The sequence below is a fragment of the Lolium rigidum genome, chromosome 1 (genome assembly GCF_022539505.1).
Source record: "Lolium rigidum isolate FL_2022 chromosome 1, APGP_CSIRO_Lrig_0.1, whole genome shotgun sequence".
NCBI classification, from domain to species: domain Eukaryota; kingdom Viridiplantae; phylum Streptophyta; class Magnoliopsida; order Poales; family Poaceae; genus Lolium; species Lolium rigidum.
This window is the reverse complement of record NC_061508.1, coordinates 11,216,809-11,288,506: the sequence shown is the minus strand read 5'-3', so window position 1 is coordinate 11,288,506 and position 71,698 is coordinate 11,216,809. Positions and strand designations below refer to the sequence as shown.

The window sequence follows — 71,698 nt, the reverse complement described above, 5'->3', positions numbered from 1 at the left end:
TATCGTGCAAATGAACCGCTGGATGCGACCCAGCTCTTTCTAATCTCTCTATCGTGGACATCCGCCATGTTTGCAAACCTGTTTCTGAGATTATCTCGGCAGCAACATGTCATCTGCGTACTTTATGTACTCCCGCATCCGAAGGATGGCGTACCACGCGTCCATCCCATTGTCGGGCGTCGATCGCCCGAGGCAGGGGAAGTTGGTTGTGTGGGTTAAGACGAAGCCTCCTCGGGATTTCCTCTCTACTTTGAGGGGGCCTGCCTTGTTGGCGAAGCCGGTGAGAGCATCATTGAGAAGGGCCCCGATGTGGGAGTAGTCTTTCTTGCGGTCCCTACCCGAGTCGAGATAGACCGCATGCGAGTGTTGCGGGTGCACGACGATGAGGGTGCAGAACTTGTCTCTCGCGGAAAACACACGGATTAACCTTTGGAAATGCAAATGGAGATATAGGATAGAATGGTGATGGGGGACTAGCGAGTGATTACTTACTCGGGGAAGTAAGGGATGAGAATGGCGCCCTTCTTAATGTTCGCCGCGATGAAATCCTCGACCTGCCGGGTGGCAATCGCGCGATCCCTGTGGTTGCGGATGATGCTCTCCCGCATATAGAAGGGGTCCATGATCGCGATGGTCGGCGTCCCCTCCTTAACAATCTGGGAAGACATGCTAAGAGCAACTAGGCGAACCACACTAAAGTGGAGCGCTTGCATGCGATAGATGCTGAAGATGTCGTTGAACCGGATGAAGCACAAGTCCGCGGGGTACTTCTCGACGAAGTTCATGCCGCTTGGCACCTTCGCCACGAAGAGAGGGTAACCAGGATCTTTTGATTTGAGAAGAAGGTTCTCCACATGCAAGACAGCCTCATGCAAGCTCCTCATATCCGGGTGAGTTTCTTCACGACATGCTCCGGCAGCATCGGTTGACCCAAGTGATGCAGAGGTCGCCAATTGTTTGGCAACTTGTCAAGGAGTGGGACCTTGTCCTTGGATTTGGCCGCCGCCGCCTTGTCTTGGGCGTCCTTCTTATTTGCCCTCTTCCTCTTCTTGGGTTGTAGTGCTGGACCATCCATCGCCGTAGTGGCCGTAGCACGGAGTGTGTTTGGGCTCAACATATTTTTGACGGCGGCGGTGGCGACCTCCTCAGGATTTTCCTCCTCATCGGCCGTTTCTTGAGAATCGAACAGCCTTCTTGGAGCACACATATTTGAAGCCCGGCGCATCCTCATGGACAACTTGTGAAGACGTAGGAATATCCCATTGGAAGTTGTCACGTTCATATTCCTCGGCCTCCGGCGCAGCTCGGCTGTTGTGGTGGGGCGCCGACCTCCGGCGCAGCTCGGCCGTTCGGTGGGGCGATGACCACGGCGCCGCTGGCCGTCGTGGAGGGACGCCGACATGTGGCGCCGCAAGGTGCTTGTCTTTGCTTGCCGTCGACCCCGAGTAGGTGTTGATCCGAATTAGGGTCTTCGGCCATAGCAGTACCCAACCCTTCGAGTGAGGCCGGATTCAACGGGCTATCGTCATCGGCACCATGCGGTTGATTAGGAGGAAACAAATCCTCATAGCCCGGTAACGCCCGATCCACTTCAACCCGGTAAACGTCATCCGCCATATCTCGTGTGTGCCACTTCTTATCCAGGGGCCGAATGATGGACCCCTCGCGACGTCTTTGATTTCGTCGTTTACTCTCATCAAAAAGGTGCATGGCGTCGAGAGCGCCCGCGAGAACATGTGTATGGCGTTAGAGAGAGGGCAAGGATGACGAAACTAATATATTAACTTGATGTACACATTAGTTAATTACCGTGAGGGCGTTGAGCTCGGCTAATGTCGACGGGCCAGCACATGCGGCGGCGGGCGTGCAAGTGACGGAGGGGCTGCTACCCGGCATGGACGGTGAATCCCTAGCACCAGCCGACATTGCCGGCGGCCGGAGGAGTCTCCATTATAACATTGTCATTGCCGGCGGACGGCGGCACCATCGAGTTGCTGCCGTTGAAGCTAACCACTTGCATTTTCGGGGGCCTTGTTTGCCACCCTCATACCACGCTTGCATAGCGTTGAAATCTGCTTGGACTCCAGCCGGCGACTTCAGCTTTCACTTCAGGTACGAGTGTAGCTTTGAGTTGCGGTACCGGCTGCGGTACCAAACCAGCTTGGACTTGGGCTAGGATTGACTCCCTCATTTCCTCCGCCTCCCGCTGCTTCCTCTCATTACGCGCATTTTTATCGGCCGCAGACGACAAGCCATAGTGACCATGCTTGTAGCCCGTACCGGCGCCAGCCACACGGCCTCTATGCGGCCTTCTCGTCGGTGAATGCTCATTAACGATGTTTAGCGCCCGTACGAGAGGCTTGTCCCAGTGCTACCCTGCCCGTCGACGCCCGGGACGAGGAGCCTTCGTCACCTTGGGAGGCTTGAGAAAGTCTTTGTCTTTCTTCTTCCCGCGGAAGAAACGCGAACCATTTAGAAATGTTGCTACTATTATATGAACGATACTTGATCTAATAAAACCGGTAAATTGCTTACCAGTTTTTTCTCCAACGCCAGGACCTTCTCGGTCGTTCGTGAACCAAATTATGTCGGTTACGACCTTCGGGTCCGTGACAAGTTCCCCGGTTAGTTTCTTCTTATGGTACCGGGACCTCGATGAATCTTCTTTCAAGCGGGTCCTTGTACTTGAGCCAGGGGTTCTCAATGCCGGCATTTACATACGCCTCGTCCTCCTTCGCCCAATAGGGCTCCTTTCCCTCGTACCCACGGCTCCCAAGGTTGTGGTTGCCGATGTTAAGCTCCCGCATTTCCTTCCCCCACAACTTGCGATTCTTGGTTGCTTGTAGCTCTTCATTGGCCACAAAAGCATCAAAGTCCGCCCGGGTGACATGCGGAAAGGCGGAGTGGACCTCTTCGAAACCTTTGCCCTCAAGCAATCAGCCTCCGCACCATGTACTTATAGCTGCCGAGGTGTTTGGTGAACTTCGGGAGGGCTTGTGAGTTCACAATGTTGTTGGTTTGATGACCGGAGGCGTAGTCGCCTAGGAACTTGTATCGTGCGTGCAACCTCGCAATGAGCTGGGCTCGCAAAGGCGCTTTGCTCTCAGCTCGGAGGTCCGTCTCGTTGAGATTGACGACCTCTCGGAGGATACATGCCGCTTGGTTGCCGTACTCCTTGGCAACATCCTTAGGCAACACCGGCAAACCACCGGCGGGGTCCACCTCCGTGATCGTGTCTCCGCCGGTGCCGACCGTGTTTTGGCGCCTTGCCTTCCGCGGCCTCTTGGCTCCACTTGTCCCGGTGCCACTACTCCCGGCGGCGGCGCTAGGATCGTCGCCGCTTGTCTCGCCGCCACCCCCGGCGGCGCCGGTTGCCTCATCGCCGCTAGGCTCGTAGGTACTACCCCGGCGGCGGCGCTTGCCTCGTTGCCGCTCGGCTCGTCGGCACTACCCCCAGCCGGCATCCTCCATCTCATGGTCCTCGTCGCCGCCAACACCAGCGGCCTCGGCATCCTCCTCCGTCCTAAAGAAGTGCCTATTGTAGTGCTCCTCTAACTCTTCTTGAGACGACATGGTGGCTTGCACTAATAGAAGACGAAAAAGAGTTAGAATTCACGGAAAAATTCGGCATGACCTTTGCTAAAAATTGGTCATGCCGAGTGCTAGAATTGCCGGAACGGAAATGAATCGACATTCCGGCACTCAATAGCAACTCAATCCCTGTAACAGAAATGCAAACATAGAAATGCCATAACCATAACCATAACCATCTCCATAACCATGCCATCACCATAACCATCACCACATAAATTACAGTAGCTAGCTTTTTAGCATATACATTACAGTGGCATTTTACATCAGCATAAAAATAACACTTGACAACCTCCATTTAAAACCAGAGAATGAACATAGTGAATAACACTTGACAACCTCCATCAAACTCTGCTTAGTGCTCAGTGCAACATAAGATATGAATGATACAGGAATAAGCAGCAGCATCAGCTACTATCATAAGACAGATTTCCCAAACACTAAAATAAAAATGGAAATGCTGACATACAAAATTTCATACAACATATAAATGGCAGAGTACATGCTAGTACTGGCTGGTAGTACTTGCTACTGATCCAAGGACTAACTAGTCACATCCTAGTTTGCATATCTAACTAGTGTGCATTTGCCAAATCCTATATGGACGAGTTACATGTACTAGATCAAAAAAGCTATTACATGCTAGTACTGGCTATTAGTTCTTGCTACTGATCAAAGGTTTTACTAGTCACATCCTAGTTTGCAGAGCTAACTAGTGTGCATTTTTCAACCTACATGGACGAGTTATATGTACTAGATAAATAAAGCTATACCATGCTAATACTGGCTATTAGTACTTGCTACGATAAAGGGCTAACTAGTAACATCCCGTTTACGTCTTACTAGTGACTCGAAAATTCAGATATGACAGAGGCATAGTAGAATCAAAGCAAGCCTTACATGCTAGTACTAGTTTTTGATCAGCAAAAAGAATATTTTTTTAAGCCTAAAAATTAGTCATATTTGACAATGTAAATAGTAGTAGTAGTAGTAGTAGTAACATTGTCAAGTTATTCCATTCAGCAAACAAGAAGACAAGCACAGTGTAACATTCTCGCAAACTATGAGACTAACAACCAGCTTTACAACTTTTCTCGCACCTCATCATTTGGTAGCATAGTGATAGCAGCAATGTACCAGGAAAATAAGCACAAGAAACAAGACAAACATTTGCATCAAATTGGTAGAATAGCTCCGTGCTCAATTCAACTTGTCATCCATCCCACTCGCAACCTACTTTTTGAGACAACGTGTAACAATGCGTACAGAGGAGGTATCAAAATAGCAGTATCTTAACATTGAGAGTAAAATGATTTGTTTTCCATTGTAACCCTAACCCTAACACTTGCTACTGCTAGCATTCTTGGCATTAAAGTGACATTCCTTCACCTTGTACATGCACTGGCCAATTAACTAAACAAAATCAATTTGAAGCATCTGAGCATCAATTTCCTGGGCATTTTTTAACCAGAGAACTAACATTTAATCAAGAACTAACATACTTCCACAGAAATAGCATTTTAGGATTTTTCAACTAACAAATTCAAACCAGAGAACACATTTTTAGCATTCTGTAACAATTTCCAACCAGAGAACAAATTTTATCAACTAAACCAACTAGCTATTTACATTTTTTTCATTTAGTTATTTCTATATCACAATTTCCAACCAGAGAACAATTTCCAACCAGAGAACAATTTTTAGCATTTAACTAAATCAATTAAATGAAACCTACTGCTAGCATTCAAAATTTTATGTATAACTTATAATGAAAAATTGAAACCTATCGCTAGAATTTGAAACCAATTTTTAGCATTCAGCTTTAGGCTATCCAATCCCTCAATATACTAATGCAAGAATCGGAGGGAAGAACCCTAGCAACCTACGAGGAAGAACCCTAACGTAAGGAGAGAGGGAAGGGGGAGGGAAGGGGGAGGGAAGGGGAGAGGGAAGCTCACCGTGGCGGCCTCCTCCTCCTCGATGCGGCGGCGCCCTCCTCGCTCCTCGCTGTGCGGCGGCGCCCTCCCGCTCCCTCGGTGCGGCGGCGCCCTCCCGCTCCCTCGTGCGGCGGCGCCCTCGGTGAGTTGCTTCGGCTTTGGCGATGGGCACGGGTGCGGGAAGGTTGTGGGGATGGGCGGCGGCGGAGCGGTTAAGGCGAGGGGACGATGTGCGGTAGAGCTCCGGCCGGCGGTGCTCGATGTGCGCAGAGAGGGGGGATCGAGATGTGGCAGGGGAGAAGGAAGAAAACGGTTAAGTCCAGTTATAGCCGTGCCGGAGTTATTGCCGGCGCACCAGGTCACACGTTCGCCGGGGACAAGTATACCCCGGCGAAGCAAGGACGTGGTGCGCCGGCAATAACCCTGGCACAGCTATAACCTGGGACATGTTTAATTAGCAGTATACAATTGCATTACAAAATCCTATACTATTTTTATTTATTTATTTCTTTTCTCTTTACTGTATACTGTTTTTTCTTAACTTTTCAAGATAATAACAAAGCAATATGCATGAGTTATGTAAAAAACATGAAGAGTGTTTCACAAAATATATGCATGCATAAAATATTGACCAACACAATATTAATTAGTCATACATAAAATATTGCATTACAAAATCCTATACTATTTTTATTTATTTATTTCTTTTCTCTTTATTGTATACTGTTTTTTCTTAACTTTTCAAGATAATAACAAAGCAATATGCATGAGTTATGTAAAAAACATGAAGAGTGTTTCACAAAATATATGCATGCATAAAATATTGACCAACACAATATTAATTAGTCATACATAAAATATTGGCCATGACAATATGAGTAGTTATGAATTACACAAAATATGAGTTATACATTGCAAATAAAGTTTTACATCATCGATTGAGAAGAGTGTTTCGCTTTCTTCTTGCTTTTCTTGCTCGTCGTTGAATAATTTAGCCCCGTGTCGTGACTTCTTCTTTTGAAGGGTCGACCCGACCTCGGTAGCGTGGTCCTCGCTTCTTCTTGTGGTGTATGTTGTGTCTTCGTCCTCGGATTCTTCCATCATTGGGTCTCCGACTTGTCCTTCGAAGTCTTCCTCGTTGGCGACTCCATCCATTCCGACGATGGTCCTCTTGCCTCTCCTCACGATAACACGGCTAGGCCTCGGATGGGTCGGTTATGAAGAAGCATTGGTGCACGTGTTCCGCCGCACCCATGGCTCATTCTGCGCGGTGGCGTTCGTGGACTTTGATTTGTTGGCTTCGGTAGAAACATGGTGGTGAAATACCGGTCTTCTTTCTCGACGCTCTTAGCCCATCCGATACGGAACATCGGCACTTTCTCCCCAGCCGTAGCTAAGCTCCCGCATTTCCTCGATTCTTCCGTAGTATCTAGTCTTTACGTCACCCGTCCAGAATCCATCGTTACCCCCGAGTTCCGGTAAACACTGTTCTTGTCTTTTTCTTCCGTGTAGAATGTGTACCCGTTGATATCGTACGCTTGGTAAGTCATGATGTTGGGCGCGGGCCATGTGACAAGGCCAATACTAGTTTATCCTTGTCGAATCCATTGGTGGGGGATTAGCAACAATGTGGTCTTTGAACCAGCGCGCGAAAGAGGAGTTGTGCTCTCTCGTATATTTCTGCTTCCGTCATCATCGGCTTGCCACTGTTCTCTATCATGGTTTTGTGCTCTTTCAACCAAGGATCGATCAAGTCAATGTGTTGTAGCGCTACTAAGTTGGCCTCGTCAAAGTCGGAACTCCGACCGTACATGTGCACGTGCAGTTCCTTCCTTCCATTTTTGTGGCCTACTCCCTCGAACCTACGGAGGTACTTGTTTTGAGGCAAACCAACAGGGTCCTCGATGTCTAGATAATTCGTGCGTAAAGAGATGCACTCTTCGGTGAGCCAGCCCCGTACGATGCTTCCATCTCGGATGTGACCCGTTACGAACGTATCCTTTAATGACCCCATTCATTCTTTCAAACGGCATCATGTTGTGTAAGAATGCCGGCCCTAGACCGACGATATCATCCATGATATGGACCAACAGCATGGACCATCACGTCAAAGAATGCAGGCGGGAAGTACATCTCCATCTCACATAGGATCACCACGATCTCTTCCCCGGAGCCTTGCGAGTTTCTTCACGCTTATCGACTTCCGAGTTATGACGTCGAAGAAGTTACAGAGCCTGACCAGCGTTGCACGGACATGGTCATCCATTATACCTCGGATTGCAACCGGAAGAATCTGCGTCATCATCACGTGACAGCTCATGAGACTTCATGCCGCTGAAGTTTCGTTTCTTGGGGTCCATGTATCCGCTTATTACCCCGGAGTAACCGAAGGGCACTCGACTCCTAGAAGGCAATTGAAAAATTGATCGACCTCGGCCGGACTAAAAGTGAAGCAGGAGGGGGACAGGAATAGTCCGGCTGCTTAATCCTTTTGCGCTTCGACCGCCGTCCGCCTCCTCCTCCGATCGTCCCTCTTGGGCCGCCGGGATCTGAAGCTCTTCCTCGATGCCCAAAACTTTCAGGTCCTCGTCTTGCTTTCGCCCATCTTTGGTCCGGTCCGGCATGTTGAGAAGAGTGCCAAGCAAGCTCTCGCACACGTTCTTTGTAATATGCATGACATCAAGGCAGTGAGGTGTATCGAGAATTTTCCAAGTACGGCAAGTCCCAAAACACGGACCTCCTTTTCCATACACCAATGAGCGGCGTCGTTTCCTTTTTCTTCTTCTTCTCTCCAGGCTTTTGACGAATCTTTCCCGGCGCAGGGCACTCCTTCCAACCTTTCAGTAATGTATCGATCTCTTCGCCGCTCTTCTTACGTGGAGGTCCTCGGGGTTCATTTGTACCATCGAACGGATCTCCACGCTTTCTCCACGGGTCGGTCTTCCGTAGCCACCTTCGATGCCCCATGTAAACCGTTTTCGAAGAGCCATCCTTACCAAGCTGCAAAAACATCGTCTCTTCCATGCACCCGACACATGCCTTGTGTCCATGGCACACCCGGCACGAAATGTAACCGTATCCGAGGTAGTCCCGCACCGTCGTGATCAACGCGGCTCTCAAAGGGAAATATTCTTCCGCGACGGCGTCCCATGTATCTACCCCTTCCTCCGCCCACAACGTTTCAAGCTCCTCCTTTAATAGTTCGAGATACATGTTGATATCGTTTCCTGGCTGTGTCGGCCCTTGAATTAGCATACTCATCTCGTATGTACTTCCTCTTCATGCACAGCCAGGGCGGGAGGTTGTAGATCCATACAAACACGGGCCATGTGCTATGTGTGCTGCTTCGGTTTCCGAACGGATTGAATCCGTCCGTGCTCGCACCCAACCTGATGTTTCCGGGATCTGCCCCAAAACTTCCGAATTCATTGTCTAATGCTTTCCACCGGCTTGCATCCGAAGGGTGCGTCAAGACCGGGTGCTCAATCCGCTCTTTATCATTCAACACTGCCTCCTTTCTTTCCGCGTGCCGCGCATGAGCTTTGCTTCCTTGCGGTCCGCGTAGAACCGTTGAAGCCGGGGGCGAGCGGGAAGTACCACACAACTTTCCGAGGAGCTTTCTTCTTCCCTTTCTTGTACCGTTCAGCTTCACACACAGGACATTTGGTCTTGTCCATGTGCTCCTTGCGATACATGATACGATCGTTGATGCAGGCGTGATACTTTTCGTGGGGTAAGTCGAGAGGGCACGTGATTCTCTTGGCCTCGGCTAGACTACCGGGACATGTGTTCCCGGCAGGAAGGAGATCTTTCACGTATTCCAGGATGTCGTCGACGCTTGTGTCCGTCCATCCGTGTTTCGCCTTCATCCGCAAGCACATCGAGAGCTACTCTCAAGCGAGACTCCCCAACCCGCGACCCGAGTCGTACAACGGAGTATTCGAGTCTATCTCGAGTTGCTCAAGCTTTGATTTCCGCTTGGCGCCTTTCGTCTTTTCGAGAAGCAGATCTTGAAGATGAGGGTCCCGCACGACCGAAGCTAGCGGCACCTCTTCGTCGTCGTCAAGGTTATTGTCGTCGTCAAGGTTATCGTCATGTGCGACAAACTCTTCATCGTCATCAGTATCATGATGCCCTCCTTCTTGCGGGCCATTTTTACCACCTGCCGCCGTCGTCCCATTGACCTCCGCGCCATCATCACTCATCCATTGAGTGTGTCCATGCATGAAACCATTAGTGAGCAGGTGCCCCTGCAACTTGCCTGAATACGGGTCAAACCATTTCCCTCGTTTGCATCTCCGGCACGGACACAATACCTCCGTGCGGTTATTTTCATACATGTCGATGATCGCGTGTTTCAGATATCTCATCACGATGCTTTCACTCATCTCGATAACCATTATCGCCCGCATGGTAAGATTACATAATTCATTAGAACCATGCATCCGTCGGTAGTTTTCACGGAAAATTTCGGCATGACCTTCCTACACGGTAGGACATAGGAGCGCCAGAAATGTGCCGAAACGGAAACTTGAAGAATCAACATTTCGGCGCAACGTTGGCAACTCATTTTCAACGCCAACACACACACAAGCACAAGCACAACATATATATATGCCACACACGAGAGCTTTTCTTCAAATGTCCAACATACATCGATTTCATTCCTTAATTTGTTCATTAATCACCTATTTGTTTGATATATTCGTCGATAAGATCGAGACGACGCGCCGCGACAATGGCGTATGGAAGCCGACTTTCTAGATCTAGATCTAGATTGAGCGGTCAATGCGGGATAGTAGATCTAGATCTACATAGGGGGATGTGGGAGATGCATGTACGAAGGGAAGATTTGCTCAAAAATTTTGATTTTGTTTGGTCAAATTGGTGAAATTGGGGATAGAAATGGGCAAAAATGAGCTGGGTTGGGAGAAGGCTCGGGTTTGTGTGGAGAAGTGGAGTGTAGTGAGTGTGTGAGTGAGTGGCCGGGCTGGTTTGGTGGCTGAAATAACTGCCAGGTTATTGCCGGCGCACCTGGACCATGGTGCGCCGGCAACATATACCCCTTTCGGCTATATCACAACCGGGCCAGGGCCAAGAATCATTGCCGGCGCACCGGCCCGGGGTGCGCCGGCAATAGCAAACTTTCCACCGGCGCACCACTGGGCCGGTGCGCCGGCAATGATTCTTGGGCCTGGCCCAAATCTGCCCGGCCATGCCAGGAAATAGCGCCGGCGAGCCTTTCCCCGAGGTGCGCCGGCAGTATACCTTCATCGCCGGCGCGGCTGAAATGTGGTGCGCCGGCAATCCTTTCCACCGGCGCATGCACAAGGTGGTGCGCCGGCACAACTTGCCTCCACCTATAGGCTTTTCCCTAGTAGTGGGTGCCGGACGCACGAGTTACAAGGTTCCCCGTGTGTGCCAAACACCCCACCAACAAACCCCTTCCGATTAAGAGCTAGCGCGTGCCGATGGGAAGCTCCACCGCAGCCGCATCTCGCTCACGCCACCATCGCCGTCATCTTGTCAATGTCGACGGGCTCGTCCTCCACGAAGGGAGAAGGTAATTGCTCCGGTATCTATTCTATCCTGGCACAGAGGCTACCCTAGTTAATTACTAGCGCAAATAGAAGCATGCCCCAGAGGTCATCGCCAGCAACGACCTCCATCGAAGGGGATTCCCTGCCTCCTTTCCTCCCTGCGGTGGCGGTCCATTTCCTCCGTGATACGAGCTCATCACGCCACCCCTGATGACGGCATCACAATATATAGGAACCGGTACAACGGACCCCGCCCTTGGCTTCGTTATCATCTCTCACTCCGCCGGTGATGCCAAGCTCGCCCGGAGAATCAACACCTTGGGGCGCCACTTCTCCAACATGTAGATCTCCTCCTCCCTTATTCTCCTCTCCTCCTGTTGCATCTGCACCTGATTTCTTCCGAACGGATTCGGGAAACCCATCCCCTCCGGGTCCGTCATAACCGTGCGGCCCTGTTTGTCGCTTTGAGTAGGACTGTAGGAGTTCCTGCGTGCACATGCATGGACACACTCTTTGCATCCCATGCACCAACGAACATGTTCCTAGCAAGGGCAATGATGTGATTTCACAAGTGAAATATTAACTGGTTGTTACTTTCAATTTGCAGCCGGCACGACATGTCAAAATGATGATGCACGCAAAATTGTTTCAACAATAGTTTGACGAACACTTCTTGTGTTAATCATAGTATATTTTACCATGTTAAGTGTTGTCAATGGTAGCCGATTTCTTGTCTCAGCTGGCCGTGGTGCTGACTGCTTAGTTTCTTTACAATTCGGGTAGGCCTGAGTCAAGGCGTGAGTTATATATGTCGAAGCTAGTGTTCACGAACACGTTGTTACAATTCATGTACTATGTCGAAGTGTATATTCTTGGCGGTGGAGATCATGGGAATTGTTCAAATCTTTTGTTGTTTTGGGTTGCTCATCAAGCATATCGTTCGATGGGAATTGTTCAAACCTTATAACGTGAGTGGTGCCTTGATTGTTTCTAAGGTGTTGACAAGCACTACAAAAAGCAACATAATTATTGATCGGGCTAGAAATAAACTGAAAAATGTTATACTAACTGTTCTGACTATCTATTCTGAGCTCTGACCGATGGTGAACCATATATATTTGGTTGATAGAGCAATGAATTGATCATCTCGGAGAAGAAGGACAAAGAAGCAGTACGAACTTACGATATGGCGACTGTCTGCGCCGTCATACTGCTCCTTCTACTGATCACAGTGCAACATCTGGTGGCCGCCGACGTATTCTGTGACAACCTTAAGGTTGTGGCCGCCATGCTGCCAAAAAACACCTCCTCTTCGCCTCTACGCTTCGCCACCGCCACCTTCGGCCAAGCCCCCGAGGTCGTCTACGCGCTCGCGCTCTGCCGCGGTGATGTTGTAAACGGTACCACCTGCGCGGATTGCATCGCAAGCGGTTTCAACATACTGCAGAAACTGACGCCACCGCCTCAGCAGTGCGCCTATCCTGGCGCGTACTACGGCGAGTGTCACCTCGTGTACTCCACCGACAACATCCTCGGGCTGTCCTACAATGCTACTGGCGACGACGTGGTAGAGCTCCAACTGTGGAACATCATGAACTTCACAAGCGACGCCCGTCTCATGGCGGGCCTCGTCAAAGAGCTGCTGGTGGAGACGGTGGAGATGGCAGCCAGCACGACGCCGAGGCGGTTCGCCACCGGCCTCACGTACGGCGGCTCGACGTTCCCCATAGTGCGCTCTATGGCGCAGTGCACGCCGGACATGTCAGCGGGCGACTGTCTGGCTTGCCTACGACATCTCCTCGCCAAGGTCAACTCCACCATGGCCCTGCGGATTGGAGGACAGATCCATGTCATACATTGTTATTTCAGGTATGAGACATATGCGTTCTACAATGGTCCACCTATGCTGCGCCTCGGGCAGGCACCGGCACCGGAACCATCTCCGGATTCGACTCCGTCCAAGAACAAGAGTAAGTCCGCCTCAGCTCTCGTGCATCCATGTTTCTTATGGTACTGTGAGTCACTACTATGGAGCTCTCATCTGTTATGTATCAGGGCGTATGAACAAGCTGTGGACAATTCCTATAGTTGTACTTTCTCTAGCGGCAGCAGGATTTCTCAGCTTCATCTGCTTCTCTCGTCGGCTCACAAGTCGAATAATAGGTATGTAACTTTGTTTCTGAAGCAATATGTACCTTCCTATTGATAAAACTAATTCCAGTTAATAGCAACAAGTGTGGATCTTACACGACTAGAGGCCACAAATTATTTTTCAGATGAAAACAAACTTGGAGAAGGTGGCTTTGGCGCTGTCTACAAGGTAAAACAGTATGTCTTCTTGATTTCCATCTACAAGGTCGATTGCAGACCTGGAAGAGGCTAACTACTGAATATACATTTTCCAGGGCCAGCTTCCTGAAGGATTGGATATCGCGGTTAAAAGACTTGCCTCACATTCAGGACAAGGTTTCATAGAGTTCAAAAATGAGGTCCAGCTTATGGCCAAACTACAACACATGAATTTGGTTAGGCTATTGGGATGCTGCTCCCAAGAGGAGGAGAAGATATTGGTCTATGAATACTTGCCAAACAAAAGCCTAGATTTCATCATATTTGGTATGCATATGCATTTCTTAATTTAGTTTAAATTTTATTTGTCGATGCAACATGACAAGCAAAATTTTACCCACGACTATGTAGTATACATTCCCTAGTTAACCGGCTGTACAAAGTTTGATCATTTGTCCAGGTCTTTACTTCTAGAGTGAATTCTACCTTTTACCCAAGACTTGTGATTTTGTGACAAAAAATCCCATGCAGGATACTTTAGACATGGTTTTACCCGATTTTAGCATTTTTCTTATTTTTGTTAGATAGGACCGGCGTGTTTCGTTGATGTGGCGCGATAAAATGTGTAAAGATACGAAGACATCATCAACAATTATGTCCAAACTTATATTATCCAATTGTTCCACTCCTCGTCCTCGTACAAATTATTTTTAACGCCGGTCATCACCTCACACCTTGCCCAATGAATTTGTACCTAAAAACGAGGGTCCAAATATTCAAGAATATGCAATCTAGAGGGTTACACTTACTCCTATTATATTAATATACAATTTATGTGCAGATCAAAATGAAAGAGCTTTGCTTCACTGGAACAAACTTGAAGCAATAATTGAAGGAATATCACATGGACTTCTTTACCTACATAAGTACTCCCGGTTACGTGTCATACATCGTGATCTTAAGCCAAGCAATATTCTCTTGGACAGTGAAATGAATCCAAAAATTTCAGATTTTGGACTAGCAAAAATTTGCAGCTCAAATAGTACCGAAGGAAACACAAGAAGAGTTGTTGGTACATAGTAAGTTCCATAGAAACCATTGACTCACCAAAACTTTATAGTACATATGAAAATTCAACCATATACAATCATTTGAATTATGCATGTATTATTTTAGTGGCTACATGGCTCCCGAGTATGCTTCCGAGGGTGTATTCTCCGTTAAAACCGACGTCTTCAGCTTTGGTGTTGTTATTCTTGAGATGCTTAGTGGAAAACGGAACTCCGGTAGCCAACAATCTGGAAATTTCATCAATCTTCTACGATATGTGAGCTCACATAAATAAACTTTAGCACGCACACTATTATTATATTTGTATACAACCAACATCATTTTAGAGTATGGAAGATATAGTAACACCAATATATGCTGTATCACAATATTGCATACAGGCATTTGAACTATGGGAAGAGGGAAGGTGGATTGATATTATTGATTTATCGATTGGTCCCGCTGGTCACTCAGCAGAGATAACAAGGTGCATAAACACAACATTGTTGTGTGTACAAGAGAATGCAGCAGATCGACCATCAATGGCAGAGATTGTTGCAATGCTAAGCGGTGAGAGTATGATGCTGGCCCAGCCAAAGCAGCCAGCATATTTCAATGTAAGGGTGGTAAATGAAGAGGCGTCCACTGCTCTTGAAGCAAGCAGTATTAATGGTTTGACTATATCTGACATAGTTTCGAGATAGTGATGTGCTGTCTGTTTCTTACTGCTCATAGCATCAGATAATTTGTAAGCTGAAGTTGTATTCCAACTGTGTGATTATGCACTGGTGTTTGTAAGAAGCTTCCTCAGATATATACTATTGAATAAGCTATTTTTACCCAAAATTTATTTTATTCAGAAATGATTTAATTATGTCCACACAGTAAAGTTATTACCTTTTCTAACTGATATTATTTCAGCACATTTCGTATGGTGCATCGTATACATTTAAATAGCTTTATTTATTATCTTATAAAATGTTTCAGAATATTGTAATAATCTAAAACTACATTGGGTACAAGGCATATTTATCCCAAGAAAATAATGTGAATGGTTGAAGAAGTCTTGATCATTTGAAATGGACTAGCTTTTTTCGAAATGGATCCATGGTCACAACTCACAACCTCTGAATCGATCGATGCATGTAGCTTTTTATTACCTTATAAGATTCAAGTACTATAAAAGTTTTACATCATGGGTCGCACAAGATCGATACATGAACTAACCATCTAAAAAAAGAACAAAATATGAAGTGACACTACATCAACATGTTAGTATGTGATCAAAACACCAATTTAACTGGCTGTATAAATCTCGAGGAGCCATCTCTAGCCGGTTGCACTCTGTATCCAAATCCTCTCACTTTTCTCTGTTGCTTGTAGGTAGGATCACATGCGGATAGTAAGTAGCCAAGGGAATCACCTACATAATGCAAGTTTTTTTTTGCATTCTTAAAAATATAATCATTCTGGATGTTCCATATATTTCACATGCACCCATTTGGATTTGTGCTCTATCTTTCTTCCCAACCCCAGCCAACAACCCTGAATAAATTTGTGATGTTAGTGGGTGAAATAATGTTAAAAGATATATGAACGATACAGCACACCACTTTAGATAAAAGTCAAGAAATAAACAAATATTGTATTGACTTGTTTTAATCATAAAAACAACATTTGTGTACTGTGCCCAGGAAGGGGTACTCTGTGTACTGTGGCGCCGGTGGCTGCCAGACCGGCCGGCGGCCCCTGCTGCGGCCACACTGGGTAAGGCGGAGGCGCTTGCTGCTACTGGCGGCGGGACCATCTGGCTGTGGCACTCCGTCTGCGGCGGCGCTTGAGAAGGAAATGGACGAGGCGGTGGAAGCTCCGCCTAGTGCTCCGCCACCAGCACGCTGAGCCGGAGGACGTCGTCCATCCCCCGCTCCCACCTCCAGCGCACATCCTCCTCCGCCTTCGACAGGATCAGGGCATGTGCGGTGGCCACCTCCTCGTCATACCCTTCGGGCCCGAAATCCTCTAGCTTCACCGCTAGAGGCACAATGTCCATGTTATCGGCATCCTCGTTGTCAGTGTCGTCATTGTCATCGTCATCGTCACTGGTGGACTTGGAGAGGTCACCGTACTCCTCGTCGGGCTGGAAGTCCCTGACTTCCGCCATCGCGCGGTGAGCCTCTTGATCCACTGCCAAGAAGGCATGCCAGAATCACGCAGTTTATAAGCGCAATCGCGGTGAAGGACCGGCGGGAGGAGCTAGACGTGGCAACACACCTCTGCCTCGAAGGTGGGGACGTCGCCGAGAGGCGGCAGCACCGGCGCCCTGGCCCTGGCAGGGAGGCGGTGTTGTAGAGGATAGGGTCGGCTTGCCACCACCAGCGCTGGCACTTTCCCACAGGGAAGTAGCGTCGTTGCCTCTCCTGCGGCTAGCGCTGGCGGACCTACGTCGTGGCCTATGGGCCGACGAAACCCAACCGCGTTCGGGAGCGGCTTTAGATTTTGGCCGCGCGAGAGGCCCTAGGAGGCAGCGGCTGGCGGAAGCGCCTGCGCGAGGATGTTCTGGCCTCGTGGTCGCTGGCACCGGGCTTGAACCACATCGACATCTTGGGCGTTGGCGACAACGGCGGCAATCTAGATTTATCGGCGCTAGGGCGGTGGCTGTGTGGGAGAGGCCGGTGCCGAGGCTGGTATATATGGCCGCTCCATTAATGCCGGCGCCGGTTACCGGTGCCTTCCGCATCATTGCCATGTGCAGAAGCCTAAGAGGCTGGGATATTGCTAGCTGCTCCGAGCGCCACCGGTCAACCTTCTTCCGTCCACTTGCAAAAGCGCGGCGAGCCACACACGCTTACGGGGGTCAGCGCGTGCGCAGAAGGCAAGGCAATGTCAACATTAATGGCCCTAGCGTGGCGGACTAACCTTCTTCCAGTGCGGGAAGAAGGAACTCGGTTCACGCGTGCTCACTATACGATATTAATTGGTTCGCCTTGAGCCCACACGTGTGCACATGTCTTGCCCGTGGCATGCCAGTATATCGTGTGGCATGTGCACGTGTCTTACCCGTGGCGCACCGCAGTCTGGTGCGCCACTATTGCACGGGTCTACTCGGCCAACGCGGCCACGTTTAACAGCGGCGCACCAAATTACTAAGGTGCGCCACTCATAAGGGTGTACTAGTGGCTCACCTTTTTTTAGCACGCCACGGTTAATAGCAGCGGCACACCAAAAAATTAGCGCGCCACAGCTAAGGCCTACATCTATAGCCGTTTTTCTAGTTGTGTCACCATTCTCATGGTGAAAGATCATCTTTCAAAGCACTCCTCTTTCATGTTCATAAGACCTTTCCAAAATGGATAATCAAATGCTTTTGCGTTTACTTGAGACATAGGTTTGGGCTTAATATCTTGTTTTGTGTTTTGCACCAACTCTCGTGAAACACCTTCTTGAGTTAAGAGTGTAAAAATCCACTTAGTAAACAATTGTTCTTAATATCTATAACCTCAATACCTAGACCCCCCTAATATTATTTGTCGGCAGATGATGATCCATCAAGTCGGTCTATATTTTGATAAAAAATCCAAATTTTTCTTACCCCTTTAGGTATTTCAAAAAAGGATAGATGAACATCGGAAGGCTGGTCAAAATTAAATTTATGAGCACTCTAACTGATCACCGCATGAGAGCAACATGCCCAGCAAAGTCACGAGTTTCCTCTCAAAACGGTCCTCCACCGGATTCCATTTCTAATTCCCAAATTTATGGTAGCGAATAGAGATTCCCAAATATCTAAAAGGGAACGATCTAGTTGATACATTGTTACTCAACTTCTTTAGCTTTACCAGCACAGAAGAATTCGCTCTTATGAAAGTTTATCTTCAGAGTCCAGATAATTGTTCAAGGATGCACATAATAAGCTTCATGTTTAATGCTTTCTCGAAGTCTGAAGATTATGGTGTCATATGCATATTGGAGAATTGAAATCCCTCCCTCAACTAAATGAGATATGGTACCATTTACTTGACCATCTTCCCAAGCCCTTGCAATTAAAATGGCCAACATCTCAGCCACAACATTGAAAACTATAGGTGAAAGTGGGCCACCTTGTCTAACACCCTTCTTGGCCTGAAATCAATGATCTATGCATTTGTTTCCTCTAATACTGAGACTTCCTTAGCTCACAAAATTATCAATCTGATGGCACCACTTCGAATCAAAACCATTCATGCGCATGACTTGTTGAAGAAAAGACCACGGAACTTTATCATAGGTCTTCTCAAAATCTATTTTTTCAGATAAATCAGTCAATTTTCTTCCTATGAAGTTCATGAATAGTTTCATGCAAAATAAGAACACCTTCGAAAATAATTCTCCCGGAAATGAGACCGGTAAGAGTTGGTATGAGCACTAAATTTGCTACCTTGGTTACATCCATTAGTACCTAACTTGGTGAATATCTTAAAACCTACATTCAACAAACAAATCAGTCTATATTGTTGAATATGTTCTTCGTTGTCTTTCCTAGGGAGCGACCTAATGGTACCATAATTTAGGCAAAAGAGTGCTAATTCCCCATGTTAAAATTTAGCATACATATTCATCAAATCGAATATAATAACTTTTCAAAAGATTTGATAGACTTAGGGCAGGGAATCTATTTGGTCCCAACAATTGGTTATTTTCCATTTGCTTGCATCGTACATTTCCATTTGAAATGGACTAGTATTGAATACTCATATATGATTGTGTTGGTTCAACTGTTGCATTTTCAAAATCCTTATTTCTTTAAGTCTCCCTTCCACAAAAGCATGATTCTGACATTTTTTTAGATTTCCCAATGAAAAGTGTGTCTACAAACTAATAAATGATGATTTTTAATAAAGTACTTTTGTAATAAAGTACAAACACAGCTAAACAACTGAAGCGAAAAAAATATATGCTATTGTAGCATTGCAACACTATTGTAGTAAAAAAAATCTCACCGGAGACCTCATAGCAAAATAATTATACTAAAGTAGCGGAACCGGAGAACAATAGAAGCAACAAAATTATAATATTGTAGCATCATTGTCGTACTTCGTATTTGCAGCAACAACGCCCGCCATCATTACCATCGCCCCTTAACTTTTCAGCAACATCACACATTGTTGGTAGCTCCATCTTACCATCTTTATTCCTTCGTTCGATCGCAGTGGCAGTCCGTGTTCGCAGCAAAGCGTTCCACGATGGCGGACCCTTGCTGCATGGGCTACTGAAATTTGCAGCTGTGAGGGCTAGCGTTTGTAGCAAAAGTGGAGGGCATTTGCAACAAGCGGTGAGGTTGCTTCTGAAAAAGAGAGAGATAGTAGGAGTTGGGAGTGAGGATTTTCGCAGGCGCCTCGCTGGTTGGCTAGAGGCACTACCACTACGTGAGATCCCTTGACCAGCGCGGGGATGGACGAGGCTGGCGCGGGGAGGTCGTGTCAGAGCAGGAAAGCCATCGTGCGCCCATGACTGTGGAGGATGCCGTAGCTGAGCAGCCTCTCAATCTCCGGTGGTAACCTCCGTGGATGGGGAACACCGCTCGCACTGGAGGAGCGGGTCGTGGCGGTGGTGGGCACCAGCGAGAATGCTTCGCCGAGGCTGTGGGGAATCGGGGACGGGGTCCAGGTACATCGACGGCATCCGGCAAGATGGGAGCACAAGACGAACAGAGGAGATCGGATAAGGTCTCGTGAGGTGGTCGTTCAGGAGGTTGTAGAACGTGGGCGGGTGCCACGTTGGGGCGCGTGTCTCACGCTGGCCGAGTCTAATGACGCGCATCCAATGATGGATGAGCCGGAGGTTAGCGCGCTAATCTCTGAAAAAACTAAATCAATTTTCATAATAACATAAACCAATAACATATTTTACTAGTCTAAGTTAGTCTTATTGTAACATGTACTTTGAAGGCTATACGAGACCCGTTCCCCGGAGGTCAGGCATAAAAAAGGGAACTAATATACCACGCGATGTGCCAAAAAGAATCTCACACCAGAGAGTCTCGGTGTTACCAGCGTGGTAATCCTAGCTAGGTGCGATTTTCGTTCCAGCGTGGTCGTGTGGACGGTAGTTTACAAATGGAGATTTCAAATGGCCTGTGTCAGCGTGTCGATGTCCAATTGCCGCCATGACAAAAATAAACTTTTGCAAATCCAGAACCATATATGTTACACAGCAAGAAGAATACATCAACTTTCAAGACCAAGCATAAGTGTATTTTTTGATAGTCATAATTTTTTTACTCGAGTGGGCAACGGGTGAATATATGATTTTAGTCAAGAAGCAGGTAGTGCCTATATTGATGGTTTCAAAGCCATTGACCTTCCAGTGGCAAATTTTTTTTTGTTAGCAACGAGGTCCTAAAAAATTAAACGTTCTATTAGCTTTCCATTGTTGACTTTGAAAAGCAAAATGACAAGCATGCAATACCATTTTTATGTTCACTAGGCCAGGCCATGACGCAACCAGCTCTTCTTAAGCTTAGAATAGGATCGCCAGGATCAGAGTCGTCACCCTTCCACAACCTCTCGGTGAGTTAATCTAGATCTGTATTATTTTTGCAGTCTACATGGATGGATCTTTGTGGTAAAGTGTACATGCAAAAAAAAAAAATTCTCCATGCATCGTAACCCAACATAGATCTGGCCGGTCAATGTACGTGTAGGATGCTAGGCGTGTGTGGGGTAGGTGGGCAACTGCGGATCGGTGGCAGCGGCAGCGAGCATGCAGTCCTGATCTGGGCCAGGTGGGCCTTGCTCTATGGGCGCCGCATTGGACTTGCTGGTTGGCCTGAGCTGATGTGCCATCCCGCGGGTCTCTTGGCTAGGAACTTATGGGGTCGTGGGTTTGAGATTAGGATAAATCCCTACAAGCTGTGTTGGAACTGACGCATCGAAGCCTTCAGACATTTTCATTCCTCCTTGGAAGGCGTCTTGGTCACCCCCTCTCCACTATTTTATGAGTGCCAACGGAAACCCTATGACCAACTTGTTGTTCCGCGTAGCAGCGTTGTTGTTACCTCGCTTACCATCTTGAAATAGCTACTTTGGTCTAAGGGGATCCATTGTTGATGAAGCATGGTGGTGGGTCGATTTCAGAGGATGCATTGGTGGATCATCTCGCACACTACAAGAGAAACCTTCTTTGCTGTGTATCAAACAGACATGGCAAAGGCATCACGGCAATAGCTTTGTCGTGTGTCGACACACGACAAAACGTACACGGCAACTATCCCTACGGTAAAGGGGTTTCGCCATGCGCTTTTGGATAAATACACGGCAAAGTTTTTGCTGTGTGCCATCTCCCGTACTCACCATAGTAAAGCAGACTGACGGGATGGAAAACGGAAAGGCAAAGGTTTGCCGAGTGTTTCAAAACACACACGAAAAAGCCTAATTTTAAAATAAAATATCTGGCGGAGATGTTGCCGCATCGCTGGATTGGATCTGTCACTCGTCATTGAGGATGCCGGGGACTCCCGCACGAGGCCCACCAGCCACCGCGTGCGCGCCGCCGCTTGACCGCATCGACCACTGCATCCATGCCACATCCGCGCGCCAGGCCTCCATGCGTCTGTCACGGCCGTACGTCCACATCGCCCTGTGCAAGGCCGCCCCGTCCGCACCACCATAAGCTAGGCCATACGTCCACGGAGGAGAGGGAATACATATCCCTGTGGAGGAGAGGGTATTGACACGCATTGGTCGGCGCACCGTTGTTGCCACAGGTCGGTTGCCGAGTGGTATCTCCATTGAAACAACATATGGTGCATCTAAATTTATTTTTGCAAAAAATCACGAACAAGCGATAGATGACCTATAGTTCAAATTTAGTCCGCTTCCATCTAAACGTCTTGTTTTATTTGTCGTGTGCCTTCACGCAAACATAAAAGGCAAAGTTTTTTTGCCGTGTTTCGTGGTACTTGACACATGGAAAAGGTGGACGAACACAACAAAGCACATTTTTCTGTAGTATTGCTTGGTCGTTTCGTCATTATCATCCTTGCGCTCTGCAGATTGTACCTATTTTTTTCTTTTTTGTTGGACATGTTTTTCTGTTGCCCGGCACATTCTTATTTCCGAACTCTTGTATGATAGTGGTTACTCCTTTATTTATAAAGCGGGCTAAAGGCCATTTTTAGAGGATATGGTTTTGGTCAAGAAGCAAGTGGCACTGATATTGATGGTGTACGTCGAAGCCACTTACTTTCCCCTTCCAGTGGTAAAACATTGCTATTGACTTTTCCCCACTTACATACTTCAGGAAGCAACGGATATTAAAAAGTTAAACATTCTATCAGTTTTCCACTGTTTGATTTTGCAAAGCTAAATGATAAGCATGCAAGGCCATTTTAAGTTCACTAGGCTAGGCGATGGGACAACCTGCGTCTTCGCAAGCTTAGCATACATGGCGGGCTTCTTGCTTCTCTTCCTTAGCTTTCTCCTTCTAATGCCGCTGCCCGCGACTGCAACAGAGGGAGTCTGCGGCAACGACGGCAACTACACGGATAACAGCAACTACCAGTCCAATCTCGCAGTCCTCGCGGCCACTCTCCCCATCAACGCCTCCGCCTCTCCAGAGCTCTTCGCCCAAGCCACCGCCGGCGAAGCCCCAAACGCGGTGCACGCGCTCGCGCTCTGCCGTGGCGACATCATCAACACCACTGCGTGCAAAGACTGCATCGCCGACTCGTTTCAGGACGCGCAGCAGGCGTGCCCGTACAGCAAGGGCGCCGCCGTGTACTACTTTGACGATGGCGCCCAGCTGAGTTGCCTCATCGGATTCTCCGGCGACGACGGTTCCCTCGGTCCGGCAGCCAGTGGCATCACTGACACCAGCACGCTCTTCCAGTCCTGGAATCAGGAGACCATCATCGGCGACGCCGGAGTGGTAGCCGACATTGTGCACGCCCTGCTGAACAGGACTGCGACGTACGCAGCCACCTCGCAGAGCCGGTTCGCCACTGTGGTCATGGACTCCGTCAACAGCCCCATCCGGGCGCTCTACTCCCTGGCGCAGTGCACGCCGGACCTATCCGCCGGTGACTGCCTGGCGTGCCTCCAGCACCTAGTCCGCATGGTCAACGCCACCACCTCCGTGCTCAAGGGAGGACGGATCCTCGTGCTGCGCTGCAACATCAGGTTCGAGTTGTTTCAGTTTTACAACGGCCAACCGTTGCAGAGGATGTCTTCCTTGTCCCTCGATCAAGCTTCGCCTGTACGGGATCCTTCGACAGGCAAGAGTATGTACCTGTATGCATGCTATCTAATTGGTACCCTCTTTACAACAAAGAATGTCTAAACTTTATTAAAATTTGGATGTATGTAAATGTAATTTACTGTATACATATATCTAGAATTAGACAAAGTTGAGATATCTTTTGTTGGATGAAGGAATTACATTATTTTTAGCTTCTAATTTGACGAAAAGTGTCTTTAGCTCATGGGCACCAGTGCTCCTGCTGTTTAAAAAAATTCGAAAATCATACATATTTATTTCAAAAAGATCTGAAAATAAATCTAGACATAATAAATGACGTAACCTACAAGCGTGTAAAATTTTAATATGAAATTCTTTATATTGTAGACTACATAAAAAAGACAAAATCTGTTAAAATTTGGAGATTTGAAATATGCATACCCAGATCCACACATTTGTTATTTTTGTGTAGCCCAGAAATTTTTGTATTTGAAATTGAAATTTTGCACGTTTATGGAACAATTCATTGGATACACCATGATTTTTTTCTAATTTTTTTGAAACACATAAATGTGACTTTTATTTTTTCTAAACTAGCAGGAGCACTGGTGCCCAGGAGCACCAAATCTCTGTCCCTAATTTGAGTTCTATAAACTGCAAATTAAGTTCAGACTGCACCTTTAGGAATCGACTTTCACCAAGGATTACCTCTGTCAATTCAGACATATACTTGATGAAACTGGATTTTGTTTCCAAGCAGTTGAAACGTTACAATAATGTACCAATATAATATGGGTAGCTATCATAATCATGATGTTCGCTCCCGAACTGTTTTTTTCCCGAGGGACTCGGGATTCAAGGTTACGCAGGTAACCGAGAAACCCCGACCAGTTACCGAGCAAATTCAGAAACTAAATTTTGAATTCAAAATTTGTTAGAAGGTGTTAATTGGTGTTTAAGCTGCAGTACCGCATTGGTATTTAGTTAGACCAGTACCATGGGATGGGGGCTCAGACATGGGACATCCGCCGGTCCAGAACCGTGCAGCGCTACCGCTGTGACATGTCCTCATTGAACATGAATATGAGATACTTTCTAGATTTGGGCGTTCAAATTCAAAATTTTCAAGTAAATTCGGGATATTTTGCTCGGTTAACCTGTTTACCAAGGGTGCTGGGGAAGGTCGGTTACCTGATTATTCTACTGGTAACCAAAAGTTTCATAATCTGACATGGATGTATCATTTTATAGGACATGGGATCAAGCCTTTGAAAATTTCCATATCTATAGTTGTTCCTGTAGCACTAGTTGCTTCTTGCTTCATCTTTTACAGTAATCGGCACAGAAAAAAAGGTTGGTAATTTAGATACACAGATGCTCATCAGAATATACATGCACCGGTATATGAATCTTCGTAATTTAAAAAGACTACGTTCTTTGTTTTCTTTAATTTTGTAGTAACAATTAAACTTCAACCGACACGTCGTATTCACAATTTGCAAGGCGGAGATGAACTAGTTCGGGAAATGGGAGCTGAGTTCTCAGACTTTATAGTTTTCAACTTTCATCAGATACTGCAGGCTACAAGTAACTTTTCCGAACAAAACAAACTTGGAGAGGGTGGATTTGGCCCTGTTTATAAGGTACATGCATATCACCCTTTGTAATCCTCGTCTTTCTGCTAAATAAAAAAATCATGTTTGTCAAAAGTTCATCAGCGTTCTTAAGAAATACAAATTACTTGTGAACTATGAACTTACTAGTGCATCATTAACGAAACCGATTGCGGTGTATTCTTATTACCTAAATTTAAAATGTTTTTCTTAGGGTCAATTTCCTGAGGGAATGGAGATAGCTGTCAAGAGACTTGCTTCACATTCAGGACAAGGTTTGATAGAGTTCAAAAATGAAGTTGAGGTCATAGCCAAACTTCAACACAGAAATCTGGTTAGGCTCCTGGGATGTTGCACTCAAGGAGAGGAGAAAATTTTGGTCTATGAGTACTTGCCAAACAAGAGCTTGGACTTCTTCATCTTTGGTACATATTTTCTTTGCAAAATTCATAGGTTAAAATAAAGTTTGTCACATTGATGCTCCAAATATATTACATCAGAATCTATTCTTCTAGCAACCCTACGTTTATAACTGTTCTCCATTAATATTTTTTTCGATAATGGACGCTTTATTACTTTAAGAGTTCTCCATTAATAACCGTGATATATGAATTTTGATAGTTTTTTTTTTTTTGTACTGACATTGAGTTCATCTGCAGATGAAAATAGAAAATATTTGTTGGACTGGAACAAACGTCTTGCGATCATTGAAGGAATAGCTGAAGGACTTCTATATTTGCATAAGCACTCTCGGTTAAGGGTCATACATCGAGATCTTAAGCCAGGAAACATTCTATTGGACAGTGAAATGAATCCTAAAATTTCAGATTTTGGTCTAGCCAAAATATTCAACTCAAATAATAATGAAGGAAACACTACAAGAAGAGTGGTCGGTACATAGTAAGTTTTCAATTAATTAGACATCTACAAATATGCATATATTAAAATTCTACCATATTTTTGTTGACTTATATTATTACATAATGTGTCAGTGGCTACATGGCTCCCGAGTATGCTTACCAGGCCTCTGCTCTCTCAAATCTGATGTATTCAGCTTTGGTGTTTTAACGCTGGAGATTGTTAGTGGAAAAAAGAATTCTGGTGGCAACCAATATGGAGATTTCATCAATCTCCTTGGATATGTGAGTGCATAGACACCCATAACAAAACATAAAAATAATGATATCATCATTTGGTAACCTACCTAAGCATGTAATGAAATTTCAAACAGGCTTGGAAATTGTTTGAAGAGGGAAGATGGATCGAGCTTGTTGATACTTCATTGCTTCCTAGCTGTCACTGCACAGAAATGATGAGGTGCATTAATGTTGCTCTATTGTGTTTACAAGAGAAAGCAAGTGATCGACCGACCATGCCCGACGTTGTTGCAATGTTAGGAAGCAGGACTATGATCCTGCGTGAGCCTAAGCACCCAGCATATTTCAATTTAAGCGTGCAAGATGAAGAAGAATCTGCTGCTACTAAGTCCTGCACTGTCAATAATGTTACCATATCTATCATAACTGCTAGATAGTTTTTCTGTCATGTGGTTTTTAGTGAGCCATTGTAGGATAAACTGATAAACTATGCCACACCTACTGTATAGTGAATTGGTCTAAGTGGTAATACACCTTTTCCCTGTACAAGAACTTGAATGTGTGCAAAGCCAATAAATAAATAAATACAATTGTGTCTGTACAAATTTTCTAACAATGGTACGAAATTTTCTGGAAACGGGTATTTTTCGTTTTCTTAAGCTTTGTTAGAATTATTGAAAATCTATATCTATACCTAATAATAAAGGGAGAATCGTTTCCGTGGTTCGGTCCGTCTCTATGCGCTTTCGTTCAACAACTAATACGCCTTCGTCTGATTTTAGTCATCGGTCAAACCTGCCATCGTTCCGGAAGTTTGTATGTAGTATACGCCGTCTTCCCGTGCGTCCTCCTGTCCGTGTCGTACACGAGAGCCGGCCCCCGATCAACCGATCAATCGATCACGCCCATACGAAAGGAGGAAACAATCTGCGACTCGTGGATGATTAGAAGTAGTCGGCGCGACGGCGCCTCCAGGAGTACAGGTCCGTCATATTCGTCGTACGTCGGCTAGGCGGCTACGATCGATCATGCAGACGAATCGACAAAAGAATCGGCGCCGCGCGGATGACTCGAGGAAAAGGAAGATGAGAGCAGCCCAGTAATCGTACTCCATCACCTTTGCTATCTCGCCGTCGATCCGATCCGATCTGGTCCGAGAAAGACTCGCCAATCCCTACCTGCAGTAACCTCAGTGTTCGTCCATCTACAACTCCCTGGCCCGGCGGCAACGCGTGTTGCAGCCTTGTAGAGACGATCGAGCAACATCAGTCGGAACCTTCCGTTAGTGACCGTCAACCCGCCGTGACAAGGGAAGTAGAAGGGGAAGATGGCGCCGACACGTGGTTCCCTAGAAAAGAGAGCGGCCAGGCGGCCAGGTGTGCAAAGACGAGGGCGATGCAGGAGCCGAGTTACCAAAGACGGAAAGACCTCGTAGGAGCGGATCATACGAGACTCTTGCGAGGCCAACTTTGCGACTATTCTCACCTCCACTACACTGTCCGTGCGAACATCTGGGAGCCTTATAAGTCTAGCATGCTTCTCCATTAGAGATTTGTTGAAAAAGGTATCTTGAATCTTACAAGTTCAGCACTCCCGCCTACTGCTTTTTCATTAGATATATTTGCTCAAGAAAAGTGTCGTATGTGGAAGATAGGAGATGGTAAACAAGTCTCTATATGAGCGGTCATATAGTATGGTCAGTTCCATAATATACAAAGATGGGTCTGCTTGCTACGACACGTGCTTTCTTTACTGATTACTGGATATGTTGCTGAATGTATTTCCAATATCCCAATTAGTACTGGTGGTGAATATTTTGATTCGTGCCCTCATGAGAAGATATGATTCTTCAGTTAGAAAAATGTTTGTAGTGCCGGACAACATAAAAGTAGTTTAATGGGGATTTGCTCAAAATTGTCTGTTCACCGGTGCTCGGTTGCAGATTCGATCAACTCCCACATGTTATGATTGTTGGTTTTTTACTCGCGGGAGGATATAGTGGATCACGTCTTCCTATTATTCCTATTATACTCCCTCCGTCCCGTTTTAATTAACTCGCCGGTAATTATGCGAAAAACCCCTCACGTTTCCCCCTTTCTACGCCACCACGCGCCTCTGCCTGCACGTGCTCCGCCCCGCCCCATCCGAAGAAGAAATTCCCTCAGGCTAATGGTATCTTGGCTTCGGCTCCGCAACAGTACACGATAGGCAAATCAAGCGTGTGCACCAGCGGACCTACGGCGCCGACGACGATCTGCCAGGTGACCTCCGCCAGGTGACCTCCGCCGTCGCTCGATAGCTCTTTCCTCCTCCTCCTCTGCTCGATCCCCTTCGCCGCCCGCGCGCGCCCAGATCCCTCGCCTCAATTCCACCCAGCACCAGCAATCCTGGCGGCGGCGCGGCCTGCTGGCGGAGGTGCAGGTCTCCCCGGGCTCGGGTGGTGCCAGGGCTTCCGGCGACGGCTCTTGGAGGCGGCGGAGATCGCAAGCGAGCTCACGCCGGCGGCCATGGTGGTTGGTGCGGGCCAGATCTGGGCCCCTGCTTGGAGGCGGGTGTATTTTTGTTACATTGTAAAGGGCTGAAATGTAAAATTGCATTACTGAAGCGTTTTTCTCCCCCTGAGTTAATTAAAACGGGACGGAGGGAGTAACAATTTGCAGATGAAGCCTGGAACCTTATTAAGACAGAATTCGAATCTGAACTTACAATCTTTTACCAGTTTAAAGCCATGGCTCATTCAGTGGTTGTCCGAGGTGTCTGATGTTCATGCCACCATTTATGCATCATTATTAGTTATGTTTTAAATGGACTCGATCGCCTGAGGGATTGGCTACCGGTGAACATGGTTGCATCTTCTCGTCTGATTGCTTATCATTCGTCAAAAATATCATTATATATGGTTGATAGCATGAATATAGGAGTGATTGTTCATGTTGAAACAGTACAAGCAAAATGCGTAGAAAATATTTTTGATTTTCTTGATACCAAATAAATATATATAATGTAAAAAGTATTTTAACATATATACAGTGCACAGAAAATAGCATTGATTTTCAAAGATCATCTATTGGGTTGTTTGAATACAAATTGTGGAGAGTGTGTCTACTCATTTATAACTTTTGTTGACAATATTTTAATATGTATCTCCCGTTGCAACGCACGGGCAATTTTCCTAGTTATCATTAAAGGTAGGTACGATATATATGACCATGTTAGATTAAAAAATATAATGTTCTCGTTGGAGTTCGGCGATAAGATTTTTAAGTAGGTAGCTGTGAATGGACAAACTGGCCTTTTATCATTTTTCTTTTACTGAATAAGGTGCTTTCATGCTTGATTGATTCCTGTATGAAACGGGATGCATTGTGGATCCATGCACGCTAAAAAAAGATAAGAACATGTACGAACATGCATGTACACTTCAAACTGCAAGAATTTGAAGTTCTTTTAGGGTCAAATAACTGAGGGGAACACAAGAGCCAAACACATCCCAGGTCGCTCGCTCGGGGCGACTCCCGAGGCTCCCCAACTCTAGCACAACTAGCCCCAACAAAAGCCCTCCAGCAGACGCCGTCACTGGCCATGGTGGCGACGTGTGTCCGTCAAAGGCAAAGGGCGTTGAAGGCAAACCCAGCGGTGCATCTTCCAAGTTGAGCGGTGGCGGGCCGCGGCCATCGCACCGGCGAGGCAGCGGTGCAATAAGGCCTAGCAAAGCTACAGGAAGAGGCGTCTGTGCTCATCCAGGCGCCAGGGTGGCCGGCATGAGCATGTTCGATCTAGGCCAAGCGGGCCCGATTTGGGCCGACTCAGCCCACGTGTCGACTTGGGGCGTGGCGGCGGTTCTCATGCGTGGTGCCGCACCATGCCTCGTGGCACTGCCCATGCGTGGGCATGGAGTTCCTGGCGATCTTCCCGTAGACTTCGCACTCCGTGTCGTGATGCTCCCCTCCAGCGATTGGGTCGGCCACCCTAGGATGGTCGCTTGTGTAGGCGGCGGCCCTAGGATTTTTCTCACACCGAGATGAAGATCTACTTGATGTCTACCCTCCTTGATCTGGCCAGAGTATCGATTTTTGAAGGGCTCCGCCAGCAAACTCCCTTAGACGTCTTATGCGAGGAGATTGCTAGCTCGGATCGGATTTGGTCGTGCAAACCCATGTTTTTCCGACTGTTTGGTTTAGGAGGGAGCGGCGCGAAGCTCTGCCATATGTTTCTATCATGAGACATAATTTTTTCGCCCCATGGTGATGTTAGGGATAGAGAACGTCATGGAAGCCGAGATCTGAGCACTAGTAATGGTGGCTTTAGTCTTTGCGGCTGTTAGTAATTTGCTAGTGTTCCGGAATTCGTAGCAGCCGTATGCAAGTGGAGGTGACAAGGCAGCCGAAATCTGCATGATAGTAGTAAATTCTTAGTAGTCCCACTTAATGCTCTATACATGCAGTCTACTAATTCCACTAAAATGTGAGCACTTTCTAAGGCTAGATCAAGCCCATGCAAGAAATAGATTATATCCCCACAAAACAACAAACCTAATTCTTCACGCTAGATGCGTGTCCATAAAAAACTGTCGGATATGTTCTCTGTAGCAGCATACAAATATTGAGAAGATCCTCTGTTCGAAGTAAAACAGACTTGCAAACAAGGCTGATCTCGTAAAACTAGGGCATAGTGCGTTGAGTGAGTGCGTGTTGCTGGTGCTTGCTCCGCCCTGTGTGGCAGAGTCACTTAAGCAGGATTGTATGCAAACTGGTCATGTTTCTGTATAATTGAGAAAGGCCCAGGTTCAAAAAAAAAGTCTCTATTTATCCCTTGAACGTTTCAATTCAAAAAAATAGTTTAGCTCAGATTGTTAAATAAGGAAATTTCTGATATGTGACAGAAACTGCTCGGTGGAGAAGAAGCTTGACCTGATTGTTTTCTATGTTTAATCTTAGGGTCCTTAGTGCTAATTGTAAGGATTTGGATGTATTCTTCTCTCTTTTTGAGGTTCTTGATGTAATATGTATTTTCACCGACAGTGTTAATGAAAGCATCTAGGTCCTTTGGGTGTTAGAAAAAACTAAGATGCGTGCATGAATTAGAAAGGAAATATTTAATTTACGAGAATCATGAGAACATGAAATTTGCTGACTAAGACATAAACACAACTACGTATTGAAGTATGCTCCACACGGTACACGCATTTCGCTCATACGTGAAACTTCATCAAACAACATAAACACATCAATGACCGGCAGCTCCAAGTCTTGTAGATCACCAGGGCGAATTGATAGCATATAGCTCAAGTATGGTTTTTATATAAACAGAGAAGAGGTTAGGTACTCCCTCCGTCTCAGTTTACTAGTTTTTCCCGTATAGCTAGGTCGTTAATTTAACCTATATAATTTAAATTATATAATGCAAAAATTATATCATTTGAAAATAGAACATCTAAACTTTGAAATGATATAATTTTTATAACATATAACTAATGCTAACTTGATTAAATTTGCGACCTCGCACGCCTAATAAACTATGAGAGAGGGAGTACTAGAAAATAGAAAATACAAGTACATTTATGCATTCCACATTTGTGATGATACTAATTCTATACAACGGCCCAGTAAAACTTGACTATACAAATGAAAAACTATCTAGCATTTATGGTAGATATGGTCACATAGCTAGTAGTACCGGATGCCTCTTCACTGCCTACCCTTAGATTGAAATATGGTGGGTGCTTAGGCTCCCGTTGGATCGCGGTCTCACTGCTTAGCATTGCAATCACATCTAACATGGTTGGTCGATCTGCTGCATTCTCTTGTACACATAGGAGTGCAATGTTAATGCACCTCATCATTTGCTCCGAGTGACACTTGGAGAGAAATGACACATCAATGAGTTCGGTCCATCTTCCCTCTTCCCATAATTGCCAAGCCTGTTTAAAATTTCAGCAGACGATTAGATATGCATGACACGAGATAATATTTTTTCATTTTATATGGACATCTTTGTACTCACGTATCCAATAAAATTGATGAATTCTCCACATTGGTTGCTACCAGAATTCCTTTTCCCGCTAAGGATCTCGAGAATTAAAACGCCAAAGCTGAATACATCAGATTTGGTAGAGAAGAGGCCCTCCGAAGCATACTCAGGAGCCATGTAGCCACTTAAATGATGTAATGAATAAAAAAAGTTCAATTAATAGATGGTCATCTTTCAGTAAGTAAGTGCATAAGAAAAGCTATAAATGCGAAACTTACTATGTACCAACTACTCTTCTTGTAGAGCTTTCCTCAATATTATTTGACGTGAAATTTTTTGCTAGTCCAAAATCTGAAATTTTAGGATTCATTTCATTGTCCAGCAGTATGTTGCTTGGTTTAAGATCTCGGTGTATGACACGCAAACGAGAATGTTTATGTAGGTAAAGAAGCCCTTCTGCTATTCCTTCAATTATTGCAAGACGTTTGTTCCAGTCTATCAAAACTTTTTTATTTTCATCTGCACATCTAAAAGTTCATTAGCATAACAGAGAAAATCAATAAAGAAATTGTTAGAGATAATTAAGAACTGCAACTATTCATGTAAGGCCTGTGAAAACAATATACTCATATATTTTCAAATATATTTAACCTATGAATAAAAAAATGCAAATTTATACCAAAGATGAAGAAGTCGAGGCTTTTGTTTGGCAAGTATTCATAGACCAATATTTTCTCGTCTCCGTGAGAACAACACCCCAAGAGTCTAACCAGATTTCTGTGTTGAAGCTTTGCTATGAGCTCAACTTCATTCTTGAACTCTATGAAACCTTGTCCTGAATTTGAAGCAAGTCTCTTAACTGCAATCTCCGTTCTGTCATGAAAGCATCCCTAGGGGAAACATTAAAAAAAGGTTCTTTAAAGATATTATGTCGCAGTCTAAATTTTTTTGTGAGGTACAAGTTAATTTTGATTCATTGGTTTCTTAGTAAAACCCAATTGACCTCACATTGGATAAATATTTCTCCACTTAAATATTGTACAAGCTATTTATTTTTTCGAAACTAGGAAAAACATTAGCTATTCTAATTGAATAAGAAGAAGGCCTAGAGGTCTTAAGGGGCTAGGACACTTCCTAGGACATACAAATAAGCTACTTTCTCCTTATAACATTACTCAAGTGCTTATCCGGGACCTCAAACCGGCCAATAGAACCTCAACTCGCACTGTTGCACACGCTTCAGAAGTTGCGGTCTTCCGCCAACCCATCTTCATGATAGGGATCTAGGCTTTGACCTTTCCACGCCTACCGTCGACATTGACATGACGCCAAACAATGCGACCTTCGTGTGTGTGTGTGTCCGTCATCACGCATCCTTCACCAAGACCCCGCGGAACTATGCAGCCAAAACTCGTTGTCGTTGATGTAAGAGATGCCATGTCACTCCACCTTCGACCAGCAGCTGCTCCAACACAATGCCCCTAGGAGTGGACTGGCGGCGAGGGTTGCAATTATTTCATCCGGATATCTACATCTAGGTTTCCCCAAAACAACCCTAGTGAGGAGATGAGCGTTGTATTGACGCCTTCGACAAGGTAACGACACACATGACACCGCCATCATCCGTCATGACCAAAGTCGGTTCAATGTTCGCCGGCTGTCACGCATCCATACTATCTGTACCACGATGAATCTGCTGAGTGATCCAAATGAACATGCACAACGAACGAGGTGTTCTCAACCTTGCATTGGCCCCATGGGACCATATCGAGACCTAGCATCCCTGCCGCTACATAGAGCGCGGTCACCGCGAGGTGGCCTCCGCTGCACTCAACATTGTTTGCCGCCCGTTCCACCCAAAGAGGGAAGGACACCATCCGAGGTGCAGACCTCCATCACACTATCTGTCGCGCTGCTGCTGCTGCTGCAAAGAGCTACCACTTCATGGTGCCCAGCGGTTGCGCGATGTCTAGGCCCAAGGTTGGCGGTTCGCACAGGCTTCTGCGAGCGAGGGGACAAGGATACCCACCGTCACCAACTTGTTTTTCTCGGCCGCATGATGAGGGAGGTGGAGGGTGGGCCCCTACGGCGGCGGATTAGGGCTCCCACCCCACCGTCACATGGGGGAGACGCGAGAGGGAGAGGCCTCTGAGTGTTGGCTCGTAACAAAAATAGATGGGTGTTATATAAGTACCTTAGACTAGCCACAATGGGAGTTTCATAGGTAGTATCATGCGTGCCATGTAGGCAAAAATCTTATGTGGCACAATAATTAATGAGGAGAGGTGAGACTAGTATCGTAGGTAGATACCGTATCATAGCACGTAAAACTAGAAATTTTAGTGGCAAACACATCATTTTTTAGACAAAGTGAATATATTAATATTAAAAGATACCAATTACACCCAGCCTCTGCAACAACGCAACACCCTAAACTTTGACACATCATGTACACATATTTGCATTTAGATTCTACAAAACATTAAATATGATGGAACTATGATACTACTAATTCATGATACTATGCATTGTAGGTGTTGTATCATAAACTAGTATCATATGTATGATATAGTCTATGATACTCCTCATTGTGACTAGTCATATAAAGCTTGCTCCAATACAACACTCCCCCCCAAACTCCGTTTGGCCTCTTAGGTAATTAACTAATTAACTAACTAATTAATTATGAGCCCTCCTAAGCCCATATTCAAACCCAGTTAACCAATGTATGGGTATACCATATACCGTTCAAAACACAGTCCAGCCTATAGCGAAAGACAGTTCACTTGTAGCGAAAGACACTCCGGACGAAAGACAGTCTGACGCGTCAAAAAACACGCAAATATTTGCCGGTTTGTCCTGCCAAGAGGACGACAAACATTTCAGCACGTGTCAAACAGTCCAATTTGCCTCGAGACAGACATATGCAAGCTAATCTCGTGACACATCAGGCCGCTGCGCTGCCGCCGAGGCCTTGTCGTGGACATGGCGGCCTGCACCGCCTCGCAGTGCCCCGTGGACGGCAAGCACCGTCTTATCGTGCCTCTCGCCCTCCGGCCATGACCGCCACTGCCCGGCAATGTCGTTGTCTATTAGCGGACAACAACATGCATACATACTACTTCTACCTATAAGTACGTACAAATAAGTTGAGCCATATGGATTTGTGCATGCCTACATATACCCTTTAAAAGAACATCACTCGCAATTGCAGCCGTTTATGTTTTTGAGTTTGTCCGAGGTTGGGAGGAGAGGGTTAGCAAACACCATACCTTATATACAGGGCCAAATCCACCTTGTCCAAGTTTGTTTTCTTCGGAAAAATTATTGGTAGCCTTCAATATCTCATGAAAGTCATAAACTGAAAAATCTGCTCCCATCTCCCAAACAAGTTCACGATCTCCTCCTTGAGATTTGTGAGAACTCCTTTCTCCTAGTCTCACTGTACCTGAAAATTTAGAATTTGTTATGACTCTCTATGTAATTAAGAGGAATACTGTAGATATATTCGTATGAGCATTTCAGTAACTAATTTACCAACCTTTTCTGAATCTTCTTGCCAGGCGACGACGGTAAAGGGTGAAGCAAAAAACAATTAGTGCTAAAGGAGCGGCTACACATATGGCAATTGCCCATGGTTTGATTCCACGCCCTTGAGAAATTGAACATCCATGTAGTAAGAATTATCACAAATCGTTAATAGTAGTATAAGGAAAGTAATTAAGCATATGGATACAAAAAGAAGATGAATTAAATTTCATCACAGGTGAAAGCTGATACACATACTTTTGCCTGCCGGCGCCGTCGGAGCGATGGACGACGGACTGATTCGCTTTGTTGGTTGGTCGAAGAACATAAACGCCTCGAACCTGATGTTGCAGCGCAGCACGAAGATCCGGCCTCCCAGGGGCATGGACGTGGTGGCGTTGACCATGCCATTGAGCCGCTGAAGGCACGCGAGGCAGTCGCCGGCGGAAAGGTCCGGCGTGCACTGCGCCAGAGAGAAGAGCGTCGGGACGGAGTCCAAGACCGTGGTGGCATACCGCCTCGCCGGATCGGCAGCCGCGTTCTGGGCGGTCACCGTCAGTAGGTTGTGGACGTCGGCGGGAACAACGTTGTTAGTGCCGTCGTTGGAGATGTTGTTCTGGTTCCACGACTGGAAGAGGGTTGCGTTGTCGGTAATACCATTGGCTGGGCTGAGTAAGCCGTCGTCGCCGGAGAAGCCGACAACGCACCCTGGCTGCTGTGTGTTGGCGTACTCATAGTAGACGGCGGCGCCCTTGCGGTTCGGGCACGCCTGCTGCGCGTCCTGGAACGAGGCGGTGACGCAATCTCTGCACGCTGTGTCGTTGGCGAAGTCGCCGCGGCAAAGAGCAAGCGCGTGCACCGCGTCGGGGGACTGGCCGGTGCTGCCAGCGGCGAAGAGCTGAGGGGAGGAGGAGGCGTTGCTGGCGAGTGAGGTGGCGAGGGCGGCAAGGTTGGACTGGTAGGTGCCGTTGGCCGTGTAGTTGCCGCCGCTGCCGCAGAGCTGCGCTGTTGCCGTTGCCGACGGCGGCGTCAAGAGGAGGAGGAGCAGCAGGATGCCCACCATGCTCGTTTCTGAATCGACCCTTTGAGAAAAAAACGAAACGATAGTAAGATTATTCAGTGGCCGGCCTGTTGTCCCTTTCAGCAGTCGGACAATCCAAAACTATGAAACTGTCAATCACGGAGTCACGTTAACTAAATGATTATTCGCCGGCCGGCAGGATCGCATAAAAAAAAAGCTCGCATCTATAAAATTATGTTGAGGTAATCCATTAGAACATTCAGCAGTCAAATCTTGGATGTCATCAAAGAAATTAATCTAGAACAATGGCTGAACTTCGTGCCTATATCAATACTAAGCGACGCACTATCTACGCCTGGTCGCCATCGTTTAGAAAACCAAGTCATGATTTTCAACACTAAACGCATTTGACTAACTTGAATCCTTCAACCATTCTGAAGAAAAAATGCACCATATATGCATTAATATTCCAGATCAACTAAGGGATGTACTATCTAGACCTTGTCAGTGGTAACTATAGTTTGGGTCCTTTGAGAAAACAAGTTATGACTGTTCAACAGTAAAGACTTTTTGATTAATCTTGAATCTTTCAACCATTATAAAGAAAAACATACTCGATATTATGCTATGTACGTTGATAAAATTTCCGTTTACATACCCAGCCGATATGGGTGGAATATTGTACTTATGAACTCGCGGTATATTGACATTTTAAGGAGTTGTTCTACTAGACAGGTATATATCCGTGTTTAAATATGTCCCTGTGATTTTCTTTAATAGATAAATTTCACAAAATCAATAAACTTTCGGGAAGGTGAGACCTTGAAAGGCACACAAGGAGATCCTAGGATTTGAAGAGTTCACTTATAATATTCCGCCTCCTTCTAATATTACTAATATGTTTCGCAATTGGCTTAACAGGGTCGAAAAGAAAGATAAAACTAGGATACGAATTGGTGTATCAGCTATATGTTGGTCCATTTAGAGCATCTCCAGTCGCGTCCCCCAAAGCGTACTCCAAACCGCGCCGGATTGAGCGTTTGGGGGACGTGTTTTGTTCGTGCCGCGTTTGGGGGATGTCGCTCCCCAGCCGCGTCCCCAAACGCCGCCCCCAAACATTTTTTTAAAGCTTTTTTAACACACAATCTTTTATCAAATATAACATAGGAATAAATATGTTTACGGAGATAGTTTTCAACAAACAATAAAACAACTAAACAAATGTAATGAATAGGGCTAGATCAAGGTGCCGCGGCATTTCCTTTGATCCTCCACAAATGCTCAATGAGATCAACTTGAAGTTGATCATGAACATTGCTGTCACGGATCTCGAGCTCCGCCGAGGCCTCCTTCGTCTCCGCCTTGTTGCCAAACCCGTTTCTGCCGAAGGAATCGAACGGGGGAGCTCGGGATCGAGCTAATCGAGCTCATCTTCCCCACCCACGGCCACCGCTTACGTCGACCTCCGCGTCGATGTTCGGCCACCTCCGGCCTAACCGACAAGCCCTAAGGCACCGTAGTGAGCTCCTAGTCCTCCAGGACCTCCCGCTCGTCTCCCTAACTCTCTGGTTAACCCCCGCGATGCACGGCTCTGTTCTCATCGTAGCACCTCGTTGTCGGTGTTGCTCCGGCCACCAAAGAAGAGAGGCGCCACCTGATTCAGGTTCCTCGCGGAGTGGCACATCGAACGCGCCTACTCTCGCGTCACCGCGTGCATTCTAGCGCCGTCGCCGGCGTTGGTCAATGGCGATTGACCTGGTGGGCCCCGGCTATCAGCGTTTTAACCTTATCTTTTAATAATGCTTTCTGAAAATAAGAACTATATAACAAGTGGGACCGGATGCCGAATATTTAATCATTTTGTAAATGTTTAAGAAACTAATAACTTCCAGATAGTGGGCCATGTCTGCTAGATTTTTAATATTTTCCAGAAATTGCAGAATATTAATAAAACTTTATAAAATTCATAACTAATTCATTTTGAATCAAAAAATTTGTATAATTGATGCATGTAAAATGCATACATGAATTTTGTAATTTATTGTTTCAAAATCATTATTATTGTGCAACTTTATTATAATTATTGGTACTAAACTATTAATAGTTGAAAAAGTGAACAAGTTCTTGCGTTATTCTTTATTGTGTAGGAAATAGGCAAATATGGAAGGAAATCCGTCATTGTGGTGAAATCTGGAGTTTCCCGGAATCTGTCCCTGCGGAACTTTTTTCGAAGATCGCCATGGTAAACCCTGAAGACGGCGTCAAATTAAAAAGTGCCAATTGAAAAAATTGTGGGGATTTTATGCGCTTCATTTTAGATATAAAATTCGCCCCAATCGGACTCCATATGCCCCGTGGCCGACCATATTACTGCGGAGGACAGAAGCAATTTCATGATTCCGAAAATTGGTGACATATTTGACACAAACTATTATCATACTTGATGGATTCGGCAAAGCCACGACTTTATGGGCTCATAAAGTACATAGGGGAGTCCTAGGAAGGTTCTAGAGGTGCCCAAGAGCCCTTGTATCAAAGGACATCCATCATATGGCGAAAATTGCATCTCCACCTATATATATTGAGGGGAAACCCAACTTTTGGAGAAGCCAACCATAGCCACGAAAATCCTCCTCCTTGGCAGCCACCACGGAGGGGGTAACTTCCTCAAGATCAGCAACATGGCCAAGGAAGAAGGGGGCCAAGGGGCCGCTACCCTAGGGGGCAGCGGCCGCCCCCCTTGGGCGCCTCCCTCCACAAGGGGTGCCATGTCGGCACCCGTCACCATCTCCTCCATGGGCTGCTCTTCATCACCAACGTGTTCATCAACATCTTCATCAACACCTACAACAACATCCTCATCTACCCCTGTGTAATCTCTTTGCAACATGATATGTATTGTAATCTATCATTTTCCCATGATATTTTGTACCTCTATGCCTATGTTTGAGTAGTGACTTGTTCTTGCCAATTGTGATATTGTTTGTTGTTGGTTGCATACAAGTATATGTTATCTTCTATGATAATCTTGTTGTGATAACATATGAGTGCAGACATATGTTGGGAGATGCACAATATTGTGACCGTTGCATGTTGATAGGATGAGGGATAGCTGGACTTGACAGAAACTGAATCCCATGTCTTAGAGATACATGCTGTATTAATTCATGCTTAGATCTAAATATGGTGGCTGGACTTTATATCTTAATAATTCTCTTGTTTGCTATTAATTGGCCTTGAGATCAATCAGTAGGGGTGTATTTGCTCATGTGTATGGCTACACATATCTATGGCTCCTCTCTAGAAAAACACTAAAAAGATTATACTGAGCTCCACTAATTGTGAAAACCATACTAATGAAATTGAAATTTGCCTGAACAATTACTCCCTTGAGTTACTTCTACTCCACTCCACTTCACCTCACATCCTTTACTTTAATTGCACTAGTTTACTTTCTACAAATATTTTCAGTACTTTATAGTTTTCTAGTTCCTAGTAGAAACCACACAAACATACACTATAGTTCCTAGTTTTGCATAGAAGATCATCTCAGTGGATTATAATGCTTCATAGAATAGATAGTTTACCTTCAGGTCCTCGTGGATTTGATACTCAAATAATTATAAAATTATACTACGGTGATCCCCTGCACTTGGGGTTATCAACAAGATAGCAAAATGTTCAGAAAAATGAGATATACGATTTTGGTATAAAAATCATGCATTATTGACCAACTTTGAACCCTGTATATATTAGAGGAACAATATGAACCCTTTTTTTTAATATGTGGGGTTTATGAAAATGCAGTATATTATGCATTCCAGCTCCATTTAAATTGATGATCATGTCATAGGGATACTTTCCGTACCATTATCATGTCATGTCACAACGCTTGTTTGCGCATTGATGCCATGTATTGATTGTTATTTTACTTTTCTTGTATTTGTTTCTTCGCGACCGATAGGACACGTGCCCGAGACGATGAAGATTGACAACACCGAAGATCAGTACATGTCCATCAATGAACAATTCAAGTACACGATATCTAAAGATCATTATATGGTTATCAACGACCAGACAAGCATATATAACCGTGTTCATATGATTTTGAATTCTTTTAACTTTTGGTTACTACATATTGCAAACAATTCAAATGTATTTTATCGATAGGTGAAAACCCGCATAGATTGGATGTGAGTTGAGGTGGGCAGAGTTCTATTCGGAGATATTTCTTAGGCCCATATTAGGGAGCCTATAAAGTAGGAATTCTGGACATATATAATCTAGGTAGAGCCAACTTTAACGATTCAATGATTTTGGGAACGCTAGCCACCTCAACCTTGTTGCCCAAGTCGATTGATCACACCTAATAAATATCACACACAATATTCGTTCATCCATGAACATGCAGATTGATGGCGTGTAAAGCACACGTCCGTTGGGAACCCCAAGAGGAAGGTGTGATGCGTACAGCAGCAAATTTTCCCTCAGAAAGAAACCAAGGTTTATCGAACCAGGAGGAGCCAAGAAGCACGTTGAAGGTTGATGGCAGCGGGATGTAGTGCGGCGCAACACCAGGGATTCCGGCGCCAACGTGGAACCTGCACAACACAACCAAAGTACTTTGCCCCAACGAAACAGCGAGGTTGTCAATCTCACCGGCTTGCTGTAACAAAGGATTAGATGTATAGTGTGGATGATGATTGTTTGCAGAAAACAGTAGAACAAGTATTGCAGTAGATTGTATTCAATGTAAAAGAATGGACCGGGGTCCACAGTTCACTAGAGGTGTCTCTCCCATAAGATAAATAGCATGTTGGGTGAACAAATTACAGTCGGGCAATTCACAAATAGAGAGGGCATGACCATGCACATACATGATATGATGAGTATTGTGAGATTTAATTGGGCATTACGACAAAGTACATAGACCGCTATCCAGCATGCATCTATGCCTAAAAAGTCCACCTTCAGGTTATCATCCGAACCCCTTCCAGTATTAAGTTGCAAACAACGGACAATTGCATTAAGTATGGTGCGTAATGTAATCAATAACTACATCCTCGGACATAGCATCAATGTTTTATCCCTAGTGGCAACAGCACATCCACAACCTTAGAACTTTCCGTCACTCGTCCCGCATTTAATGGAGGCATGAACCCACTATCGAGCATAAATACTCCCTCTTGGAGTTAAGAGCAAAGACTTGGCCAGAGCCTCTACTAATAACGGAGAGCATGCAAGATCATAAACAACATATAGGTAATAGATTGATAATCAACATAACATAGTATTCTCTATCCATCGGATCCCGACAAACACAACATATAGCATTACAGATAGATGATCTTGATCATGTTAGGCAGCTCACAAGATCCGACAATGAAGCACATGAGGAGAAGACGACCATCTAGCTACTGCTATGGACCCATAGTCCAGGGGTGAACTACTCACTCATCACTCCGGAGGCGACCATGGCGGTGAAGAGTCCTCCGGGAGATGTTTCCCCTCTCCAGCAGCGTGCCGGAGGCGATCTCCTGAATCCCCCGAGATGGGATTGGCGGCGGCGGCGTCTCTGGAAGGTTTTCCGTATCGTGGCTCTCGGTACTGGGGGTTTCGCGATGAAGACTATATGTAGGCGGAAGGGCAGGTCGGGGGCCACACGAGGGCCCCACACAACAGGTCGGCGCGGCCCAGGCCCGGGCCGCGCCGCCCTAGTGTGTGGCCGCCTCGTGGCCCCACTTCGTCTATCCCTCGGTCTTCTGGAAGCTTCGTGGCAAAATAGGACCCTGGGCGTTGATTTCGTCCAATTCCGAGAATATTTCCTTACTAGGATTTCTGAAACCAAAAACAGCAGAAAACAACGAATCGGCTCTTCGGCATCTCGTTAATAGGTTAGTGCCGGAAAATGCATAAATACGACATATAATGTGTATAAAACATGTAGATATCATCAATAATGCGGCATGGAACATAAGAAATTATCGATACGTCGGAGACGTATCACAGATACCTAACGATTCAATGATTTTGGGAACGCTAGCCACCACAACCTCGTTGCCCAAGCCGATTGATCACACCTAATAAATATCACACACAATATTCGTTCATCCATGAACATGCAGATACCTTAGAGGATTTTTAATTTCATTAAAAAAGGAGGTTGAGACTCCTTGCCTTTGCATCGAAGCGATCCATATACAGACTATTCTACTTCATTTATTCAACAAAGATTGTAAAAAGCTTTACAACAAACATACATACCTATGCCGCCAAACAAAGTAACAATACCATCAATAAGCACAATGATGGAGGACCTAGATCCCTGGACACAAATCTCACACACAATATTCGTTCATCCATGAACAAGCAGATACCTTAGAGGATTTTTAATTTCATTAAAAAAGGAGGTTGAGACTCCTTGCCTTTGCATCAAAGCGATCCATATATAGACTATTCTACTTCATTTATTCAACAAAGATTGTAAAAAGCTTTACAACAAACATACATACCTATGCCGCCAAACAAAGTAACAATACCATCAATAAGCACAATGATGGAGGACGTAGATCCCTGGACACAACCATCGTTAGCTTACCATCTATAACTAGAGAGAGTGGACTACGTGGGCTTAGCCCAGTGGTTGGGGTCGCGGTGGCGCACCCCAACGACCGGAGTTTGATTCCTGTCAGGGATGAATTTCGGAATTGTCACGCCAAGTCCCGCTTCTACTATATCAAAAAGTGTCTAGTTCCTCCTAGACACGGTTTCATTTTTTTATAACTAGAGAGAGTGCCCCATGTGAACGCTCCAGAAGTCGCCCCCGCCATCTTTTACCAACCAATCTGCAAGGTGTAGAATGAAGTGAAGGCCCTCGCCGGGCTAGCCGCAGACACCACCGTGGTTCCAAGTAGAAGCACCATCCTACGGTTGATCACCTAGGCTCACTTGGTCGCTGCTGAGACAGCTTGGCACGATGTCGGTTAATCCCCCGCACCCGACACAGCTTAAAGAATCCATAAGCTTATTTGTGCATAGAACCTAGCAACCTGCCGGGAACATGAATGACTAAGCATAGCATCTGCTAGCCAGGAGTGACTTGGCATCTCCGCCATAGACTCCATGTAAGATGAAGCTACTTCACCATCACCACCGACATACCACATGACCGTCCAACCGCTCTCGACTCCAAAGATGATGCCCCAAAGAGGGTCATGGCCTGAGATGCCACCGTCGTCTAATACAAGGACTGAGGTTTCTCCTGGAGAAAAGAGGGGAGGGGAACGAGCACTCGATACCACGACACCGACTAAAGAGGGAAGAGGCGCACACAGACGTTGCCGTTGCTGGCTTGGGCCAAAACCAGAACTCCTCAACACACCGACAAGCCCGACTGCCCATTATGGCCACATGCATGTCACGTGCTACCGCATGAAGCCGAGATGACGAGGATTATCTAGACCACCACGCTGCCTAAGCAGCCATGGTAGCCGCCACCCAGCGTCACCGTGGTGGGGAAAGCCCCTCCACCACCGTCTAATGCTCTGGCTTTGCACAATATCCTCCTCCGACAACGGCGAGGGAGATGAAGGTGACTGGTGATGGCTAGGGTTCAAGATCGTTTCTATACAGACGAGATCCTCGACTAGGGCTTGAGTTGGCACTGTGATGTGGTGGTTAAGCCCGATGGAAAATAGAGAGGGGCAGAAGTGGAGAGAGAGGAGGTGGTCGGCTATGTTGGAAGTTGCCGGAGTTGGATGAGATCTAGCCGGCGGTGGAGTGAGGATAGAGGTGGAGGGCCAAGGGTTACAACCTTTTTTTAATCTAAAATTCCTAGATGAACCGCTCAAGTGAACTGGCGAGGAGAAAAAGATAGTAGGACTTCACCTAATTGACCGTTATGTCCAGAATCTACGTCCTCAGTCTACACATGCATATAATTGTTATCATGTAAACTATATAAGTAACATCATCTTATTTTCATGCTAGAAAATTATATCTTGTGGTATCGTAGCCTACCCATGATCCAATAGATGTACTTCTCCTTCTTGTAGTGTCACTGGAAAACTCGTTTCATAGAATTTCATAGTTAAATTATGGTCATTCATAAGTTTGAGAGGGCGTGCCAATTGATATTGTGTCCGGGTCTTTTCCTCTGTGCTCTGTGAGGTGGTTGTTTCTTTGTGGTTTAGGGTGAAGCACTTGAACCGATGCGAGTGAGAACGATGTGCCATGCTTTTGGGAAAAAACACTTCAACCGGTACAAGTCGCAATGATGCCCGCAAAAAGAGCTACTTCTGCACCCTACACATGATTGGTGGCCGTGATGGTTGCTGAGATTGGCTTGGTGTACTTGTGACGGTAGCTTCGGCCTAGTTGCTTTATTCTAACTAGATTTAGATGTGCGCCTTGGCGCACGATCCCGTGGTGCTCATGACGATATTTATTTTATATAAAGACTATATAAATTAATTGCTAATATAATAATATATTTCTTAGGCTCACAAAGAGTTGTCGGTAAAAATTGAATTAGGATAAAGCAGACGAAATTACAAACGGAGCAGCAAATTTAGTGTCACGCCTTTGCCCACAACCCAGTCTTCAACATCGATGGATGTTTTGTAAAACGCTTTATAACAACCTTAGAGGACAGAGACAGCAGAGTAAACATGATTACCGGAACCATCGCAAAATTACACATATAGTCTAACCGACCAGCATCGGTGATAACACTTGTGTTGCAAAGCGATCAAACAACAGAATCGAGTTGGCTATAAACGACCCTACTGGTACTATAGACTGCACACCAGCTTTTTGTTGATACAACCTTGATTCCAAGTTAACAAACTGTTTGACTTGCCGCATCAGGTATTCATATTTATCTTCTAGCTGTTTGAGCAGTGTATGACCATGTTGGTTGCTTCTTCAATGTATTTGAAGATTGGATTCCACACACCTTCCTGTGTACACAGTAGCACCTTCCAGCTGCAATGTAGAGTCTTGAAAGTACAGATAAAAAATGGGCGAGAACAGCATTAGGAAAATTAGAAACATCATGATGTTTTTACTAACGTCTATGTAACCTGCAGTTACATTACAAAGTAAACATGTGCTAAAAAAGCAAAAAAGTTCAGTCTATGTAAATCATCACTGAGTGTATATGAGAAACACGTGAATGTGCTTTTAGTATACAAACCATTGAGAAGAAACTTTGAAACATCTTATTTTCAATTCAAATTTATTTGCAGAGGAGCCTACATGAGAATAAAACTAAATGGCAACATACTTCAGTGTTCCGCTGCAGACTACACAAAAAGATAAAATGAGACATCAGCCACACCAGCTGCCCCAACTGCATCTTGCAGAAGCGTCAGCGCGTCGTTCCGTTGGTACAGAGATTACCCTTCCATTCCTTTTCTGCTTATAGGGATCCCTCGTAGCAATTGCCCGTTCAATGTGTTGGATATTTTCTCCGTAGAGTTCTCCCATGATCACAACATATGAGCAGTGAGACCAGTGACATGGCGAGAGAGACAGAGTGGGTAGCAGCTACTTCTATGGATATACAGATGCAAATCACAATCTTGTCCCCTCTTACTTATGCCAAAGATCTTTGATGTTCCATACAAGTAAGGATAATGCATATCAGACTCCAGATCTCAACTTTTGTGAGAACTATTCGAAGAAACCGACAATAGCCGATCACAGAAACTACATAACAATTTGTGAAAGCACACATAGAACTCTTGGAGAAATTGAAGCCAAGTCATTTGTCCACGAGTGAGGAGATAAATAGATTAAAAATATGTTGCAATCATGTCTAAATGTTTTAATTAACTGGGAACAAACCATTATGGTAAATGAAAATTCAGTCTGAGGTATCTGAAAACGTTCACACAAATAGATTTCTATCTTAAAACATGCACAAAAATAGATTTTTGGTAATGCAAAACTAATCGGCCTTGGTCTGATTGGCTCGCATGCTATTTCTTAAGGAGGTTTTCAAAGATTATTTATGGATATACTATATTGTCATTTGTTGGTATTCACCAAGAGCGTTTCCAAACTTTGCTGATTTCTTTTATTGACTCCTCTTATATGTGCAGGAAGTACATGATCCAGCTAGTAACTGGATACCTTCCTAGTGTCATCCTTGGCGACATGGGCAATCAAAATATAAGGATAGAAGTTACTGACCAATGGTGTATTTTGGAGATCATGTTTTTCACCAAAGTAACTTCTTGAGAATGGACGGCTGGGCCACATATGTTTGGCATATACACTCTGAAAAATATATAGAGTCAAATTATTTTCGTAACATTCACATATCTGCATGTGAAATATTGAAGGAGGAAATATCTAAAGCCTCAGTTCTAGCTTACCTTACACTAATTAGAACTACAGAAATGTGAGAATCATATCTGCATGTCAATTGATCAGTGCCACTACCTATCTGCATAAAAAATTGAGCAATAAATGTATGAGAGCTAAATTATAAAAATCACCACCTCGGCTGAATCCTCTACAATGATTTCAACAGTCAGCACGACCAAGCTACCGCAACATCACCCTCTGTCGCTCTATCATATCATCTGGGTTCAACGGGAGTTTGGATCTAGAATAGAGAGAGACGTAAAGGACAATTACCTGAATAACTGAGAGGAGGGAAGCGAGGAGTATTGCTTGGATACATCAAAATCCAAATAGTTTTCAGTATAGAGCGGTAGAATTGTCAAAAGTAAACCATTAACAAATTACCCTATAAAAAACAAGCCAATTAGTAAAAGAAAGAAATATGAATCCCAATCTCAGTTCGCAATATAAAGAGTTACAAAAAATCTTAATACATTTCTAACTGACATAACAATCCCAATCTCAACAAAATCTTGAATGGAGAAATTGGAGGTTCTCATGTGAATGCGGTCCCAACCGTCAGCAGTCCCAGTCCTAACAAGATGGAGTTAAATCTTAGTTTCTCTGACTGTCATATAATTTTCCAACCATATGAAGAAACGGTTGGTTGGGCAACCTAACACGAGAATAATGTAAAAAACAGTTTCAATATGGAAAAAACCACAGAAAAGTGAAAAAAAATCATTAGATTCAGCACACACACTCAAGTACTCTTGTTAAGAAATGAATAAATATGAAGTCTAATTAATCGTTCCCTCATGATTGAAGAACATGGACAGTTGCTCACGGGCCCAATGTATTTTCTTTTCATAAACATTGTAGTATGCACAAAACATAGATGCGTATATGCTTAAAGAAAACGAGAAATGAATCAGAGAAATAATAGTTTAATTGGGAGGGGCACAAGGACCTCACCAGGAAAGATCACAATCGGTTAGTGAAAAAGAATTATTACCTCGCAACTACGCAACATAACAATAGAGATTAAGGCATAACTTTCAAAATAGGAAGTCAACAAAATTTGGGGTTCTATAGCCAACAAAACTTTCGCCACTTCTTACTCAACAAATTTCGGAATTGAAAAATATAAGCTTCAGTGGAAGGCAAGAAGGTAAAATGAATATATGTCTATGTTTAAAGGGCTAATTCTGGTATCCCGCCGTAAGAAATGTCAAAGAATGGCCCATGCATGCATAAAATATAATCTAATGGTTGAAAGAAGGCAAATGAAATCACAAGATGTAGTTCAAGTGACAATTCCCAGCTCAGATTTTTCTGAAGGTAACAAAGGAATAAAGCAGAGCAGAACAGAACGTACAAGACTGTATCACACAAGCATAGTATAAACTTCTTAAGTGTGAGAAACTACTTGTCCCTATAATTCAAACATCAAGGCCTACCGATTTTTTTGTGGTGGCGCATTTCAGCCGGTGCCTAGAGCACATAATTCATGTTGTTACATTACCAGACTTGTCATATAATTTTGTAACCCACACAACATAGAAAGAGACATGACTCGTATTGTGAAATCATGTTAAGTTCAGCTGTACATTAAGACTGAAACATGCAGGAACAAATATTCAGATATAGTTTGCCTTTATGAGGTCAGAATGCATGGCTCCTTCCAATAAGCTAATTGTTTATTAGAGATAGATTACTGATGCTCGTGACCAACCAACTATTCCTTATGATGTATAGATCAGTCAGGATAGACACAGAGGTAGATGTAGGTACTGATATCTCAGGAAGAGGCTACACGAATGATCTTTTGTCTAACCTGGACATTAAGGTCAGTATTGCAGAACACCAATGATAGGCTTGTTGTCAGGACCATTGATAATAGTCCCTTTGCTTGGATCAGGATGATCAATAACAGGCAGCAAGTACAGCACCAAGCTCATCTGCGGCGTCACTATCTGCTCATCTTGTGATTTTCCGAGGCTAATTCAGCCAGTTCTGCTTGTAGAGTTGGTGCACGTTCATGGTATGCCTCTGCCCAGGATTTAGGGACAATCCAGAAGTACCTATCCATGTTCTAACATGTGAACAGGACATCAGTTTCTGAAAATAACAAAGCAAAAAAACAATCTACATTAGTATATTCCTACAACTTCACCAATTGATATATCAGGAACAAAAGACCATTATTATCAAACATCATATGATCTGGTGCTCTCACTAAACATTCAAATCATGCAAGATCACAAGAACCACACACAAACACATGCTCAGATAAACTAATCAGAATGATGCATCGTACCTTCAGAAGCCAGTCAGAGGATTTCTCATAGAATCACCGATCTTACATCACTCAATATGATCCGCCTCGCAGCTGCCAACAGCAACCAAAACTATCAGAAATGCCAACTCGAGTATTAATGGAAATAAAAAAGAAATGAAGAGGAGATTTACCAGACATTCTTTTCTTGCTCACTGCAATGGAAATCCGACTAAGAAAATTCAGGAAAACATTTTTTTTTTCGATAAAGTTTCAGGAAAACATAGCAACTTTAAAGATAGTGGCCATCCACCTCTCCCTTGACCTGGAGACGAAGTACAACTTCCTTGCCATCGTCCTCGGCATCTCCTCGTCAATCCTCTCCAGCAGAAATGCAAATAAATAATAGCAAGCAAAATTAGCAACAGCTTGTTTCAGCCACACACAACAAGAGTAGCCTTGAGATAATTGCACCAACAAGTCAACGTGAAGGGAGGCAAAAGAATCAGAATCTTTTATAACTTGGAGCTAAATCAACTGATGAAGATGGTCAGCTGGGATTAGGGAGTTTTTTTAACAGTCGATACATTAAGCATTTTATCTCTGGAAGAATGGAGCAGAAATAAAGCCTAATTTAGCACGGTTCCAGAATGAGCAACATTTCCAAAATGAATGAAGCAAAAATAGTTGATAAAAATGGCAGCAAGCATTTGATTTATCATCCGGATATTAATAGGTAAGCATGAGATGTACCTGAAATTTAGACCAACAAACCACATATACTTGAGGCAGATCCCAGTACTCAATTACATGCACATATTTTTCGCTATTGAAAGACTGCAAGGATTCTGTTATACGATATGTCATCAGCAGCTCCATCTGCAGATGATATACCTCTTGAGTGAGAAATAGCAGCAAAAGAAGGAAAAAGAAAAAAATTGCTGTTTTACGATGCAGATGGCTGCAATGCTTCAACTTTAAAACTTGGGACAGAGGCCCTAGTAGATTACCTCCGTAAAGGAATCTGCTTGCCGTTTGACCCGGGCCTGAATTATCCATTTACTCCCATGGAAAAACGGCCATTAAATCGAACCTGAAATCATAATGATTCATGCAAACATTAAGTAATAGATGAAACACAATTAAATTGGCCAAACATAAACTATATAAACCAAGAAAACAGCTGATACGCTCCATACGTAGGTACAAACAGTCATAGCAGAGGCTAATTATCCAGAGAAGAAGGAAATTGTTGAGAAATCAGTGGAGCAAAGATATGAAACAGATTAATCTTCCCATGCATGAATTATGTCAAATACCTTCCAAGCATAGATAAAATATATTCTACTAAGATAATTTTTAGGTTTGTGGGGATTAATAGAGGGAAAGAAAGAGAGATGACAAAAGAGAGAAGATCCTTGGGGCTGCTCATGGAGGGACGAGGACAACGGGGGAACCACGCTCCACAGCGTTGAGGACGACGACATCGATCTTGTTCTCTTGAGCCATCTCCCAGCCACCATAAGCAGACCTGCGTCATTACCTGCTTCAGGTAACATTGGGAAATATAAGTTTGGAATATGACCGAGTATTAGTCAGCTGAGAGCAATAATCTAAGAGAGAAATCAGATTATGAGTAAAAATAGCTCACATGAGAGTGGCTAATAATTGCAATAGTCAGTTCTGATCACCTGTGAGACACAATACAAACACAAAGTAGAGGTAGTAAGTACGTGGATCAGAAAAACAGTAACGAATTAGAACTTAAATGGTATACAACTATTTTTTCAACTGGCTCACAATATTATTGTATGCTAGGTAGCTGTATAAATCCGTGACCCACTAAACCATGTGAGGAAAATGTCAATTTAATGGCATGCTTTAAAGTAAGAAATGAATGAAAAAAGTATATCTTTGCCTACAGCAGATATTTGAGTGATTTCAACAGGCCAACACATTTACATTGCAACTTCCGATCTAAAAGCAACATGAAGTGACTACAAAAGTTAAAGATAAGTGATTTGGCAATAAATTCATGATCATAGATAAAAGAACTTGTCATGATATACATGAATGACGTTAAAAATTACATCGGTCATGAAATGGAAACAATATCAGGAGTAATATTTTAAAATAAGGGGTGGTCAGTCCACCTGTACAGGCTCCTTCTGTAGATTAATTTGGGCTAAGTACGAAAATAATGGAGGAAAAAATTGCTTCTGTTTCCAAATACAGAATACCTTATTTCCTTTACAATGAAAAATCCAAACAATCAGCACCAAGAAGTGTTCCTTTACATGAACAAAACACAAGAAAAAATAAGGTGCTTCTTCAGATCTGGATGCGTCCATACCATGGCAGTTCATGCCTTGCTTCAATAAAACGGATCTGGATCTGACGGGAATAAATTCATGGATATTGCAGATGAGAGAGAGAGGAGAAGGAGGTGGAGGAGAAACCTGTAGGTCTCCAACAAGAAACCTGTACGTTTCCAACCAACGAAGAAGAGGACGGGCAGGCAGGGTGTTGTGCTTCTAGCTGGTATCCTTGAAAGAGGAGGTTGAAGAAGGTTGGACGAGGGGATTGGGACAGTACTCCTCCGCGACCGCACCTGAGAAGATCTCCATCTTCCTCTATCCCAATGCTCGCGCCATCTTCCAGAGCTCCGGCACCGATGCCTTGTGCATCTCAACCACCACCCACGGGCTTACTTGCTGCTGATGGAAGAGAGGAAGAGAGAGAAATTTGAAGATTAAGGGGATTGGGGAGGGGAGCAGTGAGAGAGACACCAAGAGGAGAGAGGAGAGGATAGGGGATGGCGTGAACTTGCCAGGACCGGGCGCCTCCGACTTCTCCCTCGCGCTGCCGGCGCCCCCACGCTTCTTCTCGGGCCGCACCACCTCCGGATGTGTCCCATCCGCCATCGCCGGGCGTCGTGCCTCGCAGGAGAGGAGCGACCGGGGAACCGCCGCCGCCTGCCTAGATGAGTGGGAGGGGAAAGGTTAGGGTTTCGGAGGAAGAGTGGGCTGTCGAGGAAAATATCAATGTGTTCGCTAATTTTGTCTCTCGTGCAAGAAATGAGTGGAGCAGAAGCGAGCCACGTGGACCACTCAGCGGAGACGAGCAAGACGAGCGCCCACGGCTCGCGCGACACTTGCCCATCGTGGATAGCCCCGGAAGGCTCCATGGGGGTGCAACAATCATACCTTTAGATTCCCTCGACCTAGTATGATATGTTATTTTCCCTTTGTGAGAGGTTCTCAGATCAAAATTCTTCGCTTTCGGCGGAGAATGTCGTAAAATGAACAGCTCACTGGTAGAAAAATGGCCTTTAGTCGCGGTTCGCAACTGCCATTAGTCGCGGTTGCGTAACCGCGACCAATTAAGCGCGACTAAAGGCCCTCCCCCTTTAGTCGCGGTTGCTTACGAACCGCGACTAAAGGCCCGTCCACGTGGGCGGCTACCGTGCGCCTGGGCGAAGGACCTTTAGTCGCGGTTGGAGGCTATTTCGTTAATTTTTTTTAATTCATTTGGATTTCTAAATTTTTTTCACTCCGTTTTTTTTTTCTTTTTTTTCTTCAGAATTTCTCTTATTTCAGTTATTTGCATAGCTTAGTCTCTATCTCTAACTACATTTATCTCTAGTCAAATTACTTACTCGTGGTCAAACTTCCCGCTCGGTCACCCATCCTCCCACTACTCCACCTCTAGCACGCTTAACTTCCGAGTTCCATTCCGTTCCGCATCCAAGTGCTTCGCGCGCATGTATGTGATAGTAGTATCATATCAATCCTATTAACATATTGATCGATGTCACATTTCTTTATTGTTTAAATTTCAAATAATTCTTTTAATAAACAAAAGTAATGATGTAATAATAATATTGAATAAATAAATAAACATTAACTTTTTAATTTGTATTATTTTTAATTTTATTAATTAATTAAATATTTTTTTTTCCAAACCTAAAATCTAAAAATTTGAAAATCTAAAAATTGGGTAAAAATGATAGTAATCTTTATGCAGAATGAAATTATTAATTTTAGGTTTTAAAAAATTAAAAAAAATATAAAATCCATAATTTATAGAAAAAACTAAAATCTTCCTGCTTTTGTATTTCCATTTGGAATTTTGAGAATCTAAAAATTGGCTAACCGGGTAAACCCGGGTGAATTCGGATGTAACTTTTTCCCAGGATTTTTTTGATATATTATACGTTTTTTTCCGACGTCGTATGCAAAAGTTATTGCGGTTTTACCATTTTTTAAACTTTTTTTGCAAAAAAAGTGGAAATTTTAATTTCTTAATTTCTCCGAATAGTAGGTTGCATAACATACAAGAATCTGAAAACAATTTTTTTTTTGAATTTTCTATCATTTTCTTTTGTATTTTACAAACCAAAAAAAGGCGATCCACGTGGGGGGGTGTGTGCAGGGTGCGTGGGAGTAAAAAAACTCGAAAAAACCTTTAGTCGCGGTTGGGGACACCAACCGCGACTAAAGAGTACACGTTTAGTCGCGGTTGGTGTCCCCAACCGCGACTAAAGGTTTTTCCGCCGGCCGCATCCCTCCATAGCCCTTTAGTCCCGGTTGGTGTTACCAACCGCGACTAAAGGGGTACCCTTTCGTCGCGGATGGAGCATTAGTCGTGGGTCCCCTCCCGAACCGCGACTAAAGCCCCCTTAGTCGCGGTTCGAATATTTCCGGGACTAATGGGGTTGGACGGAAGCCTCTTTTTCTACTAGTGGCTTAAATATGAATGTAATACGATAACCATGTACACGCACAACTGACACAAAAGTGACCCAAAAGAAAAATTACACAAATCACGGTAGTTAATAGATATGAAATAAAAATAAAATTGGACGTGAATATTAGGTAAGATGAAAAGAAAAAATAATATAGTAAAAATAGGAAGGGAGCGACCAACTAAAATTTGACATGAACATACATTGGGATGTTAGAAACTACATCACACCAGTAAAACACTGCCTCCCAATTGTGATCACACCATTGAAACGCTACCTCCCAACAGTGACAGATATGGTAATATCATTAATACTACATGACTCAATAGTGGTGGACGACTCTTCATTTCCTATTCTAACATTGAAATAAGCCGGTTGCATGGGCTCAGGAAGGATCATAATGTCGCTGCTGAGCATTGATATAACATCTGCCATTGTTGGTCGATCTGCTGCATTCTCTTGTACACACAATAATGCTATGTTAATGTACCTCATCATCTTCACCGAGTGACTTTTGGGAAGCAATGTTGCATCAATGATATCAACCCACCTCCCTTCTTCCCACAATTGCCATGCCTGTTTGGAATTTGAACTTGTATTACATCTTCAAGTTTGTAAGAACATAGGTTGTGTCACAAAAGTAAAATGAAATTTTAAATGATAATTTTTTGTGTGCTTAGTCTTACATATCCAAGAAGATTGATGAAATCTCCACATTGTTTGCTTCCAGAATTTCGTATTCCGCTAAGGATCTCGAGCATAATAACACCAAAGCTGAAGACGTCGGATTTAATTGAGAATATGCCCTCTGAAGCATACTCAGGGGCCATGTAACCACTAGAATAGTATATGATACATGTGAAAATTGTTCTGTAATGTCAAATTGTAGTATAAATACTCATGAGTGGCTATTGCTGAAACTTACTATGTACCAACCACTCTTCTTGTAGTGTTGACTTCATTGTTATTTGAGGTGGATATTTTTGCTAACCCAAAACCTGAAATCTTTGGATTCATTTCGTTGTCCAAGAGAACATTGCTTGGTTTAAGATCTCGATGTATGACACGCAGACGTGAATGTTTATGTAGGTAAAGAAGCCCATGCGCTATTCCTTCAATAACTGCTATAATATTGGACCAATCTAGTGAAGCTCTTCTTTTTTCATCTGCACATTAGTTAGAATTCAGTATAACAAATAAAAGGGCACAAGGAAAAATGAGAAAGTGCGGCTTCAGTTTCAGCCATTTTGATGCATCGGAAAACTAGAGTGAGCAAATGCAAATGCATACCAAAGATGAAGAAATCCAAACTCTTGTTTGGCAAGTATTCATACACCAATATTTTCTCGTCCTCCTGAGAGCAACATCCCAAGAGCCTAACCAAATTGCTATGCTGGAGTTTGGCTATGAGTTGGACTTCATTTCTGAATTCAGTGAAACCTTGTCCTGAATGTGAAGCAAGTCTCTTAACTGCTATATACAACCCATCGGGAAGCTTGCCCTGGAAAAATATGTATTCAGAAGTTAGGATCTTCAAGTTTTCACTCTAGTCCTCCCTCCACTCCATGTTATGAACTATGAGCTAGGTCAGTCAAACGATCCGTTGTTATTAACACTAATCCTACTTTAAGAAGGAAATGGGTCTGTCTCCTACTTCACAAGCCAACGAGGAAAAAATATTCTGGCATGAAGATTTGGGTGACTAATTTTGTGTAGTTTGTTTTCTGGCTTTCAAGGTGCTCTTCTCTAGCACCTTCATTAGTTGTACTTGTCACAAAAAAAAAAAAAAATTATGCAGTGGGGAAACCTACTGTGCATCCTTCAAAAAAAACTAATCCTCTCAATCATGTAAGCAGCCTAAAGTAGTTCCCAATAAAATATGAAAATCACATGCAAATACTAAAGTACCTTGTATACAGCACCAAAGCCGCCTTGCCCAAGTTTGTTTTCTTCTGAGAAATTATTTGTAGCCGCTAGTAGCTGTTCAAAGTCAAACATGGAGAACTCTGAATTTTTCCCTTGCCAAACAAGTTGTTCCTCCCCTTCCGAATCCTGATTCCTGGATCCTTCTAATCTCAGCACATTACCTGAATATTTGATTGAGGGCATGTGTAGTTATTATAATGATGTTTATGTTATCTCATTATTAGAACAAATTATATGGATCTTACTTCATTTCAGAAACAAATTAGCATACCTTTTCTTTGCTTTTTGAGCCGACGAAAGTATAAGAAGGCACACACAAATGCTGCTCCCGCTAGAGGAACAAGAACTATAGGAATTACCCACAGCTTGCTCTTCCGCCCTGATATACATGAACATGATAACATGCCAAGTAAGCGTGCAAATAATAATGCCAAGTAAACATGATAACAGATTGTTCGTGCTGGACATACTCTTGTGCTGTTCAGCCGGAACCGGAGCTGGCGATGCCGGCCCGAGACTTATCATGGGTTTGCCCTGGTAGAACTGAGACGCATCGTATCTGAAATAGCACCGTATGACACCCATCTGCCCTCCCATGCGCAGGGCCATGGTGGAGTTGATCATGCCGAGGAGACGATTCAGGCACGAGAGACAGTCGCCGGAGGAGAGGTCCGGCGTGCACTGTGCCAGAGAGTAGACCCTCGGGAAGTTGGTGTTGCTGTCCACGACGCCCGTGGCGAACCGCCTCGGCGTCGAGCTGGCAGCCTTATCCACGGTCTCCACCAGTAACTGGTGGATGAGGCCGGTGATGAGGGGCACGTCGCCGGTGACGTTCTTGACGTTCCATCTCTCGAAGGGCGGCACGCCGTCGTCGTATTCTCCCACGGTACTTAGGGGCGCCGCTAGGATGTTGTTCCCGTTGTAGAGGAGGATGCAGTCGGCGTAGAAGGAGCCGGCGTCATGGCACTGCACGTCAGCTGGCGTAGCGTTGGACATGAATTGGAACGTGTTGGTGATGCAGTTGGCACAGGTGGAGTCATCGAGGATGTCGCCTCGGCAGAGGGCCAGAGCATAGACGACGTCGGGGGCTTGGCCGACGGTGGCGGTCGCGAAGTGTACCGGGGATGAGGAGGTTTTGTTGGGGAGGGTGGAGGCGATGGCCTTGACGTTGTCGCAGAACACGGCGGACTGGGCGGTCCCCTGGAAGGGAGTGAAGCTGCTCAGTAGAAGGAGCAACAAGATGATCGCCATATGGCTAGAAGTGCTTCTTGTTGTTGGTATTCTGGCAGAAAAGATGATCACTCGGCTAGTGCCTTTATCTATGATCTATCACCAGATCACCGTCCCACGCTTGCAATATTTTTTTTTCAGATGGCCCCTGTGTCAACAACTTATAGTGTTCATGCTTACTCTCTTGAATCATTCATTCACCTCACCTGGTCTTAGGGAGGTCTGCATGCGATCTACCTAGAATAGATCCGTTCACCTTTTCACACTAGTGGAGAAGAGGCCTTTGGTCCCAAGCAAATGTCCCAGTGCTGAACCAAACCGGGTCCAATGAGGGCATTGGTCCCGGTTCGTTTTTGCCCAGGGCGACCCCACTAGCTGGTGTCTGTCCTGTAGTGGCCTTTGGACCCGGTTTGTATTACAAACCGGGACTAAAGGGTCCACGGCAGGGCGCGGCAGGCCATGTCAGGCGTGGGAAACCTTTAGTCCCGGTTTGTAATACAAATCGGGTCCAAAGGCCCCGCCTCTGGCTATATAACCTTAGCCCTGCCCAAGGGTCCAAACACTTGGCCATTTTTTCACTTTCTTCACAAGAGGGGTGTATTGCTCTCCTCTCTTCTTCACATGCACAAGAGGTGTTCGATGAAATGCTTAAGAGGATTTGCCAGTTTACACAAATCAAGCCACACTTAACTTGCTTTTTTCTTTCTCATCGAGGTTAACAACTTTATCCTTTTCATCTGCAATTGATAAAATGCATGTGTATATATACATCGTTATGTTCTGTAATGGTTTTGATCAGCTTAATTATATCATGCAGATGAATCGGCAATGGATGTACATTGACCGACGGTTTGACGAGTTCACTTCGGGCCTGGATAATTTTATGGCCGTGGCGGAGGCAAACAAACATGGTGGCTTCATGTATTGTCCATGTGTGGACTGCAAGAATACCGTAAATTACGCTCGCTCGAGTCTCATTCACAGCCACCTTCTGCGATCCGGTTTCATGCCCGAGTTACTATTGTTGGACCAAGCACGGAGAAAGAGGGGTTATGATGGAAGACAATGAAGAAGAGGAAGAGGATGATGACGGTTATCCCAATTTCCCTGAATACGATGATACTGCAGAAGGCAATGAAGACAATGAAGTAGAAGATCAAGAGGCACCAAATGAGCCTGCTGATGATGATCTTGGTCGGGCCATTGCTGATGCAAGGAGAGAATGTGAAACTGAAAAGGAAAGGTTGGCCTTCGACAAGATGATAGAAGATCACAACAAATTGTAATACCCAACTTGCGAAGATGGCCATAAAAAGCTAGGCAGCACACTGGAATTGTTGCAATGGAAGGCAGAGAACGGTGTCACTGACTCAGGATTCGGAAAGTTGCTGACAATAATTAAGAGGAAGCTTCCAAGGGGTAACGAATTGCCCGCCAGTACGTACGAAGCGAAGAAGATTGTCTGCCCTCTAGGATTAGATGTGCAAAAGATACATGCATGCATTAATGATCGCATCATCTACCGCGGTGAGTACGAGAATTTGGATGCATGTCCGGTGTGCACTCGCATTGCGGTATAAGATCGGACGAGATGACCCTGGTGATGTTGAGGGCGAGCGCCCCGAGAAGAGGGTTCCTGCCAAGGTTATGTGGTATGCTCCTATAATACCACGGCTGAAACGCTTGTTCGGAAATAAAGAGCACGCTAGGTTGTTGCGATGGCACAAAGAAGACCGTAAGAAAGACGTGATGTTGAGGCACCCCGTCGATGGATCCCAATGGAGAAAAATCGATAGAGAGTTCCCAAACTTTGCACGAGGATGCAAGGAACTTAAGGTTTGGTCTAAGTACAGATGGCATGAATCCTTTTAGAGAGCAGAGCTGCAGCCATAGCACCTGGCCTGTGACTCTTTGTATATATAACCTTCCTCCTTGGTTGTGCATGAAGCGGAAGTTCATTATGATGCCAGTGCTCATACAAGGTCCAAAGCAACCCGGGAACGACATTGATGTGTACCTGAAGCCATTAGTCGAAGAACTTCTACAGCTGTGGTCCCTAGCAGGTGTACGTGTGTGGGACCTAAGAGCGATGCTTTTCGTAACCATCAATGACTGGCCTGCTCTTGGTAACATTTCAGGACAGTCAAACAAGGGATACAATGCATGCACACACTGTTTACATGAGCTCGAAGGTGATTATTTGGAAAAAGGTCAGAAGGTCGTGTACCTGGGGCATCGTCGATTTCTTAGGCTTACCCATCCCGTAAGAAAGAAAGGCAAGAATTACAACGGTGAGGCTGATTACCGGAGGAAGCCTCCCCATCGTGATGGTGTTGATATATTTGGTATGGTCAAGGATCTAGATGTAATATTTGGAAAGGGTCCTGGCGGACGGTCTGTTCCGAATGACGATGCCGGACACGCGCCCATGTGGAAGAAGAAATCTATTTTTTGGGAGCTAGAATATTGGAAAGTCTTAGAGGTCCGCTCTTCAATTGATGTGATGCACGTGACGAAGAATCTTTGCGTGAACCTGCTAGGCTTTCTGGGTGTGTACGGGAAGACAAAAGATACACCAGAAGCACGGGAGGACCAGCAACGTTGGAAAGACCCCAAAAAGTTGCATGAGAGAGTTAAAGGACGTCATTTATCCAGCTACGCTCTTACAAAAGCAGAGAAGGAAATATTTTTTGAATGTCTTAGCAGTATCAAGGTCCCGTCTGGCTTCTCCTCCAATATAAAGGGAATAATAAATATGGAGAAGAAAACATTCCAGAACCTGAAGTCTCATGACTGTCACGTGATAATGACACAGTTGCTTCCGATTGCATTGAGGGGGCTTCTACCGGAAAATGTCCGACTGCCCATTGTGAAGCTATGTGCATTCCTCAATGCAATTTCTCAGAAGGTAATAAATCCAGAAATTCTACCGAGGTTGCAGAATGATGTGGTCCAATGTCTCGTTAGTTTTGAGCTGGTGTTCCGACCATCCTTCTTCAATATTATGACACATCTCCTCGTTCACCTGGTCGATGAGATTTCCATTCTCGGTCCTGTGTTTCTACACAATATGTTCCCCTTCGAGAGGTTCATGGGAGTCTTGAAGAAATATGTTCATAACCGTGCTAGGCCGAAGGAAGCATCTCCAAGGGCTATGGAACGAGAGGTCATTGAATTCCGTGTTGACTTTATTCCCGACCTTAAGCCGATTGGTGTTCCTGAATCGCGGCATGAAGGGAGACTAAGTGGAAAAGGCACGCTAGGAAGGAAATCAATGATATGTAGGGACGGGATTTCTTTGACTCAAGCACACTACACAGTTCTACAAAGTTCCACCATTGTGGCTCCGTATATCGGTGACCACAAGAACTTTCTACGCTCCCAGAACCCGGGGCAGTCGAACGATTGGATTAGACATGAACACATGTCGACTTTCGGCGGTTGGTTGCAAAAACATCTCCTGAATAACAAAGATATTGAAGATCAGCTGTACTTGCTAGCCCAGACACCATCTTCGACTGTAGTGACTTTCCAAGGGTACGAGATAAATGGGAATACATTTTACACGATCGCCCAAGATAAAAAGAGCACCAACCAAACCAGTGGTGTCCGCTTTTATGCAATAACGAATGAAGGCCCAAATGACACATAATATGGTTACATAGAGGATATATGGGAACTTGAGTATGGACCTTCTTTTAAGGTCCCTTTGTTTAGGTGCAAATGGGTCAACAAAACAGGAGGCGGGGTTCAGGTAGACAAGTTGTATGGAATGACAACAGTGGATCTCAACAATCTTGGGTATAGAGACGAACCATTCGTCCTAGCCAAGGATGTGGCCCAAGTTTTCTATGTGAAGGATATGTCTACCAAACCAAGAAAAAGGAAACATAAGGAAACAAATACATCAAACGATGAGCCAAAGCGCCACATAGTTCTTTCTGGAAAAAGAAACATCGTGGGAGTGGAGGACAAGACAGACATGTCAGAAGATTATAATAAGTTTGATGAAATTCCACCCTTCAGAGTGAACATTGATCCAAGCATCAAGTTAAATGATGAAGATGCTCCATGGTTAAGGCCGAAGAAGATTAAATGATGAAGATGCTCCATCATCAAGTTAATTGAAGAATGTTCATGGCACAAATGAGTATCTCAACATGGCAATCAATTTCCCATTTATTTTTGTGTAATCATTTAACTGTATGTAAGATAAGAAAAGTGGAGATGTGGTTGGCTTTTTGTACCATATATATAGAGGAGATGTAGTCGTTCACGGGTTTGCAGGGGAAAAATTCCGAGGCGCAGTTTCCGAAGATGCCGTAGGGCGTGTGCACCAACAACATCTTCGAGAAACTGCGCCACGGTAGATTTCCCAACACTTTCCCCAACACTATTAGAGGAGATGTAGTCGTTCACGGGTTTGCAGGGGAAAAATTCCGAGGCGCAGTTTCCGAAGATGCCGTAGGGCGTGTGCACCAACAACATCTTCGAGAAACTGCGCCACGGTAGATTTCCCAACCCTTTCCCCAACACTATTAGAGGAGATGTAGTCGTTCACGGGTTTGCAGGGGAAAAATTCCGAGGCGCAGTTTCCGAAGATGCCGTAAGGCGTGTGCACCAACAACATCTTCGAGAAACTGCGCCACGGTAGATTTCCCAACCCTTTCCCCAACACTATTAGAGGAGATGTAGTCGTTCAGGGGTTTGCAGGAAAAAACTCCGAGGAGATGTAGTCGTTCACGGGTTTGCAGGGGAAAAATTCCGAGGCGCAGTTTCCGAAGATGCCGTAGGGCGTGTGCACCAACAACATCATCGAGAAACTGCGCCACGGTAGATTTCCCAACCCTTTCCCCAACACTATTAGAGGAGATGTAGTCGTTCAAGGGCTTGCAGGAAAAAATTCCGAGGAGCATCTTCCGAAGATGCCGTAGGGCGTGTGCACCAACGACATCTTCGAGAAGTTGCGCCACGGGAGATTTCCCAACCCTTTCCCCAACACTATTAGAGGAGATGTAGTCGTTCGGGGGCTTGCAGGAAAAAATTCCAGGCGCAGCTTCCGAAGATGCCGTAGGGCGTGTGCACCAACAACATCTTCGAGAAGCCGCGCCACGGGAGATTTTCCAATCCATGGGAATGAATCTCTGCTTGGCTTGTTGATCTCGCTTGGCAAGCCGTATCGATGCTCCTTTTATAGGCACAGCACCGCTTCTACTTTGTCTTGTTGCTTCGACAGGGCGTCGTGCGCTACATGCTTTATCTCATCGAGCAGTGCGTCCACCCATGCGTTCTTATCCTGCCGACATCTTTAGTCCTGGTTGTACCCACCAGCCGGGACTAAAGGTTACCCCACACGTCCTTATCCCACCGACAGTTTTGTTAGATGAAAAAAAAAAGGATCTTTCGTCCCGGTTGTACCACCAGCCGGGACTAAAGGTTACCCACACGTCTTTATCCCACCGACAGTTTTGTTAGATGACAAAAAAATAATCTTTAGTCCCGGTTGTACCCACCAGCCGGGACTAATGTTTTCGGCGCCACTGCGTTCTCGCCTATTTTTCTTCCCACGCTTTCCACTGCTTCCCGCCTCTGTCCTCCCGCCTATTTTTCTTCCCGCGCTTTCCACTGCTTCCCGGCTCTGTCCTCCCGCCTATTTTTCTTCCCGCGCTTTCCACTGCTTCCCGCCTCCGTCCTCCCACCATTTTTTCACTATATATATATATGTAGGCTTGGCCTCTATTACATATCACATCTAGACTCATATCTGCAAACCTCATCACTCTGTCCCATGGCTTCCATCGTATCTCTAACCCTCCGGGAGGCGGAGGCGCTTTGCGCGTCGAACTACCCCTGCCCGCCGGGCTACCGCGTCCCGACCGGCTGGTTGCTGAGCGTCGGAGGCGTACCGGTCCCTCCTGTCCCTCTAGGTGTGGCGCGCGAGATGGCCATCACGAACCACTACTACTTCGAGCTCACGCCAGAGCAGCGGAGGAATCCCCAGTGGCATCCCGACTACTTCCGACTTGGGAAAGCTTCTTCATCAATCGGCGTGAGAGGGCGCTTGCCAGGCACGAGGAGGGCGGCCCGCCTCCTTCGGACTTCAACGAGGCCGGCCGTCGGCTGTGGTGGCGCGGCCGGACTCTCCAGGGCGTCATGGCCTACCGTGGCCCCCGCCTGCGCTACCCTCAGTCCCAGCCCACGCGTGCTCTCCCGTCGAGGTTCGACTACCGCGACCCCGATGCCAGCGACGATGATGACGGCGACTACGACGACTACAGTGGCGAGTACTATAGGGCTAGGCACGAGTATGACTGAATGACTCGAACATTCGAATCTGGTGATGTATCTTAATTAATTTTCAGTTGAGCTCTGTACTTTAATTCCATGTATGTGGCGGGAAACTTTTCTCCGAGTAGCTCTGTACTTTAATTTCAGTTCAATCGTAATAAATTTCGTGTCAACCACTTTATTGAACAAAAACAACCGACAACGACTTTATAAACTAAATTTAAACTAATAGAACCGACAACGACTTTATTGAAATTACAATAAAATAGATAAATTACTAGTCTAGTCTCTACTCGTCGTCGGAGGTTGTCTCCGTCCAAATGTCCTCCCACCGAGGGTCGTTTTCGGTCCAGGTTGTATTCGGGTTCTCGAGCTCGAAGGTGGCGACGGCCCGACGGTGGCGCCTGTTGGACCTGCGTTGTGCCCTAAGGTTAGCAAAGAACGCGTCGGGGGACTGCGGCCTCCACTGTTGCATCAACTGCTCGTCACGCTCGGCGATGGCGATCCTGCGCTGCACCTGGCGGTGCCGGCGACGGTCCTCGTCGTCGACGAGGCACGGCGGTGGCGCGAGGAACTCCGCCTCCTCTAGCGATTCAACATCCGGGAAGTTCATGTCTCGCCCTGGCCGCCGAAAGTGCCACGCCGCCGCGTCGTAAGCGCGCGCCGCCAGCTCCGGCGTGTTGTACGTGCCGAGGGTGAGGCGGAAGCCACCGGCGCGTATCTCGGCGGTGAACCTACCGCTCGGACTCACTCGAATGCCACGGAAACCGGATGCCCCTCGACGACGTGGAGGCATCCCGGAGATGAATGAGCGGAGGAGGCGGTGGCGACGTGTGGTTGCGCCCGCACTCGTCGCTCTATATAGCGCACGCGGGGAAGGCACGTGTAAGCCACGGCTACACACGTCGCACGCCGGCGTCGGCGGGGCGAGGCACGTGGAAGCGGTGGCTACACGTCACACGACGGCGTCGACGGGTAAGCGACACGTGTGGCACGGCGGTGAAATAGATAAACACGTGGCACGGGGAAGGGACAAGTGTGGCACGGCGGCAGTGGCCAGTACATGGCGGTGACGGGTGGTGGCCAGTACACGGCGGTGGCGGCGGTGGCCAGTACATGGCGGTGAAGGTGGTGGTCAGTACACGGCGGTGGCGGCGGTGGACACGTGTGGCATGGCGGTGGCCAGTACGTGTTTTTTTTTATTTTGAAATAAGGCGGGAATGAATTTTTTTTTAAAAAAAATAGGCCTTTAGGCCCGGTTTGTAATACAAACCGAGACCAAAGGGGGGTCTTTGGGCCCGGTTTGTAATACAAACCGGGTCCAAAGGGGGGGGGGTTTATAACTGTAACCCCTTCGTCTCCGCGGAGATCAATCCCGCGGAGACGAAGGCAACGACGCCGCCAGGCTGCCCGTGTCGCCCGTGCCTCCCGCGCCGCCACCTCCACCTCCGCCGCTCGCCATCGCCACCGCCTTCCCGCGTGCCATCGCCGCCGCCACCAGCGCCGTCCGCGCCATCCCCGCCCTCCTCTCTCTCCCGCGCGCGCGCACGTCAGCCGCGCGCCCCGCCGCGACGCATCTCCTCGATCTCCTCGACCGCCGCCGCCACCGCGCCTCTCCGCCTCTCCTCGCCGTCCACCGCCATTGCCGCCGCCGACCCCGTCGCCACCGCGCGTCTCCCTCCGCCGGTAAGCGCCGTCTCCTCCTCCGGTCGGCCGAACCGGGCCGGCCAAATTTCATTTTTTTTATTTTTTTATTTGTTAGATTATAGTGTAGTTCATTAGATTAATTAGTTGTACAAAATAGTTAGTTAGTTTTAGTGAAAATTTAGTTAGAATTTTAGGGAACAATAGTTAGTGAAAAATAGTTAGATTAATTAGTTAGAATTTTAGGTTAATTGTTAGATTAGTAAAATAGTTAGTTAGTGTTAGTGAAAATAGTTAAAAATTTCGTGAATCATTAGTTAGTTAGTGTTAGGGTTAGAACAATAGTTAGTGTTAGTGTTAGAAAAATAGTTAGTGTTTATCACGGCCGCCGTGCCGGTAACCACTACGCTCGCGATGGCGCCCCCAAAATACGGGTAGTGCCGACGCCCCTGTCGGCGCCCCAAAATAGAGTATGTAGTGCCGGCGCCCCCAAACGGTAGTGCCGGTGCCGACTAACAGAAAAGTAGTGAAGTTATTTTTTTTATTTATGTTAACGTTGGTACATACATATATGATTTATTTTCGTAGCTACGATGCCGCGACAGCCGCCGCGCCGTGGTCTGACTCTTCTAGAGGAGATGCATCAGCTGGGGGAGGTCCGGGACTGGGCTCCGCCGGGGTGGCACTGGGAGGTCTTAGCTTCCGGGTCGCGCACCTTGGTGCGGAATCTGGGTCCCGTCGTCGACCCGGATATTCTATGGTGGCGGTCATATGGGCCACGGTCGTTTCAGAGGGAGCCGGCCCCGCCGGAGGAGGTAGCTCAGCGCATTGCGGCGGAGGACGAGCACGTTCGCCGTTACATGTATGCGTTAGACAACATGTATAGGACCGGATGGAGCGTTATGCAGGGATCTCATGTTAGCTATGCTCCCGTGACTGTTCCGTGGCTTTGGTGGTTCACCCGGCGCGGCTCAGGACCCGGTCGGCGCGTTTGAGAGGTTCTAGTATTGATTGATGTATTAGGGTTAAATAAACATGAACCCGATCTATGTATGCATGTAACTGCACTATCTGCTTTCAGCACTATATTATCGATCCTTAGTTAAGAACTACATATGTAACTTCATTTTCAGTTTTCTGCATTATCCTTAATTTTGATCATATGATGGTTCCTATATATAGCTTGCAGGTCGTTGTAGAAAGCATGGTGGGACAGAGAGATGAAATTCAAGAAAATTTCATGGAGAACCTCATATCCCACGGTACTCTGGATGATCGCGACGACGACATTATTCTAGATGATGGCCGTGACGATGTCACCGCAACTTTTTTGAATGACTCCGGTGAGGGAGCGGAGAATATTGAGGAAGAAGATCCTAATGGCAGTGAGGAAGAAGATCATCAGAATGGCTCCGGAACCGTAGTTATCACCCAGGTATATAAATTAATTAAGCCGCTGTTGATCGACTAGATGCATTAACTAATTAAATTGTACTGACTATGAATTATTTCTTTTTTAGCCCTCCGGATCGAGCACTTCTTCTGTAAAGTCGAGGAAGCGAGGCCCAGCCAAAAAGTTGGACGACGGTGTTAGGCACGACATCACCCACATCGCTAAGGATGGTAAACCGATGGCTCCAGAGAAAGCTACAAAGGCATTTATAGCTCAATGCGGAGTGCTTGTTAGGGACCACGTCCCGATCACCGTTCGAGAATGGAACAAGCCGAAGGGACTAGTGCTGTCTGCAGAGGAAGAAACTCAAGGTCTTTATATCGATGATGTAGCCAAAAACAGCATTCTGACCAAGCTCATGTCACATTTCAACATAGTACCCGAAGAGGGGGGTGACGCTGAAAACGCCAAGATGGAGGAGTCCCTCCGCGGGTTTGCCAAGAAGAAGATGGCCGAACTATTCAAGACCCACAAGAAAAGATTGCGCGGCCTTATCAAGAAAAAGAAGACTCCAGACAGTGAGAAGGTATAAAATCACTGGGATGAATTCGTGAAGTACAGCACCGAGTCAGAAGAATTTAAGAAAAGGTCGGCAACAAATAAGGCAAATGTTGCGTTGAAGATATATCACCAAATTCTGGGTCCAGGTGGATACAGGGCTAACCGTCCTAAGTGGCTGGCAGCTGAGGCGGAACTGACCAGGAAAGGGATCAGATTAGGGACACACGGTTGGATCGAACGGTGTAAGGAGTGGTTCTACGGGATTGGGGGAACGTTGCATCCAGAAATAGGGAAGTGCATCTATAAGAAAGCTCATCTGAAGTTTCCCATTGAAGCCCTGGAAAAAGCACATAAGGACGTGGAGGAGGGGAGGTTCCAGCCCGAAAGAGAGAACGATGAGCTGACACGCGCCCTTGGGAACAAAGAACACGGCGGACGAACACGAGGCACAGAAGGCTCCGTTCCGTGGAAGTATGGCTTTCCTGCGGAAAGGAAGAAATTTCTACGATAAAAGCCATGAGAGGAGAAAGGCAAGGGAAACAGACCGCATAGCGTCCTTAGAGGAGGGTTTTAGCACCATGCAAGCCCAATTAACCATGGTAACCCAAGTACTTACATCCCAGATGGCTCAGGGGCAGGCTGTAGATCCTGCATTGCTCAATGCCCTCGTCCCGCTGCAATCTCAACAACATCGGAAAAGCAGTGTGGCTTCCACTCAGCAGCAGGATAATGATGATGATGACCAGGTGGTCGAGCCTCCTCGCTACCCCCCGTGGATGATCTCACTGAGAGCCGTCCTTGTGAGCTGCATGTTAAAGTTTTCAACCTACCCTTCAAGGCGGCGGTCGGCATCCTCTTACCTACAAGGTCTTACCATTGCCGTCCGGTCCAAGACGACTTTGCTGTTGTGATGGTGGATGAAGTGTTGAGAGATTATGAGCAGTTGGTCCTTGAGCACCCTGCAGGTGAAGATGGAGAAATCAAAGAACTGGGAGAAGCCCGTAAAACCACCGTGCAATGGCGGAAGGAGAACATTGAGTTTCCAGGTGAGAAGCCACCAAGCAGGCCACCTCCTCCGCCTCCTCCGCCACCTGCGAAGTCTCCTCCGCGTGATGATTCTCCTATGCGCGATGATGATTCCCCTGTGCATGAGCAGTCTCCTCCGCGTGAAAATACTCCGCCGCCTCCTCCTCCTCGTCAGGAGACTCCGCCGCCTCCACCTAAGCAAAAGAGGAAGCTAACCGCGGCACCTCCTACAGCTCCGAAGAGATCGTCAACTCCGATGAGGGCACAGACTCCAGAGTTGTTACCACATGAGCAGACTGAAGAGCAAAAGGCCTTTCTTGCGCCGAAGAAGATGTTTATTCTACCGCATACAGTGAAGCACTTTGCCGAGACGAGAATGAAGAGACCTGAGCTGAGAGCTGATTATGACCGCTCTCTTGGACATTCCTCTAGAGCGAGCAAAGAAGCAAAAAAAGTCGCCCAGCTTGGACAGCAGGACATTCAGGCCATACCCCACTTCGTCGTGCAGCCCTATGATGATCCAGAGACGGCATCGATGATCGAACGGGAGGCTAGAGCTCAGGGAGCATCAGTTGAGTACGAAGATTACTATCCAACGGCTCAAGTGGTAAACAAGTATAGATACGGATCTGATCTCGTCAAACCTGGCGAGCTCGCGCGTCTAGGGACTCAGATGCGAAGGTTGCATGAATGGTACCTGAAAGCCTTTCGAAGAGGTGATCGCTACCTCACGGTGTATCTTAGAGATGAGCATTACTTTCGGGGGGGCGAGGAGATAAACCTTGAGTTAGGATAACTGTTTCAGTTATTCAATCAAGACGCCCTCGACAAAGCTGTCATCAGTTGCTACTGCCTGTAAGTGATTTATTTATGTAATTAAGTCTGTAGCTCAGCGCTCATTCATTTGCACTAACAATTATCCTCACTATATTCTTTGTGTACGCTATACATTTAATTATGCAGAATGAAGAAGCTCGAATGCAAAAGAGGCAAGCTCCTACCGCTGGGGTTCATAGACCCAGACACAGTTCATGAAGTTACGGTTCAACAGTACCCCAAGGACAACATGGTAAGGTTTTTAGTGAAGCAAGCAAACAAAGAGGATATATTCTTTCCCTACAACTTCAAGTGAGTGTTATAACATATATTATGCTTGTGCACACCTTCCCCTTTATTCTCGTAATCATTGAGCTATGCTTGTGCAGATTCCACTTTATTCTCCTAATCATTGATCTTGAAGAAGGAGTCGTAAATGTCATGGACTCGAAACGTAATGAATATGCGGAATGGGCGGACATGGCTGCCATCCTCCAGAGGTAATTTCAATCAATTTCGTATTGGCATCTTCATCTGTTCTAATTCGACGATATCATCTTACTCATTATTTTTTGCCGGGCAGGGCTTGGAAACGGTTCATCAATGCTGTTCCGGGTAAATGGAAACCGGAGCTTACATTTAAAGATTACCCTGTAACTAGTACTATATATATAGCTATGTCCGTGTGAAACTCTATATATGATATTTACTTTCAATACGATGCTTGATTATTAGTTTGATCGAACTATTTTTTCGTAAAGTGTATGAGGCAGGAACGCGGGAATAAATTATGTGGATACTACGTCCGCACCTTCATTCGTGACATGGCATGTCCCAAGGGTGGGGATGCCCGTATACACCACACTCGTGTATGATAACAAATTCTCACAATTATCTTAATTAGTACCATCTATTGTATTGAGTTCCATCCATATATTGATCTCCTTTTTTAAATATAGATGAAACGCCTGCGGGACACTCTCATAACGGAGGAACAAATACGAGAAATTCAAGAGGAAATCGCGGGATTCTTTCTTACCGAGGTCATTACCCCAGGTGGAGAGCACTATGCGAAGGTCATAGATATCGAGCAACTCCGTAGAGGCTAATAGATTTAGTAAAGAGATCCGACTAGCTTTATATTGTAAATATATATGCATGCATTACATGTACTGTTGACGATGTCTATATATATTCACGACGATATTTTGTGGTTTCTTGAATGATATATATGCATTGCTGAAACTCTGCCGCGGCAGAGAAACGCCCTGTTTCTCTGCCGCGGCAGAGAAACGCTGCTACAGCCTAAACCTGTGCCGCGGCAGAGAAATAGCAATTCTCTGCCGCGGCAGAGAACAGGAGGCCCGGTTCGTACCACGAACCGGGACCAAAGGCCATCCGCCGCGAGCTCCCTGGCCGCACCACGTGGCGCAACCTTTAGGCCCGGTGCAACTTTGAACCGGGACTAAAGGGGGGACCCTTTAGTCCCGCCTAATTGGTCCCGGTTTGGAAACCGGGCCTGAAGGCCCAAATGGACCGGGCCTATAGCCCCGTTTTCCACTAGTGTCAGAACAAAAATGTACCTATACTAGAAGAGGTCAGTGCACTTTTCCACTTTTTTCTGGAATCAAGACGAAAACACGCTTTAATTTTACCATCGACTTTGGTATTTTCTCCTATAGCATTGTTACTTTCTGGTATGCACATGCATGTTTTTCCATTTGTCTCTTTATAAGTATATATATTCCTGGTTTTATCTTCCTTTTTTTTTGATATCGGTTTCATCTTTCAGAATGGAGCAATGCTGTCATCTTCAGGTGGCATTTTTCTGTGAAGAAGACACGTACGTACCAGTAACAAATAATTTACACACAACGTCTTGACTAAGGCACTGTGAATTGTATTTAAACAAACCACCTGGTGCGGCGTGGCCACACCAACAAATTATGTGTTCGTCGTTAGCCATGTAGCCGGTCTCGTCCCCTTATAACAATTTTAATCAGTCACCATCGTGACGTTCTGGTTCTAGCTAGGTCGTCGCAAGGCATACGCATTGTCCAGTCATGTTCAGAAATTTCAGTATCCAACTTTGATTATTTGTTTGGGAGATCGTATATGATTTTTATGATCGGTGATACTCCCGAGAGTTTCAGCCATTTTAAGGTTTCTAGTACTCCAGTTAGGATCCAATGCTATCATCGTCAGGTGTCGCTTTTCAGTCAACAACACATGTACCAGCAACAAATAATTTCCTTGCAACATCTTGACTAAGGCACTCAAGAATGGTAAAGAAACCATCTGGAAATAATGGTGTGGCCACCAACTAAAAAATTGTTTGTCTCTAGCCACGGAGGTCATGCCCGGCCATCGATAACCTTGTCGACCATGAGGTGCATACTTAACTATGAATAATACTAGATCCTAATTTTGAATGGTGCCTCTGCAACAATAGGTTTCACTAGCTAGGTCGCCATGGTCCAATCATGTCTACAACTTTCAATAATCCCTCCATCCCAAAATACCCCCCATCCTAAAATATAAGGCACATAATTTTTTGCACGATCTATGCACAACTTTAGCCACTAAT

The 71,698-nt window shown here is 45.5% G+C and overlaps 3 protein-coding genes, 2 long non-coding RNA genes and 1 pseudogene across 5 annotated transcripts; 2 read left to right on the top strand and 4 right to left on the bottom strand.

Moving 5' to 3' along the window:
• Window positions 1-12,254: 12,254 nt before the first annotated feature.
• Window positions 12,255-15,231, top strand: LOC124667449 (cysteine-rich receptor-like protein kinase 10). The gene is made up of 7 exons (XM_047204730.1): window positions 12,255-13,038; window positions 13,124-13,235; window positions 13,304-13,388; window positions 13,474-13,684; window positions 14,199-14,436; window positions 14,534-14,684; window positions 14,809-15,231. The coding sequence occupies exons 1-7, from the start codon at window positions 12,255-12,257 to the stop codon at window positions 15,109-15,111; spliced, it is 1,884 nt and encodes a 627-aa protein (XP_047060686.1). The 3' UTR covers window positions 15,112-15,231.
• A 7,597-nt stretch (window positions 15,232-22,828) lies between these two features.
• Window positions 22,829-26,767, top strand: LOC124667437 (annotated as a pseudogene).
• A 5,195-nt stretch (window positions 26,768-31,962) lies between these two features.
• On the bottom strand, window positions 31,963-36,891 carry LOC124704000 (cysteine-rich receptor-like protein kinase 10). Its single transcript, XM_047236235.1, has 7 exons — window positions 36,087-36,891; window positions 35,869-35,952; window positions 35,573-35,772; window positions 32,980-33,190; window positions 32,579-32,819; window positions 32,334-32,484; window positions 31,963-32,250 (listed from the first exon to the last, which is right to left on the bottom strand). Exons 1-7 carry the CDS (start codon window positions 36,889-36,891, stop codon window positions 31,963-31,965), a joined length of 1,980 nt encoding a protein of 659 aa, XP_047092191.1.
• Window positions 36,892-47,645: 10,754 nt separating this feature from the next.
• LOC124684917 lies at window positions 47,646-49,734 on the bottom strand. The gene is made up of 4 exons (XR_006997224.1): window positions 49,675-49,734; window positions 49,523-49,594; window positions 49,040-49,323; window positions 47,646-47,796 (listed from the first exon to the last, which is right to left on the bottom strand). It is a non-coding gene; the product is annotated as an uncharacterized LOC124684917 (long non-coding RNA).
• Window positions 49,735-51,143: 1,409 nt separating this feature from the next.
• On the bottom strand, window positions 51,144-52,087 carry LOC124667431. Its single transcript, XR_006991287.1, has 3 exons — window positions 51,962-52,087; window positions 51,834-51,874; window positions 51,144-51,171 (listed from the first exon to the last, which is right to left on the bottom strand). It is a non-coding gene; the product is annotated as an uncharacterized LOC124667431 (long non-coding RNA).
• A 2,413-nt stretch (window positions 52,088-54,500) lies between these two features.
• LOC124667421 (cysteine-rich receptor-like protein kinase 44) lies at window positions 54,501-57,404 on the bottom strand. Its single transcript, XM_047204710.1, has 7 exons — window positions 56,624-57,404; window positions 56,425-56,532; window positions 56,136-56,314; window positions 55,518-55,728; window positions 55,153-55,393; window positions 54,914-55,064; window positions 54,501-54,803 (listed from the first exon to the last, which is right to left on the bottom strand). The coding sequence occupies exons 1-7, from the start codon at window positions 57,402-57,404 to the stop codon at window positions 54,501-54,503; spliced, it is 1,974 nt and encodes a 657-aa protein (XP_047060666.1).
• Window positions 57,405-71,698: the final 14,294 nt, after the last annotated feature.

Coding starts and splice junctions, on each gene's coding strand:
- LOC124667449 (XM_047204730.1), top strand. CDS start 12,255: ATGGCGACTGTCTGCGCCGTCATACTGCTCCTTCTACTGATCACAGTG. Junction 13,039..13,123: donor GACTCCGTCCAAGAACAAGA/GTAAGTCCGCCT, acceptor GTTATGTATCAG/GGCGTATGAACAAGCTGTGG. Junction 14,685..14,808: donor TCATCAATCTTCTACGATAT/GTGAGCTCACAT, acceptor TATTGCATACAG/GCATTTGAACTATGGGAAGA.
- LOC124704000 (XM_047236235.1), bottom strand. CDS start 36,891: ATGGTGGGCATCCTGCTGCTCCTCCTCCTCTTGACGCCGCCGTCGGCA. Junction 33,191..35,572: donor GATTTGGCCCTGTATATAAG/GTATGGTGTTTG, acceptor TGTTTCCCCTAG/GGATGCTTTCATGACAGAAC. Junction 32,485..32,578: donor AGAAGAGTAGTTGGTACATA/GTAAGTTTCGCA, acceptor ACATCATTTAAG/TGGCTACATGGCTCCTGAGT.
- LOC124667421 (XM_047204710.1), bottom strand. CDS start 57,404: ATGGCGATCATCTTGTTGCTCCTTCTACTGAGCAGCTTCACTCCCTTC. Junction 55,729..56,135: donor GCTTTGGTGCTGTATACAAG/GTACTTTAGTAT, acceptor ATATTTTTCCAG/GGCAAGCTTCCCGATGGGTT. Junction 54,804..54,913: donor TCATCAATCTTCTTGGATAT/GTAAGACTAAGC, acceptor AATTCCAAACAG/GCATGGCAATTGTGGGAAGA.